At 42.1% G+C, this 72,089-nt stretch overlaps 3 protein-coding genes and 2 long non-coding RNA genes across 6 annotated transcripts; 1 reads left to right on the plus strand and 4 right to left on the minus strand.

Annotated features, from left to right (window-relative positions):
* Positions 1-5,483: 5,483 nt before the first annotated feature.
* Positions 5,484-10,568, minus strand: LOC115196302 (zinc finger protein 45-like). Its single transcript, XM_029756997.1, has 2 exons — positions 10,274-10,568; positions 5,484-7,912 (listed from the first exon to the last, which is right to left on the minus strand). Exons 1-2 carry the CDS (start codon positions 10,464-10,466, stop codon positions 7,152-7,154), a joined length of 954 nt encoding a protein of 317 aa, XP_029612857.1. The 5' UTR covers positions 10,467-10,568; the 3' UTR covers positions 5,484-7,151.
* Positions 10,569-12,065: 1,497 nt separating this feature from the next.
* LOC115196303 (uncharacterized) lies at positions 12,066-12,917 on the plus strand. Its single transcript, XR_003878830.1, has 3 exons — positions 12,066-12,601; positions 12,693-12,794; positions 12,892-12,917. It is a non-coding gene; the product is annotated as an uncharacterized LOC115196303 (long non-coding RNA).
* Positions 12,918-21,376: 8,459 nt separating this feature from the next.
* LOC115196301 (zinc finger protein 239) lies at positions 21,377-29,359 on the minus strand. 2 transcript variants are annotated; one of them, XM_029756994.1, is made up of 2 exons: positions 28,836-29,359; positions 21,377-22,848 (listed from the first exon to the last, which is right to left on the minus strand). In XM_029756994.1, the coding sequence occupies exons 1-2, from the start codon at positions 29,026-29,028 to the stop codon at positions 22,016-22,018; spliced, it is 1,026 nt and encodes a 341-aa protein (XP_029612854.1). In that variant the 5' UTR covers positions 29,029-29,359; the 3' UTR covers positions 21,377-22,015. The 2 variants fall into 2 exon arrangements, with proteins under 2 accessions (XP_029612854.1, XP_029612855.1); XM_029756995.1 differs by lacking the exon at positions 28,836-29,359 and adding an exon at positions 25,315-26,404.
* Positions 29,360-40,976: 11,617 nt separating this feature from the next.
* LOC115196304 (uncharacterized) lies at positions 40,977-41,977 on the minus strand. Its single transcript, XR_003878831.1, has 2 exons — positions 41,727-41,977; positions 40,977-41,675 (listed from the first exon to the last, which is right to left on the minus strand). It is a non-coding gene; the product is annotated as an uncharacterized LOC115196304 (long non-coding RNA).
* A 15,496-nt stretch (positions 41,978-57,473) lies between these two features.
* Positions 57,474-71,315, minus strand: LOC115196305 (paraspeckle component 1). The gene is made up of 9 exons (XM_029756998.1): positions 70,753-71,315; positions 70,108-70,409; positions 69,895-69,990; positions 69,499-69,695; positions 68,126-68,210; positions 67,927-68,032; positions 61,528-61,585; positions 58,949-59,103; positions 57,474-58,325 (listed from the first exon to the last, which is right to left on the minus strand). Exons 1-9 carry the CDS (start codon positions 71,170-71,172, stop codon positions 58,104-58,106), a joined length of 1,641 nt encoding a protein of 546 aa, XP_029612858.1. The 5' UTR covers positions 71,173-71,315; the 3' UTR covers positions 57,474-58,103.
* Positions 71,316-72,089: the final 774 nt, after the last annotated feature.

Genomic DNA, 72,089 nt, shown 5'->3' on the forward strand with positions numbered 1-72,089 from the left:
AGGACAACCATCTCTGCAGCACTCCACCAATCAGGCTTTTATGGTAGAGCGGCAAGACGGAAGCCACTCCTCAGCGAAAGGCACATGACAGCCCGCTTGGAGTTTGCCAAAAGGCACCTAAAAGACTATCAGACCATGAGAAACAAGATTCTCGGGTCTGATGAAACCAAGATTGAAATCTTTGACCTGAATGCCAAGCGTCACATCTGGAGGAAACCTGGCACCATCCCTACGGTGTAGCATGGTGGTGGCAGCATCATGCTGTGGGGATGTTTTTCAGTGGCAGGGACTGGGAGACTAGTCAGGATTGAGGCAAAGCTGAACGGAGCAAAGTACAGAGAGATCCATTTGCTAAAATTTTGAAAAAAACTGTTTTTGCTTTGTCATTATGGGGTATTGTGTGTAGATTGATGAGGGAAAAAAACAAAATGGAAAAAGTCAAGCGGTCTGAATACTTCCCGAATGCACTGTAGGTCTCTGAAAGTGAGAGCTAGTTTCAGCTAAGAAATCTAATACTGACTGATGATTTTCACACTGCTTTTCATAACTCAATTTGTTTTGTCATCAAGTGCCAGAAAACAGAACATAACATCAATTTACAAGTTGGATGTGAAAAGAAATCCACAATGATACAAAGTATAATTTGTTGTTTTCACTTTCACTTCAGGCTGAAGCTTTTGCTGTACTCACTGCAGTAATATAATGTATGCCCTTTAATGTGAGTGCTCATATGTGATGTATGGCTGTTTATAACCAAAGCTTTTGCCACATTATTTAATAGGTAAGATTTCTCCCGTGTGAACACACTGATGAAGTCTTAAATAGCTTTCCATTGATACGGATTCTCTCCTGTGTGTATCCTTGTATGGATGGTCAAGTTGCTCTTCTGGTTAAACCTTTTGCCACATTGTTTGCACAGAAAAGGTTTCTCTCCTGTGTGTATCTTTAAATGCAAGGTCAAGTTTCCCTTACGTGTGAAGCTGTTGCCACATTGTTTACACTGATATGGTTTCTCCACTGCAGCAGAGCAGTCTGGATGAACTGAGAGAGACTGATCACTGGTTGGTTGTGGTACTCTGTAGCCCTCTCCATCAGGTTCTGATCTCTTCAGTTATGATAGGTAGAGCGTTCCTCTCTCCATCATCCAGTTTGGTTTTGGTAAAGATGTGAGGGCTGAGGTGGGTCCTCCTGACTGAGTCTGAACTCCTGATGTTCCTCTTTAATCTGTGTGGGTTCTGGGTCCTCCTGCCCCAGACTGGGGCTCCAGTCCTGCTCACAGTTCTGCTGCTCAGGGGGAACGACTGGAGTGAGTTCCTGGAAGTCTGGAGGGAAACAAATATATTCAATCAATATAGACTTAATATATCTATCTGTCATACTGTTAGGAAGGCCTCTCTGTGCTCAAAAATAAAACTTTTGTTGACTAGTCTACACTACAGCACAGAAAATGCTATACTGACACTCCTGACCTACAAAAATATTTTTAATTTCAGAATTAGTTAAAATTAGGTTAAGTTTATGGTTAGGATTAAGGTAAGGGCCAGTTTTAGATTTTGGTTACTTGTTTACAGGACAGGAGTGCCTTATAGCTGGTACCCCAGCACGTGACTTAAAGCAATGTTGGCGAACTAGGTGTTGCGTTCAAGGGTGCGCATAGCCAGAGAGTTAGAGGGTTTCCACTAGTTACCACAGCCACAAAGTCAAAATGGGCTAAATTGTGAAAACAAACATTTGCCTCTTGATCTTAATTTAAGGTGTGGTTAAGGTTAGGTTTAACATTTTAAGATACATTTTTGAAATAGGCAGGATTTATGGCTTTGTGGCTGTGGTAACTAGTAACGACCGAGGAAGAGAAAGCTCTTTGACATGGGAGAGGCTATACCGACACGCCTGGTGCACAAAGTTGATGATTTATGTCGCGCAGCGAGAGTTGAGTGGAGACAAACAGATTCTGTTCCGTCAATCATCGTAACTAGCTCTCTTTTTTGTTTTCGTAACCGGTCGCTAAACGACCTATGGGAAATCCTTCCCCTTCACGTGATCTGACAGATGTTTTAATGTGATGAATTTGAAACTTGTCTGCCAAAGTTGGAACTTGAGATTGTTCAGATTCATTCCGTTTTTATCTGAGTAACCAACAACCACAGATAACCACAAGGAGAATAAGGTGAGGAAACAGTCCACCTCAGTCAGGCCCATCTTTTTAAACAATCACAATTTATTTCAACCTCTAGTTTAGTAAAATAAGTAGTTTTGTTGTGATCACAAGAACATCTTAACAACTCAGGTAGAGAGTGCCACAGTCAGGCAGAAAGATCTGAGTGCTCTTAGTTTCCCTGGCTGATATGGCTGCTACTTAGAAATACTATAACAGTAAATAATTTGATGACATTCACTGCTATAAACCTTTCTCCAATATAACCGCATAGTTTACACAAACCCACCTCTGGCCTTTGACAAATACATCTCTGTGTGAAAAGGTGTCCCATGGTCTGTTTTTGTCAACGAGCTCAATGTATTCCAAACACTGGTGGTAACCAGATGACCCCAATAATTCAGGTAGTAAACGTTGGTACAGTACAGTGCATTCGGAAAGTATTCAAACCCCTTGACTTTTCCCACATTTTGTCACGTTACAGCCTTATTCTAAGATGGATTCAATTGTTTTTTTCCCCTCAATCTACACAAAATACCCCATAATGACAAAAAAAAGGAAATATGACATTTACATAAGTATTCAGACCCTTTACTCAGTACCTTGTTGAGGCACTTTTGGCAGCGAATACAGCCTTGAGTCTTGTTGGGTATGAAGTTAGAAGCTTGGCACACCTGTATTTGGGGAGTTTCTCCCATTCTTCTCTGCAGATCCTCTCAAGATCTGTCAGGTTGGATGGGGAGCGTCGCTGCACAGCTATTCCAGAGATGTTCAAATTGGGTTCAAGTCCAGGCCCCGGCCGGACCACTCAAGGACATTCAGAGACTTGTCCCGAAGCCACTCCTGCGTTGGAGTGTGCTTAGGGTCGTTGTCCTGTTGGAAGGTGAACCTTTGCCCCAGTCTAAGGTCCTGAGTGGTCTGGAGTAGGTTTTCATCAAGGATCTCTCTGTACTTTGCTCCGTTCATCTTCCCCTCAACCATGACTTGTCTCCCAGTCCCTGTCGCTGAAAAAACATCCCCACAGCATGATGCTGCCACCACCATGCTGCACCGTAGGGATGGTGCCAAGTTTCCTCCAGATGTGACGCTTGGCATTCAGGCCAAAGAGAATCCTTTAGGTGCCTTTTACTGAGAAGTGGCTTCCATCTGTCCACTCTACCATAAAGCCCTGATTGGTGGAGTGCTGCAGAGAATGGTTGTCCTTCTGGAAGGTTCTCCCATCTCCACAGAGGAACTCTGGAGCTCTGTCAGAGTGACCATCGGGTTCTTGGTCACCTCCCTGACCAAGGCCCTTCTCCCCCGATTGCTCAGTTTAGCCAGGTGGCCAGTTCTAGGAAGAGACTTGGTGGTTCCAAACTTCTTCCATTTAAGAACGATGGAGGCCACTGTGTTCTAGGGGACCTTCAAATGCTGCAGAAATGTTTTGGTACCCTTCCCCAGATCTGTGCTTCGACACAATCCTGTCTCGGAGCTGTACGGAAAATTCCTTCAACCTCATGGCTTGGTTTTTGCTCTGACATCCACTGTCAACTGTGGGACCTTATGTAGATGTAGCGTGGTTCGTTCTGCGTTGTGTACTTTTATTTAGGACACTGCCACAACTGGAATTATGATGGTTGAATCATGTTTATTCGACCTGCACACGAAGAGACAACACACAATATGTTAGCCCTCGGTGCAGTCACAGCTCTCGGGCACCTTGCTAGCTGAAGGTCCGGCAAAAGAGAACGATAAAAGGGTACGTAAGTACGGATAACCCGCGATGGACCAAACCAAAATATACAAACTTTTACAATTAGGTGTATTTACAATATAGATATCAAAAAATGTTTGTACACCGAAAAATAACATTAACTATGCTGCTGTAATTAAATAAAGAAAACACATTGAATTATTATTATTAACATCCCCTCTTGACCTGGCCTACTTGAACTGTCCTTGCGTGCAACTTGGTGCATAATCTAGGGGAACAACATCACTCTACTACATAGACAGGTGTGTGCCTTTCCAAATCATGTCCAATCAATTGAATGTACCACAGACTCCAATCAAGTTGTTGAAACATCAAGGATGATCAATGGAAACAGGATGCACCTGAGCTCAATTTCGAGTCTAATACTAAAGGGTCTGAATACTTATGTAACTAAGGTATTTTTCCTAAAATGTATAACCTGTTTTCGCTGTGTCATTATGGGGTATTGTGTGTAGACTGATGAGGGTAAAATTTCATTGTATCCATTGTAGAATAAGGCTGTAATGTAACAAAATGTGGAAGGGGTTTGAATACTTCCCGAATGCACTGTATGTTCCATTTACTACTAAAAGATATTTAACTTAAGTCAAAGACGAAACTAACTGCAACACACTGGTCTCAAATATATTAGCATTACTAGGCTACACTGAACCATGATGGACCCAATGTATGGCTTTTTTTCTTCATGTTGAAATGTCTCCCAGTGCAACATACCCAGTTTTCAACCACTGGTACGTGGCTTACGGAGCGCTCTTTGAAATAAGCATTTGTAACGCAGTATTCCAACGGATCGAGTTTTTAATTCGTTACGTTAGCTAATTGTCAGGTCACGGTGATATCTAGAATGGTGACCAATAATACAAGTTATTTCTCCCTTGCCCATCGAAATAAATGCGGTCGTTGACAGCTAACCAGCATAAACTAGTCTCACCAGGACGACGGACTGAACCGAATCCATTCGTCTCCACTCGACATACGTCATCAATTTGGGCACAAGGCATGTCCGTATAGCTTATCCCCTTCGGCATAACACAACGTGCCACATACATCTAGTCTATTAACTAGTCTACATGTCAAATCTCGTTACAACAACTGCATTTCGCTACAAACCTGCTCCATGTAACTTAATCTCTGGTTGGAAAACCATGCCCAACAGCCTCCGTAGACGCTCGTTCTCCTCTGCTGAACGGCAGATTTCTTCCTGATACTCCGCTATAATCTTCTCCACGACCCCGAATATCTCCACAGCAGCCGCGGATAAACGCTCGGTGACGAATACATTCAACAACTGTAGTATGGACATATTGGCGATGGTTATGGAAGTCAAGCTGTTCGTTTTATTAAAGAAATGTTTGTTGAAACCTCTCTCTCTCTGATTCTGCGTACCGGCTGATAGTGACCTTGTTGTCGTTTCACTAAAGTTGGTCGGTGAAAAAAGACTCCATCATTCCTGTAGAGCATTTTCTGTTTTTCATTTTCTCTAAATCTAAAAAGGCACAAACTAGATTTGAGTCATTGTAATAAGTAATTGAAAATGCTATTACTCCAACCTTGTGAAAGTAACAAACTGACACGTTTTCATTTGTCAAAAACAACTTTATTTGAAAAGAGTGCCTTTGATTTGACGGCCTGCACATGCACAGTTCGGGGCGGGGCGACCGTAAGACCCGATGACGTTTCTGCGCATTCACTTAGCTAGCCAATGTCGCCATTGCATCGCCTACAAGTGTGATCAGGGATTTCTATTGGAGAAGCAGTTTGTACCCATCTTCATACTGTACTGTCTGTCTTTGGTGCACCTTTAAATCATCATGTCCCAGGAGACACCAACTGGGAGGAGATAAATGTTGCCCCTAAACAGTAACACAGGGTCAGGGGTTCTATTCACAAAGTGTCTTAGAGTAGGAGTGCTGATCTAGGATTAGTTTAGCTTTTTCAATTATAATGAATGGACAGGAGTGATCTGATCCTAGAATAGCACTCAACCAAGATGCTTTATGAAAACGGGCCCAGATACATTCCCATCTGCCTAATGGGTCAGGATAAGGTTGGGGTAGGAGGCACAAATAGAGCTGATAGGCAGGTTTAATACATCCTCTAACATGAATGACATCCATTTAAAAAAGTACTTTATTACAACAAATAATTTGCTGCATTATATAGATTGTCAAAGACGTAATAGGCTACTTCAATATTCTAACGTCAGAAGATAGTGGCCCAAATATCCTGTATGTCATTGTTAAACAATTGAATAAGAACTCCTGTTGTTTACAAATCCAAGAGTGTGCTCTGTGCTAGATACAGCTGTGAGGGAGTTTTATTAGGCTGATCCGCAGTGCACCGGGCTATGGCCTGTCATGTGATTGGCTCACACCCGTGAGGCAGCATGGTCTCAAACTGATGCAATCACTTTTCACCTGGTGCAAACTCCACCCACCCGGGCCAGCATAATCAAATTCCCTCATTGTAAACGGCAAATAGGCATCCAAAAAAAAGTGAGCACCAAAATGAGCATACAAATCAGATACTGAATGATGCTTTACACTCCACACGCACATTGTTACATTCCTCAGCTACAAAACCAAATAACTTTGCTCAAACAGATGGGGGAAGTAACAAAAAGCCACTGACAACAACCAAAACAAAACAGGCAGGGTTTTAGGAGGGTTTCTGAAAGACACTCGTTGGGGTATCCACTGAAAGTTGACTAGTCACAACTGGAACATAAATGACACCCACCATGAGCACCCACTAAGTTTGCCCAAGAAGAGGCCAACACAAGAAAAACCCACACTAAACTTAAAGACAGGAAACAAACCAAAAAGTTGAGCAAAACAGGAAAATGTTTCTATAAATCAAATAGGGAGTGCCAACTAAAAAGGTGTTGACCGGACCTCCACATTTCAAGACAACTGAAGCACTGGGCCAGCCACTCTTAAATAGCACAAGGGCCAGCACAGGTGTAACACATACTGACTAACGAGGTGACACAAATCGGTGCGTCCAACATGCTATACATCCTAAAATCCAACCTGAAAACATAAATTGAAAAAACAAAACCTTTAACACACAACTACATTTGTTTTGTTGTCAAGTGGCAGGAAATATAATAATTATTTACAAGTTGGATGTAACAAATTCACATGTGAGTAATCATTTGTTGTTCTCACTTCAAGCTGAAGATTTTGTGTGAGTGCTCATATGAGACTTCAAGCTTCCTTTATAACCAAAGCATTTGTCACATTATTTGCACTGGTAAGATTTCTCCCCTTTGTGAACACGCTGATGAAGTCTTAAATAGCTTAATGCGATGTAACCTTTCTTGCATACAGGACAGATATATGGTCTCTCTCCTGTATGAGCTCTCATATGCAATGTCAGTTCTATCTTCTGGTTGAAGGCTTTGTCACAGTCTTTGCACTGATATGGTCTCTCCCCTGTGTGTATCCTTGAATGAACGGTCAAGTGTCCCTTCTGGTTAAACATTTTGCCACATTGTTTGCATTCATAGGGATTCTCTCCTGTGTGTACCCTTGTATGGATGGTCAAGTTGCTCTTCTGGTTAAACCTTTTGCCACATTGTTTGCACTGATAGGGGTTCTCTCCTGTGTGTGTCCTTGAATGGATGGTTAAGTGTCCCTTACGTGTGAAGCTGTTTCCACATTGTTTACACTGATATGGCTTCTCCACTGCAGCAGAGCAGTCTGGATGAACTGAGAGAGGCTGATCACTGGTTGGTTGTGGTACTCTGTAGCCCTCTACATCAGGTTCTGTTTTGATCTCTTCAGTTATGATGATAGGTAGAGTGCTCCTCTCTCCATCATCCACAGTTTGGTTTAGGTAAAGATGTGAGGGCTGAGGTGGGTCCTCCTGACTGAGTCTGAGCTCCTGATGTTCCTCTTTAATCTGTGTGGGTTCTGGGTCCTCCTGCCCCAGACTGGGGCTCCACTCCTGCTCACAGTTCTGATTTTCAGGGGGAACGGCAGGAGTCAGTACCTGGAAGTCTGAAGGGGAAAAAAAAAAAACATTCAGTCAATATAGACTTATCGTAATACAATACCTGTAATTTTGTTTGGAAGACCTCTCTGCACTCAAAAATAAAACTATTTTGTTGACTAGTCTACACTACGGCACAGAAAAGGCTATACTGACACTCCTGACCTATAAAAATGTATTTAATTTCAGAATTAGTTAAAATGAGGTTAAGTTTATCGTTAGGGTTAAGGTAGGGGTCAGTTTTAGATTTTTGTTAGTTGTTTACCGGACAGTGGTAGGGCTGGGCGGTATACCGTATATTACTATATACCGGTATTGATGCATGGACCGGTTTGGGTTTTTACTTTACCTTCTATAACGGTATTTGAATGTTTGGTTTGTTAAATGTGATACGCTGTGTGTAATGTCCACTTTTATAGTTTACTCCCCTACTTCAGTCACCGCTCTCTCATGCCGCTTTCCACACAGACCTAGCCCCACCCCACGCCCGTCACTCAAGGAGTGCATTTGTTGTTGCTCGACCACGGGACACTTGCATTCAGTCTGCATGTTCAATGCAGCACATGCAACAATGTTGATAACGACGATGCTATTTCCACTTTGCTTCTTAATACAAATCCACAAACGTTCTAGAATTACACTATTAGTTTGTTTCTTACATCTACAAACTGCTAATTTGTCTTTTCTTAGCAAGTTGTGACTAAGTTGTTAGCTGCTAATCGCTAGTTATCTGGCTAGTTAGCTAATAAATGTACTGAGTCAGAGCAAACTTAGCTAGATATACAGCCTGATACCAGATGGTGTGGACCTAAATCAGCATGTTGTTTGTGCAACAGTATCGTCTAAATCAAAGAGGAATAGGCAAAGCTTGAATATGTTTGCTACATGAAGTAGCTGAGAGAGATTATAGGGTACCCAAGGAAACACTGACCATCACTTTGGTTCCTACCCTGTCACTATAACTCCTCCATGATATTTTTATGTGTGTCATGTCAAACACTGTATTCAAAATGTCCACTATCTTCTAGCTATAGAATTAGAATAATCATTATTTTTCCATGATTCCAACAGTTCACCCAAGTGTTGATCTAAATCGCAAGTATATTTTTTTATTTTACCTTTATTTAACTAGGCAAGTCAGTTAAGAACAAATTCTTATTTTCAATGACAGTCTAGGAACAGTGGGTTAACTGCCTTGTTCAGGGGCAGAACGACAGATTTTTTTTTACCTTGTCAGCTCTGGGATTCGATCTCGCAACCTTTGTTACTAGTCCAACGCTCTAACCACTAGGCTACCTCGATTTGTTTTGCCCATATCGTGCAGCCCTACGTGGCAGTGTGGAAATAATCTCAAATGAGTGCAGGAAATGATTTTGAGTTGAAGTTTATTTGAACAGTATAAAACAATTAGAATGAGTAGGACCCATTGAGATAACGTGGAATGGATGAGTTGCCACACTATGGTTAAGCACTACTCATAAAGCAAACGTACAACTTTTATAGTCAAAAACAAAGTACCGTCAAATACTGTCAACATTTAGAAAAATACTGTGATACGATATTTTGTCCATATCACTCAGCCCTAGTATTTTTTTTTTTAAGTACTTATAAAAATAAGCTGTTACCATGTTCCAACACATACTATATTGTTTCTGTTTCATAGTTGTAACAAAGGCTCTCCACAAATAACACTGATTTAACAGTGGAATTTGTGTTTTTACATATAGCCTACATCAACTAATGAAAATGCTATTTTGTTACTTGGAATCAGGGAAGAAATATGTTCAATGTTACCAAACACCATCATGAACACAATCAAATGATTATTTCAGTGATAGCATATGAAATGTATTAATTACACTGTTAGAATTTTGCAGTCAGAATGACTGCTCATTTGCTTAAAGGCGGGTCCCTCGAGGCCCAGCGGTTCTACTGTTTAGTATATTTAAAACCAAATACTTTTACTCAAGTAGTACTATATTTTACTAGGACTTTCACTTTTACCTGACTCATTTTCTATTGTGGTATATTTACTTTTACTCATGAATGACAATTTAGTACTTTTCCCACCAATGCTCAGGCTCCAGCTTGAAAACAGAAATCCAAACTCTTGCGGTACAGTAGCTCCATGTAAAGTAGTTGAGCATCATGTTAAGAACCCGAAGAAAAAACACCAATCAAAACCGTCTAACCCATAGCAGAGCGTTATTGACGTACCCACTTCTTTCCACTCGCCCTTAATCCAGTCGCCATATTGGGATGAAGCTACACCCTTCACCTCCCCTTTGGCATATCACAATGTGCCACATTAATCTAATCTATTGGTCTACAAGTAAAATCTCGTACAACAACTGTATTTCACTACAAACCTGCTATGTGTGACGTTCTCTCTGGTTTGGTAGCCATGTCCAACAGCCTCCGTAGACGCTCGTTCTCCTCTGCTGAACGGCAGATTTCTTCCTGATACTCCGCTATAATCTTCTCCACGACCCCGAATATCTCCACAGCAGCCGCGGATAAACGCTCGGTGACGAATACATTCAACAACTGTAGTTTCGACATAATGGAAATGGTTATGAAAGTGTAGCTGTTCGTTTTATCAAATAAATATTGGTTGAAACCTTTCTCTATGAATCTGCTTAGTGACCTTTGAACAACAATTTATATATATATTTTTTTAAACAATTGATAGTGTTCTCCTTTCACAAAAGCTGGTCAGTAGGAAAAAAATACTGCATTACATTAGCGCCACCTGCTGTCTTGGAGCATTTCATGGAAAACCAGTTATTGGATCCAACCCATTACCTGGACAAAGCAGAGTTTGCCCTCAGCTTCAATGTGGGTCCCAAGACGCCGTTTTATTCATGCCTTTTCCTTGTCTGTTAGTGCCTTCTAATTAAAGTTTCAATAGAGCCCCACAGTGGAGGTATCATAATACCCCTAAAATCTAGTGGTCAAACAGGGAAATGGTTCCAGTCGTTTTTCCACCATTCATTTTTCCCATAGGGATTTGTAGTTCTTTATGAAAGCCACATTAGTAGCTAATTAGTGTTTCATTTTTGTGGAGTAAATACAGGTGAATATATATATATATATATATATATATATATATATATATAGTACCAGTCAAAAGTTTGGACACACCTACTCATTCAAGGGTTTTTCTTTATTTTCTACTATTTTCTACATTGTAGAATCATAGTGAAGACATCAAAACTATGGAATCATGTAGTAACCAAAAAGGTTTTAAACAAATCAAAATATATTTTATATTTGAGATTATTCAAAAGTAGCCACACTTTGCCTTGATAACAGCTTTGCACACTCTTGGCATTCTTGGCATCACCAGGCCCAGCAAATCAGAATGAGTTTTTCCCCACCAAAGGGCTTTATTACAGACAGAAATGCTCCTCAGGTTCATCAGCTGTCCAGGTGACGGGTCTCAGATGATCCCACAGGTGAAGAAGCTGGATGTGGATGTCCTTGGCTGGCGTGGTTACACATGGTTTGTGGTTATGAAGCCGGTTGGACGTACTGCCAAATTCCCTAAATAGACGTTGGAGTCGGCTTATGGTAGAGAAATTAACATTGAATTCTCTGGCAACAGCTCTGGTGGACATTCCTGTAGTCAGCATGCCAATTGCACGTTCTCTCAACTTGAGACATCTGTGGCATTGTGTGACAAACTGCACATTTTAGTGGCCTTTTATTTTCTCCAGCACAAGGTGAACCTGTGTAATGATCATGCTGTTTAATCAGCTTCTTTATATGCCACACCTGTCAGGTGGTTGGATTATCTTGGCAACGGAGAAATGCTCACGAACAGGGATGTAAACAAATTTGTGCACAACATTTGAGGGAAATAACCTTTCAAGGATCTTTAATTTCAGCTCATGAAACATGGGACCAACACTTTACATGTTGCATTTACATTTTTTTCAGTATAGATAACCACCGACTGTAGTTACGTGTACAATGCACATTACCCTCCTTACAAGTAAAAAACCCAGCATATAATAAATGTTGTGACCTCTTTATTGAAAATGTTTCTTTATAAACATCGCATGCCACAGATTTAGGACCTGAATGTAGAAATCTTGGTCTGCTGGCCAGTGCCCAAAATCCTTATGTTATATCCCTGCAGGTCAGTACCTTTCAGACAATCCCCCTATCACTGTTGGTCCTCCTCAGTGACCTTATGGCTGAAGGTTTTAACTTTCCTCTTGAGAATTAGAATCAGAAATAGTTGTATAGCTCATTGCAATACTTCACCTCTTCTGGCAAATAGTACCCTAGACTGTCCTGATCATCTAGTTGAGCATTCCAGATAATTCCTTCATCTCAGCAGAAATGTACCATCCACATAGTAGGATTTTAGATGTGCAGATAGACCAAAGCCCAGTCTATTTGACTGTTACTATAGTCAAGTCTGTGGGTTATGGTATTTTAATGTAGATGTTATCATTTCAGTAATCAATTTAGCTAGCTGGTAAAAGTAACTTTTGTTGTCTTTCAGATGGATGGACCGGAAACCCAGTGACAACACTTGGGTCTGTAGTTGCCATTTTCCGGTGGGAAAGAGAAAAGGCCCTGTATTTACCAGAAAAGGTAGCTCACCCACCATGACAGAAGATGAAGATCCAGACTGTTGATTGGGAAACAAGAACAAACAATAAGGCACGAGGATTGGGTGCTGAGTATGAGAAACAATTTGTTTTCTGTCCAGATAAAGATGGTGATACAGCATTGAAAAATACCTACCACGGACCATGTCTCTTTGTTTTCCAGTCCAACAGGAGTGCATCCGTCAGTCCATCCAGTGCATGGACATCCCGCGCCAGTGTCATCCGGTTGTGGAGACTACAGCAGAACAAGCCTGTAGACCGACAGGTCAGTAACTCATCAAATATGATACAATATTGTGTAAAACAGTGAATTTGTAGACGCATCAATTTTGACTTTGTGTCCCCTTTTCCCCATGTTAAAGACATGAGACGTGACATGCGGAACATCATGCTCACCCCACGAGAAGCAGTGCATGATCAACGCCACCCTCAGCAAGGAGATCTGCTGGAAGTGATGTACTCTCTCACTCTGGGGGTAAGACATCATTTAAACATCACAGATATAAATTCCCACTGTGCCCATGATGAAATGCAACTGTGAATTGTGCTGTACTACTGAATGAAACAGGAAATGCACTCAGACCAGCCTTTGTGATTGAACTTACGTTAATTACATTACTTTAGTTGGCTGCTTTGAGCAAAACTTGTACAGTGCATTGGGAAAGTATTCAGACCCCTTGACTTTTTCCACATTTTGTTACGTTACAGCCATATTCTAAAATGGATGAAATTGCTTTTTCCCCCTCAATCTACACACAATAGCCCATAAAGACAAAGCAAAAACAGGTTTGTATAACATTTTGAAATATCACATTTACATAAGTATTCAGACCCATTATTCAGGACTTTGCTGAAGCACCTTTGGCAGCGATTACATCCTCGAGTTATCTTGGGTATGAAGCTTGGCACACCTGTATTTGGGGAGTTTCTCCCATTCTTCTCTGCAGATCCTCTCAAGCTCTGTCAGGTAATGGATGGAGAGCGTCACTGCACAGCTATTTTCAGGACTCTCCAGAGATGTTCAATCGGGTTCAAGTCCGGGCTCTGGCTGGGCCACTCAAGGACATTCAGAGACTTGTCCCGAAGCCACTCCTGCATTGTCTTGGCTGTGTGCTTAGGGGCGTTGTCCTGTTGGAAGGTGAACCTTCACCCCAGTCTCAGTCTGAGGTCCTGAGCACTCCGGAGCAGGTTTTTATCAAGGACCTCTCTGTACTTTGCTTCGTTCATCTTCCCCTGGATCCTGACTAGTCTCCCAGTCCCTGCCGCTGAAAAACATCCCCACAGCATGATGCTGCCACCACCATGCTTCAAAGTAGGATTGGTGCCAGGTTTCCTCCAGACGTGACGCTTGGCATTCAGGCCAAAGAGTTCAATCTTGGTATCATCAGACCAGAGAATCTTGTTTCTCATGGTCTGAGAGTCCTTTAGGTGCCTTTTGGCAAACTTCAAGCGGGCTGTCATGTGCCTTTTACTGAGGAGTGGCTTCCGTCTGGCCACATAAAGGCATGATTGGTGGAGTGCTGCAGATATGGTTGTCCTTCCTGAAGATTTTCCCATCTCCACAGAGGAACTCTGGAGCTCTGTCAGAGTGACCATTGGCCTTCTCCCCCGTTTTCTCAGTTTGGCCGGGCGGCCAGCTCTAGGAAGAGTCTTGGTGGTTCCAAACTTCTTCCATGTAAGAATAATGGAGGCCACTGTGTTCTTGGGGACCTTCAAAGCTGCAGAAAGTTTTTGGCACCCTTCCCCAGATCTGTGCCTCGACTTAAACCTGTCTTGGAGCTCTACGGACAATTCCTTCAACCTCACGGCTTGGTTTTCCCTCTGACAGGTCCAAATCATGTCCAATCAATTGAATTTACCACAGGTGGACTCCAATCAAGTTGTAGAAACATCTCAAGGATGATCAATGGAAACAAGATGCACCTGAGCTCAATTTTGAGTCTCATAGCAAAGGGTGTGAATACTTATGTAAATAAGGTATTTATGTTTTATTTTTTATACATTTACAAAAGTGTCTAAAAACCTGTTTTCGCGTTGTCATTATCAGGTATTGTGTGTAGATTGAGGAGGAAAAATGTGATTTAATCAATTTTAGAGAAAGGCTGTAACATGTCAAAATGTGGAAAAAGGGAAGGGGTCTGAATACTTTCCAAATGCACTGTATGCCCCTCCGTGGCTGCGGTTGAGATTGGTGTTTTTCCCCAAGTGTGTGCTGTGCCCGGCCAGAAACTTGGACACTTACATTACACAGACACAGGCAATACGACAGTCTGATTGGCTATTCGTTTGCTATTGTGATTATAGTTCTTGGACAGAGCCTACAGAGCCTAAAGACTCTCACATTGGATTGTGGATACTATTACTGCAGTATATTGGCTGGACAGCTCTGACCTCTGTTGTAATAGCGTATTCTATTAGAGGAGTAGCCACATGGTGGGCCCTGCTCTGAGGAGTTTCCCCTCAATTACATTTTCGCCTCGGCCAGTTGGGCATCGTATAGCTCCTTTTCTAGGTACTATCGAGTCAATGTTACCCCCGCCAATAAGGTTGGGACGGCTGTGCTGGGTGTTGCCTCCGCTTCCCTAAGTGGGGACGGAGGGACACAGCAACTATGACTGCCCTGAGCTCAGTTCTATGGGACTTTGTTCTCTGTCTGGCCCTTACACAGTTCACCGATTAATCTGGTACTGTGATACCATATTGGAGTGACCAATATAGTGCTACATAATGAAGGTTACGTATGAAATCACGGTTATGTGAGCTACCGGATCACTCCAATCCTCTTTGTCGGTGATCTATGGCACCTCGAAAAAGGACACGAGGTGGAAGAAGTGCGGCGGTAGGTATTTAAGGGGTTTCGCCGTAGCCTCAGCACTACCCGGTACAAATCTGAAATCCTTACTCAGAATGTGTCCTGCTGCGCGTAGGGATACCTTATTGAAGGATACCATATTGGCGTGATCCAATAGCTCACATAACCGTGGTTGCGTACGTAACCTTCATTCTTCCTGACACTGCTATGTTCTTCTCCATGGCCCCGAATATCTCCACAGTAGCCGCCGAGAAACGCTCGGTGACAAACATATTCAACAACTGTAGTTTGCACATATTGATGATGGTTATGAATGATGATTATTTTTTATGTCCATTACAGGGCGTTCAAGGAATGCCCCATAGAAGCCGCCACCAAAGATTTTTCAACTAACCTGTTCTTGGCAGCGAAAATTCAGAAAGATACTACATCCATGTTTTGTATCGAGTGAGATATGCCTCTTCCATGTGTGTAGATCTTTGTTTTGGTCGCACTTTGTTGCGCGCTGTCATCTACTTCTACATGTGGCCGTTGACGCTTCGCATAGAAATGACTAGTTCCTAAAAAAAATGCTGGGAAATGTTAGATGTGTGGCAGCTAAAATGGCAAGGAACCTTCTCGCAGGGTACAAAACATGGATTTAATATCTTTAAGTTTTCTTGTTTTTGTAGAACCACCTGTAAATGGAATCGAGAACTAAGAAATTATCGCCAAGAACAGGTTAGTTAAAAAATCTATGGTGGTGGTTTGTGTGTGGCTTTCCTGTAATGGCCAGTAATGGACACCAAAAACCTTGAGGTGAGGAGAAGGATTATTTAAGATACTGTTTGAAAGTTTTCAGATGTTTTTGGAAGATGGGCAGGGACTCTGCTGTCCTAGCTTCAGGGAGAAGCTGGTTCTACCATTGGGGTGCCAGGACAGAGAAGAACTTGGGCTGAGTGGGAGCTGCCCTCCTGTAGGGGTGGGAGGGCCGAGACCTAAGGTGTCAGAACGGAGTGCTCAGGTTGGGGTGTAGGGTTTGAGCATAGCCTGAATGTAGGTAAGGGAAGTTCCTCTTGTTCCGTAGGTAAGCATCATGGTCTTGTAGTGGATGGGAGCTTCGATTGGAAGCCAATGGAGTGTGCGGCGGAGCGGGGTGACATGAGAGAACTTGGGAAGGTTGAAAACCAGGCGGGCTGCAGCGTTCTGGATAATTGCAGGGATTTAATGGCACGAGCGGGGAGCCCAGCCAACAGCGAGTCACAGTAGTCCAGACGGGAGAGAACGAGTTCCTGGATTAGGACCTGCACCGCTTCCTGTGTGAGGTAGGGTCATATTCTACGGCTGTTGTAGAGCATGAACCTGCAGGAGCGTGTCACTGCTTTGATGTTTGCAGAGAACGGCAGGGTGTTGTCCAGGGTCACACCAAGGTTCTTTGCACTCTGGGAGGGCGACACTGTGGAGTTGTCAACTGTGATGGAGAGGTCTATGAGCGGGCAGGCCTTCCCCGCCCGGGAGGAAGAGCAGTTCCGTCTTGTTGAGCTTGAGGTGGTGGGCCGAGATCCATGTTGAGATATCTGCCAGGCACAGATGCGTGTCGCCACCTGGGTGTCAGAAGGGGGGAAGGAGAAAAGTAGTTGAGTGTCTTCCGCATAGCAATGATAGGAGGAGGATATGTGAGGATATGACGGAGCCGAGTGACTTGGTGTATATAGTATAGTGACAAAATTACAAACTCTGTTATGCACATCATTTGTATACGCCTTAAACCTGTACATTTCCACTGTCTGTTTCTATCATGTAAGAAGAAGCCAGTGTTTTTCCTCTATTGTTTCTGAGTAACTTAGTCACGAGGCCAAAGACAAAAGGGCCGTCCGAGTGACCCGTTTTTTGGTCCATCCTGTTCTTTTCCTATCTTTCAAGGGCACAGCTGTGTGGAGATATGAAGAGAACAGAGGCTAGCTTGAGCAGCAGTGACAATTCTATCAGCAGAAAGAAGTAACAAAACTGGCAGTATCACTTGTTTGTACGCTATGCTCCCACCATGATCTCACACCCCTGCTAAAATGCCACATAGACAAAAGAGGTTGTATTTTCCTATAAAGGCTGAGGACCAACTGTTGTTTGTTGGGCTCTTGACTGTTGCACCTGCTCCATTATTGCAAATCTTATAATAAAATAAGTTGTTTTGAGGAATCTACAGTCTCTGTCTTCCTTTCTGGTTAGAATTCCACAACAATAGAGAGAAGAGGAGAGGGCCTAGAACTGTGCCCTGGGGGACACATGTAGTGAGAGTACGTGGTGCAGACACAGATCCTCTCCACGTCACCTGGTAAGAGCGGCCTGCCAGGTAGGATGCAATCCAAGGGTGTGCGAAGCCTGAGACACCCAGCCTTGAGAGGGTGGAGAGGAGGATCTGATGGTTCATGGTGTCAAAAGCAGCGGAGAGAGTCAGCACAGCCAGAAGAGGACTGGCCACCCCTCATAGCCTGGTTCCTCTCTAGGTTTCTTCCTAGGTTTTGGCCTTTCTAGGGAGTTTTTCCTAGCCACCGTGCTTCTACACCTGCATTGCTTGCTGTTTGGGGTTTTAGGCTGGGTTTCTGTACAGCACTTTGAGATATCAGCTGATGTAAGAAGGGCTATATAAATAAATTTGATTTGATTTGACTTTGGCAGTGTGGAGAGCCTCCATGACACAGAGAAGCGCAGTCTCGGTTAAGTGACCCGTCTTGAAGCCTGACTGGTTAGGGTCAAGAAGATCATTCTGAGGGAGATGACAAGAAAGTTGATCAGAGACCGCACGCTCAAGTGTTATGGAAAGAAAAGAAAGAAGAGATACAGGTCTATAGTTTTTGACGTCAGATGAGTCGAGTGTTGGTTTCTTGAGGAGGTCAGCAACTCAGGCTATTTTGCAGTCAGAGGGGACGCAGCCAGTGGTCAGGGATGAGTTGATGAGGGAAGTGAGGAATGGGAGAACGTCTCCAGGGATGGTCTGAAGAAGGGGATGGGGTCGAGCGGGCAGGTTCAGGCGGCCAGACCTCACAAGTCGCGGATGTCATCTGGAGAGAGAGTGGAGAAAGGTCAAGGCATAGGGTCGTTCTGTATGAATGAGACCAGTTGACTCAATAGCCTGAGTGAATGAGTAGCGGATGTCGTCAACCTTTTTTTCAAAGTGGTTGACAAAGTCGTCCATAGAGAGGGAGGGAGGGAGGGAGGGAGGAGAAAAATAGTTTCTGAGGGTTAGAGGCAGAAGCTTGAAATTTAGAGTGGTAGAAAGTGGCTTTAGCAGTGGATACAGAGGAAGAGAAGGTAGAGCGAAGGGAGGGAAAGGATGATAGGTCCTCCGTAAGTTTAGTTTTCCTAAATTTTTGCTAAGCTGGCTGCAGTCCTGTTCTGTAAGCTCGCAATGAGTCACTCAGCCACGGAGCAGGAGGGCAGGGCCGACACGGCCGGGAGGAAAGGGGACAGTGCGAGTCATAGGATGCGGAAAGGGAGGAGAGTGGGGTCGAAGAGGCAGAATCAGGAGACAGGAGGGAGAAGGATTTAGCAGGAGAGATGATAGGATAGAAGAGGAGAGAGTAGTGGGATAGAGAGAGCGAAGATTGCGATGGCGCATGACCATCTGGGTAGGGGCTGAGTGGTTAGGGTTGGAGAACATACTCTGTATTCATATCCCGAAAGAAAGAAATTCTCACTACAATACATTTTAATAGAAAGTTAGTAAAAATAGATAAGACCTTGCTACCATGGAAAGGAAAATACCTGTCTATTTGTGTAAAAATCCCCTGATTAACTCTTTAGTCATATCCCAGTTTACTTCTTGCTTATGACCTTGCCTACACCTAGTGACTTGTTTAAATTATATGAGCAAAAAATATTTGATTTTATTTGGAACGACAAACCAGACAAAATTAAACGGGCCTATTTATATAATGAATATGAACTCGGAGGGCAGAAATGATTAAATATTAAAGCATTAGACCTCTCACTAAAGGCTTCAGTCATACAAAGTTATACTTAAATCCAAACTGGTTCTCTAGCAGATCAGTAAGAATGTCTCACCCCATGTTCAAGAAGCCTTTTTCCCTTTATTCAGATTTCAACCTCTCACTTTCGGTTATTTAAAAATTAAATCTCCAAAATATCGCTATTTTTAAAACAAGCTATAAAAAGTTGGTTGGAATTTCAGTTTAATCCACCAGAAAAGACAGAACAAATATTACAATAAATAATGGTTCAACTCAAATATACTAATTGATTAAAAAAAAACATGATTTTGGAGATAATTTTTTTACAAATGTATAATCTTTGTAAATATCATAGATAGGACAGGTGGAGTTGTCACACATACAACTAACACAAATATATGGAAATGTTTGCTCTACCCAAAATTACAACCAACTAATTGCAGCATTAGTGCAAAAATGGAAGAGGCAAGTGGAAGGGGGAGGAAGAAAGGAACTTGTCTGTCGGCACTGCATTAAAGACCAAAATTGGTTAAAGAAAATTGTGATAAATAAAAAAGTATACCAGTTTCATTTAAGGACCACAAAATTGACAGCTGTGCCACATAGATTGCAAAATAGTTGGGAAGAGATTTGATGTATTGATTCCATGGCACATGAACTGATACACAAAATTACGGTGGATTCAAAACAGTGTTTTTCATTTTTAATTACTATACAAAATTCTTGCAACCAATAGAATGTTATATATATATATATATATATATATATATATATATTACAGTACCAGTCAAACATTTGGACACACCTTTTTACTATTTTCTACATTGTAGAATTATAGTGAAGACATCAAAACTATGAAATAACACATATGGAATCATGTAGTAACCAAAAAAGTGTTAAACAAATCAAAATATGTTTGAGATTCTTCAAAGTAGCCATCCTTTGCCTTGATGATATCTTTCCACACTCTTGGCATTCTCTCAACCAGCTTCATGGGGGAGTCACCTGGAATGCATTTCAATGAACAGGTGTGCCTTGTTAAAAGTTAATTTGTGGAATTTCTTTCCTTCTTAATGCGTTTGAGCCAATCAGTTGTGTTGTGACAAGGTAGGGGTGGTATACAGAAGATAGCCCTATTTGGTAAAATACCAAGTCCATATTATGGCAAGAACAGCTCAAATAAGCAAAGAGAAACGACAGTCCATCATTACTTTGAGACATGAAGTTCAGTCAATCTGGAAAATTTCAAGGACTTTGAAAGTTTCTTCAAGTGCAGTCGCAAAAACTATCAAGCGCTATGATGAAACTTGCTCTCATGAGGACCGCCACAGGAAAGGAAGACCCAGAGTTACCTCTGCTGCAGAAGATAAGTTCATTAGAGTTACCAGCCTCAGAAATTGCAGCCCAAATAAATGCTTCAGAGTTCAAGTAACAGACACATCTCAACATCAACTGTTCAGAGGAGACTGCGTGAATCAGGCCTTCATGGTCGAATTGCTGCAAAGAAACCACTACTAAAGGACACCAATAAGAAGAAGAGACTTGCTTGGACCAAGAAACACGAGCAATGGACATTAGACAGGTGGAAATCTGTCCTTTGGTCTGGCAAATCTTTATGATGTTCAGATAGATGGGAGATGGGAGCGGTTGAGTGGAGTTGAAGGGTGGGACTAAAAATAACAAGATAACTAATGTAAAATATACAGTGTCCGTAAAATATGTATAGTTTCAGAACGTATGTGAAACAGCACAGTTGGAAAACATATGGCAAATAGAAATCAAAATTGGATGGTGTTCAGAGATATATGGGAGGGGTTGAGGATAGCTGAAGGAAGGGACTAAAAACAAACAAAAGATAACTATTGTAAAATATACTGTGTCCGTAAAATGTATATAGTGTATATATAAGATGGAAGTATAAGCCTAAGTGTTGTTGTCCATTAGTTTACTCCAATTAGGGGAGGGATGGTAGGGTTAAGGGAAAATAACATTTAAATATATATAAATATATATATATATATATATATATATATATATAAAAACACACACACACAGAAAAATATATGGGGGATTGGAAATGATGCAGACAATTACATTGAAAGCCACAATCTGTCTGCAATATTAAAGCTGATCTACCCCCCCGAAAAAAAAGAAAAAAGAAAACATACAAAATAGTTGCTGCATTATATAGTCAACAAAGACATAATAGGCTACTTCAATATTCTAACATGCAGCCATCCGTACAGATAGAAGATAGTGGCCCAAATATCCTGTGTCATTGTTAAACAATTGAATAAGAACTCCTGTTATTTAGGAATCCAAATGTGTGCTCTGCTAGACACAGCTGTGACGACTTCCTGAAGCCAGCAGTGCAGGAGTTTGATTAGGCTGAACTGCGGTGCACCGGACTTTGGCCTGTCATGTGACCAGGCAAAAGCTGTGAGGGAGGAGTGGCTCATGCCCGTGAGGCAGCCTGGTTTTAAAAAGGATGCAATCACTTTTCAGCCGGGCCAGCATTGTCAAATTCCCTCATTGTCCTGGCCGGTAGGTTTCCAAAAAAAGTGAGAGCTAAAATGAGCTTACAAATCTGATACTGATGGATGTTTTATCACTCCTCTCACATAACTAGATTTGTTTTGTTGTCAAATGCCAGAAAATAGAACATAAATGATTTACAAGTTGGATGTAATAAGAAATTCACGTGAGTAATCATTTGTTGTTCTCACTTCAGGCTGAAGCTTTTGTGTGAGTGCTCATATGAGACTTCAAGCTTCCTTTATAACCAAAGCATTTGCCACATTCTTTGCACTGGTAAGGTTTCTCCCCGGTGTGAACACGCTGATGAAGTCTTAAATAGCTTAACGCCATGTAACTTTTCTTGCATACAGGACAATTATATGGTCTCTCCCCTGTGTGAACTCTCATATGCAATATCAATTCCATCTTCTGGTTGAAGGATTTGTCACAGTCTTTGCACTGATAAGGTTTCTCCCCTGTGTGTATCCTTGAATGGATGGTCAAGCTTCCTTTCTGGTTAAACATTTTGCCACATTGTTTGCACTGATATGGATTATCTCCTGTGTGTACCCTTGTATGTCTGTCCAAGTCGCCTTTCTGGATGAAGCTTTTGTCACATTGTTTGCACAGATAAGATTTCTCTCCTGTGTGTATCTTTGAATGGATGGTCAAGTGTCCCTTACGTGTGAAGCTTTTGTCACATTGTTTACACCGATATGGTTTCTCCACTGCAGCAGAGCAGTCTGGATGAACTGAGAGAGGCTGATCACTGGTTGGTTCTGGCACTATGTAGCCCTCTCCATCAGGTTCTGTTTTGATCTCTTCAGTTATGATGATAGGTAGAATACCCCTCTCTCCGTCATCCACAGTTTGGTTTTGGTAAAGATGTGAGGGCTGAGGTGGGTCCTCCTGACTGAGTCTGAGCTCATGTTGTTCCTCTTTAATCTGTGTGGGTTCTGGGTCCTCCTGCTCTAGACTGGGGCTCCACTCTTGCTCACAGTTCTGCTGCTCAGGGGGAACGGCAGGAGTCAGTACCTGGAAGTCTGGAGGGAAAAAATATATCTTAAACAGGTGCACTATGCAGAAATCGCTCAGTCATTTCCTGGTTGCTAAAATTCTAATAGTTTGCCTTACTTCAGTTTAAGTGACAAAACAAGCAAGCATAGTGTAGCGAATCATTGTACCATCTAAACTGCTGTGAAATATATTTTCCATAACCAAAAATATTGTATTTTCAGCTGTTTGAAGCTGGTGTAAAAAAACTTAAAGTTAATAACGAAACTTAAGAATGGGAAGCAGAGAATTAATGCGCATAGCACATATAGAACAGATCTACCGCTTCTTAGACTTGCTTTCAATGAGAATGACAGATCTATAACTACATTTCTATGTGAATTTGGTCAGTTGGCCAAAAAATTACATATTCCAGCTTTAATAAAGTATCAGAAATTTTGTTTGGAAGCCCTCTCTGTGCTCAAAAATAAGATGATTTTGTTGACTAGTCTACACTAAACAGCACAGAAAAGACTATAAGGGCACTCCTGATCTGCAAACATGTATTTTATTTCAGAATTAGTTAAAATAAGTTTAAGTTCAGTGTTAAGGTCAATGGTTTGGTTAGGGCTAAGGTAAGGGTCAGTTTTAGATTTTGGTTTGTCGTTTAGGGGTCAGGATTGTCCTTAGAGCCGCTCCCCCAGCACGTGATTTATACAAAGCAATATTGGTGAACCAGAGTTTCGTTCGAGGGTGCTTATAGCCAGAGAGGAAGGGTTTCCACAGCCACAAAGTCAAAATTGTGCTTTTTCACCCTTTTTTTATTTATGTAACCTTTATTTAAGATTAGGCATAAAGTTAGCAGTGTGGTTAAGTTTAAAATGACATTTTATGAAGAGACATTTTAGAAATAGGAGGGATTTATGACTTTGTGGCTGTGGTATCTAGTGACGACCGAGGAAGAGACGAAGCTCTTTAGCATGGGAGAGGCTATACGGACAAGCCTGGTGCCCAGAATTGATGACGTGTGTCGTGCAGAGAGAGTTGAGTGGGGATGAACGGATTCGGTTCAGTCAGTCGTTCTAATCAGCCCTCCTCGGCTAGCTAGTTCTATTTTATAACGGGTCACCAAACAACCTATGCGAAATCACGCGACGTGATTGAGATGCTTAATATCAAAGACGTTTACAGTCACATCCTTACTGTACCCACGTATCCTGTCGAGAATTTGAAACTTGTTTGCCGAAGTTGGGACTTCATTCCATTGTTGATTTTTTTATGTAGACGTTGCCGCAGTTGTACATTTTCGGTGAAAATCACTACAATAAATGTGCTTTAGCTGTCAACTCTGGCCTGATTTTTGGCAATTGGCTAGACTATCTAGCTACCTCCCTCTCCCTACTGCAGGACAGCAGTGATCGGCAATCAAGAGTGAAGGACATACTGTGCCGTTTTGTTGTTGCCGGGTTGCAGCGCGAACTCTCCCGGTTGAGCACTAGACTCCACGGTCACATCCAGATGGTTACTACCAAAATGACACATTTATCGTGCAGGCTGCTGTCCTACTTGAAATATAATCAAGTGGGCTGGAACAAATTGACCAAGTAGCTACCGCCAGCGACATGTGACACAGATGCACGGTGAAGCAACTTCTGCCCAGTGAGAATTAGAGCAACTTTGTACTGTTCATCCACAACAGCGTGGTGAGATAAAGCCGTATTCCAACGGATCCAGTTAGGAGATCTTATTTCAAGGAGCGCTCCATAAACCACGGCCCAGTGGGCAGAGAGATAAGCATGCTGGACTGGGACACGTTTTAATAAGTCTGTATAGGACTCAGCGTTGTTTCCCTGTTACCAACTCAAATATATTTTACTTAAATCAGACGAAATTACCTGCAATACCCTGGTCTCATATGTAAGCGTAACACGGCTACACAGAACAACGGCGGACCCATTTTAAATTGAGAGGCGTTTGTTCCTATTAAAACGTGTCCCACTGCAACATGCCTAGCAATGTAACGCAGTATTCCAATGGATCGAGTTTGTTGTTACGTTGGCTAATTGGAATATCTGGGTGATATCCAGATGGTGACCAATACCACAAGTGATTTCTCCCTCGCCCTAACGAAATAAACATCACTGGCTTTTACACGTTTAAACTAGCGCAATGCTGCTGTTGACAGCTAGCCAGTATAAACTAGTTTCACCAGGATGACTGACTGAACTAACTGAACCGAATCCATTCGTCTCCACTCGACTCTCAACTGCGCGACATACGTCATCAATTTGGGAACCAGGCGTGTTCGTATAGCCTCTTCCTTTTATCACGTCACAACGTGTCACATGACCAGGGTTGCCATGCCTGTGGTTTCCCCCAACAATTGGGCTACTTGGAAAACGATGTTGCGGGTGAATTGTTCGTGGGCTGCAGGTTTTTGGCCTACTCTGCACTGCGACCACCATCGCATTTCTTAAAAAAAAAATTATATATATATATATATATATTACTGTTACCGGTTGCTGCTCCTGAATGAGTGGTGGGGAGGGCCGGAAGGAGGTGTGACAGAGCAGCAGTTCTTGAGTCTCGAGCGCTGCGCGAGTGGACATTTGAAATGACAGTTATGGAACTCCCTATGGGGAAAAGTCCACAATAAAAAACTGACATTAAAATGTGGACAATGACACATTGGCATATGTTGGCCATCAAGTAGATTACTAATTTATATGGCTTTGTAGGCTACTGTAGCCTCCTACCAGTTGATACAAAAATAGTTGAAATTACGATATCATTGCAAATCAATTTGTGCCACTTGTGTAGCATATCTGGAGCTGGCAAACGGATTTAATAAATAGCCTATAACTTCAGGTTATTTTTTGTTGTAGCCTTGTGTTATTATTAATGCCCATGTTTAGTTAATTAAATTGGAAGTTATCAATTGTGATCTCACAGCTCTATCGCAATTGCGGATCAGCTGTTGTTAGAATGCATTAGATTGACTTAACAGTCAGTCAGAATAGGCTACAGGTAAAACATAATAAACACTGGCTGTTGTTGACAAGCATATTAGTTCATATCCATATTCATATTTTATTCAGTGATTGAAATTACGACCCCATCCTTAGTAGCCTATTCCAGCAGGCTATTGGTCAACAAGCACTTCTTACCTCAAAATAGCCTTACTGTATGTTGAATAAATTAGTCTGTCAATTTGAACTAAGAAAGTTGCTAAATCGTTCACTTTACATCTTGCCTATCAGGGGCTATAAGCTACCTGCACCTAGCTAACCAAACCATGTCAAAGTTGAATTACAATCATAAACCGAGATGTTAGTCAATAGCCTATGCCTATTGAAATGACAATCCAATATCGCAAATAGACCTTTTATAATGGTTTGTAGTCTGGCACAACGGGTTGGAGAGTAACGGATTACATCTAATCCGTTACATGTAAGGGATTACAACAAACGGTAACTGTAATCCGTTACATTACCAGCAAAAATATTGTAATCGGATACACATACTTTTAAAAAACTAGGTGATTACTTTGAGGACTACTGTTAAATTCAGAAAGGATGTTTGCGAAAAAAATATTTTACACTTCTGTTCTCAAAGGCATTCGAATCAGCAGCGAGTCTGAACAAATCAGAGACCACTATGACACCAAATGGGTTTGATGGATCGCGGAAAAAAAGAGTAGGAATAGGCTTTTGTAGGCTACAGTCCAATCTATGTCTTCCAATGGTACGACTGCTGTCGGCATCCAAAGATGATCCAACATGAATAAACGCTTGGAGGTAAGGATGACGGCAGTGGTATAGTCTACGGCAATACGGAAATCACTTATTATTGATATCTAAATCGCGCATTGGTGTGAATCACACTGCTGCTCTCTAATTTTAACTATCTGCGCCTTACGGATCGTGGTGGTTGTGGATGGCTTTTCACAAATCTAAATGTGTATTTGAACCCAATAATGGTTGAATTCAATAAGTTTAAGATGCCTATCAATCATTGTTTTTGAAACCAGTGGACAGCCAGTGAAAAATGTGCTCTTGCAACAGCTGCAAAGTGCGGATCCAAGCCTATGGAATAAAAGTGGGGCTTTTATTGCTCAGTCTAATTCATGCTGATCATTTTTTTTGAATCCTTAGGCCTACTGGACACATGCTCAAACTTGCACACTTTTGATAGATTTAAAAATGCCAATCTGTAGTTGCTACATCCATTTTTGTACTTATAAATTATATATACAGTACCAATTAAAAGTTTGGACACACCTCATTCCAGGGTTTTTCTTTATTTTTACTATTTTCTAAATTGTAGAATTATAGTGAAGACATCAAAACTATTAAATAACACATATGGTCCTGTGTGTGTGTGTATATATGTATATCAATCAATTGATTCTTGAAGAATATAACTTAGAAATGCCTCATGAGCTTAGTTCAACTGTCACATTCCATAAGAACCAAAATATAAGCTTGTTTTACTCCAATGTTTATAAAACATTGTAAATGTAAACAAACACTGTAAAGCCTCTTAACATGGTTAAAACAATATTTTTTTATATCATGGATGGTCAGTCCTTTCATCCATAGCTCTGTCTATTAATCTGAGAGTGGTTACATTTCTCCAGGCCCATCCCTCAGCTTTTTACCAAAACAGAGGCGGAGTGACCCGTTTTGTTATTGTTTCATCTGTGGATTTGCCCTTTAAATAGCTGCATATTATCAAGATATCAACGTGTCACCAACAAAAAGGTAAACAATAGGCCTATAGAAAATGCAGCATATGGCATTCATTTTTCACATGTAAATAGCATTTTTCATTAGTGCTCAAAGCATGCCATTCCAAGAGCACTGAATTTATTTTCCCACTCAAATCAATGAGCCCAATCAGTCCTCCATGACAACAAAATCATAAACAACATAGCAGTACTGGCTAATAAGTCCTTCGTTTTGGGGTCATGCTCAGGTAAAACAATTTGGCTAATCTATCCTTCCATATTTCCAAGTCCTATTCTTAAAGATCAAGGTGTATAGCATTTATTGGAATGACTGGAATTCTGAAAGACTTTGTTTTTTAATGTAAAGATCTAATTTAATCGTATTATTATATGGTTAGAAGAAGCCTACATAACCAACCCTATAAAGTAAAATGTAACATCCATATATGGCCAGCTATGTAAACGTTAACATTGTTTTATTCTGCAATAGATGTGGCTCAACAGTTAAATAAAGGTTAAATAAAGTAAACATACATTTATGTCTTCTTATAATGCCTCTTAAGGGGTACGTGACAGAATGTAATCATATTACATTACTGAGTTAGGGTAATCCAAAAGTGACGTTACTGATTAAATTTTGGAAAGGTAACTAGTAACTGTAATGGATTACATTTAGAAAGTAACCTACCCAACCCTGCTGGCACGTAAGGACACAACTGCCAGAAAAAAGCCTGAAGTTCGTCCAAGTGTGTCTTGCACAGAGATTGTGATCCTCTGTCCAACTTTCATCACTCAAACTCTTCTGTCGGATTTATCTATAGTTATACACATGCGCAAATGGGATTGATTTACAATCATAGCAGTCAAACGAGTTAAATCGACATCCGTTGATGGAAAATGATCTGGCGAGTTTAATAAGGGTGATTTATCTTTCCCGTTGCGACATGTTAAAATTCCTCGACTACATCACGTTAGCTCGCAATAATTGTTATTTTCATGGAAAACGAAATTTGATTCTTACGTCGTGACGTGGATACTCCTTCTTAATTCGCTTGATAACGTTATGGAAAAAGGGGTTATTGGATAAACGTGGCAACTCCTCTCTTACTGCGCCCCCCCAAAATTGGGGCTAGTTTTCAGGCCTTGTGGGCAGGTTTTGAGTAGTCATTGTCTAGAAATGTTAGCTAGACCTGGCAACCCTGCACACGAATGACTCCCTGATAAAATAACGGTTAAAAAAAATCTAAAATAAACATGAATTTAGTCTATTAGTCAAATCTCGTTACAACAACAGAATGTTGTACGAACCTGCTCTGTGTAACTTTATCTCTGGTTTGCTAACCAAATCCAACAGCCTGCGTAAACGCTCGTTCTCCTCCGCTGAACGGCAGATTTCTTCCTGATACTCTGCTACGGTCTTCTCCACGGCTCCGAATATCTCCACAGCAGCCGCCGACAAACGCTCGGTGACAAACATATTCAACATCTGTAGCTTTGACATATTAGCAATGGTTATGAAAGTCTATGTTTTCGCTTTATCAAAGAAATGTTGGTTGAAACCTCTATCTCTGATTTTGCTTAGCGTTCTTCGTCTTCTTCTTCTTCGATGAGGTTTAATGGCGGTTGGCATCCAATAAATGTTGAATTACCGCCACCAACTAGACTGGAGTATAAATCCTTTATACTTTGCATGAAAAAAGTAAAATACCCTACCATCTAACCCTACACTCATGACAACCCCACCACCCTATTCCACTATTTAAATCTATGTAGTCCTACCTCAGGCCAACAACCTGGAAGGACGGGACACCTAGATTAGCGGCTGGTAGCAACCTTTGGACAACAATAAACCAGTGGAGGCTCCTCAGAGGAGGAAGGGGAGGACCATCCTCCTCAGTGAATTTTATAAAATAGTAAAACATTAAAAAGTTATTATTTTTAGATAAAACTATACTAAATATATTCACATCACCAAATATTGTATTAAAAGACACTTTTGCATTGAAGGTCTAGAGTAGCCTCAACAGCACTCTGTAGGGTATCACCATGGTGTAGTCGGAGGACAGCTAGCTCCCGTCCTCCTCTGGGTACATTGACTTCAATACAAAACCGAGGAGGCTCGTGGTTCTCAACCCCCTTCCATAGACTTACACAGTAATTATGACAACTTCCAGAGGACGTCCACCTACCTATCAGAGCTCTTGCAGCATGAACTGACATGTTGTCCCCCCAATCAAAGGATCAGATAATTAATCTAGTACTGAAAGTATAAGCTACAGCTAGCTAGCACTGCAGTGCATAATATGTGGTGAGTAGTTCAGTCAAAGAGAGAGAAAGACAATAGTTGAACAGTTTTGAACAATTTAATTTCTTCCAAAATTAAGGAGAAGCAAGAAAGAGACTGTTATTTTCTTTGTTTCACTTGCTTAGCTAGAAAATGCAGCAAGCTAGTTTAGCCTATTCAAACAGAGGGATGTTATGTTAGCTAGCTGGCTATGACTATCCAACACAACACTGGAACTCTTCCAAGTCAAGGTAAGCTTTTGGTTTTACTCATTTATTACCACTGGGCCCCGTCGGTGTAAGTGCTGAACTGCTTAATGACTGTACACTGTAACATTACTGCATGATTGTAGCGAGTTTACTAACCTGTTATTTCTATTAGCTACGTTGACTATGACGTTACTTTAGCTAATATGGTGACAACGATGTAGGCTGTGTGTAGTGGGTTATATGGTTTGGCTTGGAAAGTTTTTTTCACCTGGTCACATACAGCTGATGTGTTGTGCATTGAAATCCACAAGCGAAGGGAAAAGGTGAGAGAAGGAAAGCGCATAGATGCGAGAAGGTATATAATGTGGCTGCTATGAAAGTGAACTGTGTTTCAGTGTGATCAGGGGTGTATTCATTCTGACGATTCTGTTGAAAAACGTTTCTTAAACGGATGCAGACGGAATGAAACAGGGATAAACATACCTGAATTTGTCCAATAGAAACTCTCGTTTGCAACTGTTGGACAAATGATTACACCTTAGATCAGCTAGATGCAGGCAAGAGTGTACAAGGCAGTATTGAATGTGTCACCGTCTGTCCCCTAAAATGTTTCTATTTGTGACAAATTGACACGTTTTCATTTTCGTCAAAAACAACTTTATATGGAAGGAGTGCCTTTATTTGACGGCCAGCACGTGTATTCGGCACGAGACGACCCGATGACGTGTTTCTGCACATAAGCTTAGCTAGCCAAAGTCGCCATGACGTCACCTAGAAGTGTGATCAGGGATTTCTATTGGAGAAGCAGTTTATGCCCATCTTCATACTGTACTGTCTGTCTTTGGTGCACCTTTAAATCATCATGTCCCAGGAGACACCAACTGGGAGGAGATAAATGTTGCCCCTAAACAGTAACACAGGGTCAGGGGTTCTATTCACAAAGTGTCTTAGAGTAGGAGTGCTGATCTAGGATTAGTTTTGCATTTTAAATTCGTGGTGATCTGACCCTAGATAAGCACTCATCTGAGCCTTTATGAATATGGGCTCAGATAGTTTCCTATCTGCCTAATGGTTCAGGATAGGGTTGGGGTAAGAGGCAGGAAATAGAGCTGATAGAGGATGTATTAAACCTGTCTAATATGAACCATCACAGAAATCCTGTTCAACAGAGAAAGAGCGTTTCACTATGACATCCATTGAAAAAATGACTTTATTTAAACAAATGATTTGCTGCATTATATACATTGTCAACAAAAATGTAATAGGCTACTTCAATATTCTAACGTCAGTACAGATAGAAGATAGTGGCCCAAATATCCTGTATGTCATTGTTAAACAATTGAATAAGAACTCCTGTTGTTTAGAAGTCCAAGTGTGTGCTCTGCTAGCCTTCCCTGTAGCTCAGTTGGTAGAGCATGGTGTTTGCAACACCAGGGTTGTGGGTTCGATTCCCACGGGGGGCCAGCACAGGAAAAAAAAGAAAATGTATGAAATTGTATGAAATGTATGCATTCACTACTGTAAGTCGCTCTGGATAAGAGCGTCTGCTAAATGACTAAAATGTAGATACAGCGGTGAGGACTTCCTGAAGCCAGCAGTGTCCTGGAGGGTAGGTCCCTGAAACTGAGCGCTAGATTCAGTTTACCAATCTGATACTGACTGGTGATTTCCCCTCAACACACATTACTCAGTTTGTTCTGTTGTTAATTGTCAGAAAACAGAAGCAGAATTATTCAGAAGTTGAACGTATTAAGAAATTCACAATGACAAAATATTAATTTGTTGTTTTCATTTCAGGGTATTATTGCACTCAGTGTAGTAATATAATTTATGCCCTTTAGTATGAGTGCTCATATGTGATGTTAGGCGATGTTTATAACCAAAGCATTTGTCACATTCTTTGCACTGGTAAGGTTTCTGCCCAGTGTGAACACGCTGATGACGTCTTAAATAGCTTAATGCGATGTAACCTTTCCTGCATACAGGACAGATATATGGTCTCTCTCCTGTATGAGCTCTCATATGCAATGTCAGTTCTATCTTCTGGTTGAAGGCTTTGCCAGTTTTTGCACTGATATGGTCTCTCCCCTGTATGTATCCTTGAATGAACGGTCAAATGTCCCTTCTGGTTAAACATTTTGCCACATTGTTTGCACTCATAGGGATTCTCTCCTGTGTGTATCCTTGTATGGATGGTCAAGTCACGCTTCTGGATGAAGCTTTTGCCACACTGTTTGCACAGATAAGGTTTCTCTCATGTGTGTATCTTTGTATGGATGGTCAAGTCACGCTTCTGGATGAAGCTTTTGCCACACTGTTTGCACAGATAAGGTTTCTCTCCTGTGTGTGTATCTTTAAATGCAAGGTTAAGTGTCCCTTACATGTAAAGCTTTTGCCACATAGTCTACACTGATATAGTTTCTCCACTGCAGTAGAGTAGTCTGGATGAACTGAGAGAGGCTGATCACTGGTTGGTTGTGGTACTCTGTAGCCCTCTCCATCAGGTTCTGTTCTGATCTCTTCAGTTATGATAGGTAGAGCGTTCCTCTCTCCATCATCCACAGTTTGGTTTAGGTAAAGATGTGAGGGCTGAGATGGGTCCTCCTGACTGAGTCTGAACTCCTGATGTTCCTCTTTAATCTTTGTGGGTTCTGGGTCCTCCTGCCCCAGACTGGGGCTCTACTCCTGCTCACAGTTCTGATTTTCAGGGGGCACGGCAGGAGTGACTAGTTGAAAGTCTGGAGGGAAAAAATATGAAATCAATATTTGGACCTATAATCTCAATGAAATACCTGCCATTTTGTTTGAAATGTCTCTGTTTTGTAATGGGTAGGTTGTTGATGCTGATTTCAATTCTGCAAAAACAAGACAATTTTGTTAGTCTACACTACAGCATGTTTCAACCAATGACTGTATATAAATGGACAAAGCCATCGTTTCACATGACACCGTTCTTTCCTTTGTGAAGACTCAATAAGCTATGCAAATGACATGGAAAGTAGGCCATTTTTGAATGGTCTTCAGCGCAAAAACGTTATGAAAGGCATCTGGCAGAAGTATATTCAACCACAAACATCGTTTTTTTTATACATCTTAAAATGGCCACGTTTTCATCAATTTGATGATATAACCGTCAATCCAATTCAAAAGACCAGGGACACGAACACGGATGTAAGACGTAGGAATGAGTCACTTGCACACGGTATAATGCATTTGAAGCCAAGGAAATAAGTTAGATTCCATCTAACGGACGTTATTCCATTGGCCATACGTCCTTTTCACTGAGTCTTGCCCCGCTACTGGACGGACAAGTGTAGTGACCGTATGTACCGCAAAATGGAGGAGAGCCCGTTTTCGTCAGAGATCGCAAAATATGACATTTTCATTCAAAACAGGAGAAACATTATTTCAGGTGACAATAAAACACGTTCCGTTTTTGATTATTTTTCCTCAACTTGTTTCTATAACGTTTTAGCAAGTCAAGGAATGGCTAATTGTTTACAATTTGCTAGCTATCCCATTAACCAATTGCCGAAAACCAAATATTTTCTTCTGTGGTTTGGTAACTTCCTGTTCTACAATGGACTCTGGCCGGACTGAAGGCGTTTGTCAAAATTCAAAGTATGCAGCATTCGTTTCGCAAGGAGCCTTCGGGCGGAAGGTGCTGCTGCGATGCGGACGGTCCCTATTGAAATGTATGACATCCGGCGCAACGTACTGCAAAATTGGGCCAGAGAGGCAGCGAGAGGTTTTACTCTGCCCTAAATCTGTCCGTGAAAATAAGCCCACAAAGTGAGGAATTTTTGTAAGGTCAATGAGAGTGCCGAAACGACTATATCGGAGTTGTACCTTTTGAGCAGTGCAGTGCAGTCGGAAGGTATTCAGACCCCTTCACTTTTTCCACATTTTGTTACGTTACAGCCTTATTCTAAAATGGATTAAATTGTTTTCCTCGTCAATCTACACACAATACCCCATAATGACAAAGCGAAAACAGTTTTTGTTTAATTTTAGCAAATGTATTAAATAAAAGTATTCTGATTTTTTGCTATGAGACTCGAAATTGAGCTCAGGTGCATCCTGTTTTTATTGATCATCCTTGAGATGTTTCTACAACTTGATTGGAGTCCACCTGTAGTAAATTCAATTGATTGGACATGATTTGGAAAGGCACACACCTGTCTACATAAGGTCCCACAGTTGACAGTGCATGTCAGAGCAAAAACAAAGCCATGAGGTCGCAGGAATTGTCTGTAGAGCTCCGAGACAGGATTGTGTCGAGGCACAGATCTGGGGAAGGGTACCAAAACATTTCTGCAGCATTGAAGGTCCCCAAGAACACAATGGCCTACATCATTCTTAAATGGAAGAAGTTTGGAACCACCAAGACTTTCCCTAGAGTTGGCCGCCCGGCCAAACTGAGCAATTGTGGGAGAATGGCCTTGGTCAGGGAGGTGACCAAGAACCCGATGGTCACTCTGACAGAGTTCCAGAGTTCCTCTGTGGAGATGGTAGAACCTTCCAGAAGGACAACCATCTCTTCAGCACTCCACCATTCATGCCTTTATGGTAGAGTGGCCAGACGGAAGCCACTACTCAGTAAAAAGGCACATGACAGCCCGCTTGGAGTTTTCCAAAAGGCACCTAAAGACTCTCAGACCATGAGAAACAAAATTCTCTGGTCTGATGAAACCAAGATTGAACTCTTTGACCTGAATGCCAAGCGTCACGTCTAGAGGAAACCAGGCACCATCCCTACGGTGAAGCATGGTGGTGGCAGCATCATGCTGTGAGGATGTTTTTCAGCGGCAGGGACTGAGAGACTAGTCAGGATCGAGGCAAAGATGAATGGAGTAAAGTACAGAGAGATCCTTGATGAAAATCTGCTCCAGGGCGCTCAAGACCTCAGACTGGGGAAAAGGTTCACCTTCCAACAGGACAATGACCCTAAGCACACAGCCAAGACAACGCAGGCGTGGCTTCGGGACAAGTCTCTGAATGTTCTTGAGTGGCCCAGCCAGAGGTTGGACTTGAACCTGATCGAACATCTCTGGAAGGACCTGAAAACAGCTGTGCAGCCTGTGCAACCTGACAGAGGATGAGAGGATCTGCATAGAAGAAATCAGAGAAACTCCCCAAATACAGGTGTGCCAAGCTTGTAGTGCATACATACTAATGCTAAATTGTAATTATTTCGCCTCAATTACCTATTTATCGCCTTACCTCCCTAATCTTGTACATTTGCACACACTGTACATAGATTTTTATATTGTGTTATTGACTGTACGTTTGTTTATCCCATGTGTAACTCTGTTGTTTTTTATTTTTTTATTTCACCTTTATTTAACCAGGTAGGCAAGTTGAGAACAAGTTCTCATTTACAATTGCGACCTGGCCAAGATAAAGCAAAGTAGTTCGACACATACAACAACACAGAGTTACACATGGAGTAAAACAAACATACAGTCAATAATACAGTAGGAAAATAAGTCTATATACAATGTGAGCAAATGAGGTGAGATAAGGAAGGTAAAGGCAAAAAGGCCATGGTGGCAAAGTAAATACAATATAGCAAGTAAAACACTGGAATGGTAGATTTGTAGTGGAAGAAAGTAGAAATAGAAATGATGGGGAGCAAAATAAATAAATAAAGTAGGGGAAGAGGTAGTTGTTTGGGATAAATTATAGATGGGCTATGTACAGGTGCAGTGATCTGTGAGCTGCTCTGACAACTGGTGCTTAAAGCTAGTGAGGGAGATAAGTGTTTCCAGTTTCAGAGATTTTTGTAGTTCGTTCCAGTCATTGGCAGCAAAGAACTGGAAGAAGACTGCCAAAGGAGGAATTGGCTTTGGGTGTGACCAGAGAGATATACCTGCTGGAGCGCGTGCTACAGGTGGGTGCTGCTATGGTGACCAGTGAGCTGAGATAAGGGGGGACTTTACCTAGCAGGGTCTTGTAGATGACCTGGAGCCAGTGGGTTTGGCGACGAGTATGAAGCGAGGGCCAGCCAACGAGAGCGTACAGGTCGCAGTGGTAGGTAGTATATGGGGCTTTGGTGACAAAACGGATGGCACTGTGATAGACTGCATCCAGTTTGTTGACTAGGGTATTGGAGGCTATTTTGTAAATGACATCGCCAAAGTCGAGGATCGGTAGGATGGTCAGTTTTACGCGGGTATGTTTGGCAGCATGAGTGAAGGATGCTTTGTTGCGAAATAGGAAGCCAATTCTAGATTTAACTTTGGATTGGAGATGTTTGATGTGAGTCTGGAAGGAGAGCTTACAGTCTAACCAGACACCTAGAATATGTGGATAACTACAAATACCTAAGTCAGAACCATCCAGAGTAGTGATGCTGGACGGGCGTGCAGGTGCGGGCAGTGATTGGTTGAAGAGCATGCATTTAGTTTTACTTGTATTTAAGAGCAGTTGGAGGCCACGGAAGGAGAGTTGTATGGCATTGAAGCTCGTCTGGAGGGTTGTTAACACAGTGTCCAAAGAAGGGCCAGAAGTATACAGAATGGTGTCGTCTGCGTAGAGGTGGATCAATGATGCATTGATGTATACAGAGAAAAGAGTTGGCCCAAGAATTGAACCCTGTGGCACCCCCATAGAGACTACCAGAGGCCCGGACAACAGGCCATTCGATTTGACATATTGAACTCTATCAGAGAAGTAGTTGGTGAACCAGACGAGGCAGTCATTTGAGAAACCAAGGCTATTGAGTCTGCCGATGAGGATGTCGTGATTGACAGAGTCGAAAGCCTTGGCCAGGTCAATGAATACGGCAGCACAGGATTGTTTCTTATCGATGGCGGTTACGATATCGTTTAGGACCTTGAGTGTGGCTGAGGCGCACCCATGACCAGCTCTGAAACCAGATTGCATAGCGGAGAAGGTGCGGTGGGATTCGAAATGGTCGGTAATCTGTTTGTTGACTTGGCTTTCGAAGACCTTAGAAAGGCAGGGTAGGATAGATATAGGTCTGTAGCAGTTTGGGTCAAGAGTGTCCCCTCCTTTGAAGAGGGGGATGACAGCAGCTGCTTTCCAATCTTTTGGAATCTCAGACAAGACGAAAGAGAGTTTGAACAGGCTAGTAATAGGGGTTGCAACAATTTCGGCATATCATTTTAGAAAGAAAAGGTCCAGATTGTCTAGCCCGGCTGATTTGTAGGGGGTCCAGATTTTGCAGCTCTTTCAGAACATCAGCTGACTGGATTTGGGAGAGGGGGAAATGGGGAAGGCTTGGGCGAGTAGCTGTGGTGGGTGCAGTGCTGTTGACCGCGGTAGGGGTAGCCAGGTGGAAAGCATGGCCAGCCGTAGAAAAATGCTTATTGAAATTCTCAATTATAGTCGATTTATCGGAGTTGACAGAGTTTCCTATCCTCAGTGCAGTGGGCAGCTGGGAGGAGGTGTTCTTATTCTCCATGGACTTTACAGTGTCACAGAACTTTTTTGAGTTTGTGTTGCAGGAAGCAAATTTCTGCTTGAAAAAGCTAGCCTTGGCTTTTCTAGCTGCCTGTGTATATTGGTTTGCAGAACGCCACAGGATGTTTTTGTGTTGGTTAAGGGCAGTCAGGTCTGGAGAGAACCAAGGACTATATCTGTTCCTGGTTCTACATTTCTTGAATGGGGCATGCTTATTTAAGATGGTGAGGAAGGCATTTAAAAAAAATAACCAGGCATCCTCTACTGACGGGATGAGGTCAATATCCTTCCAGGATACCCGGGCCAGGTCGATTAGAAAGGCTTGCTCGCTGAAATGTTTCAGGGAGCGTTTGACAGTGATGAGTGGAGGTCGTTTGACCGCTGACCTATTACGGATGCAGGCAATGAGACAGTGATCGCTGAGATCTTGGTTGAAAACAGCAGAGGTGTATTTAGAGGGCAAGTTGGTTAGGATGATATCTATGAGGGTGCCCGTGTTTATGGCTTGGGGTGGTACCTGGTAGGTTCATTGATAATTTGTGTGAGATTGAAGGCATCAAGCTTAGATTGTAGGATGGCTGGGGTGTTAAGCATGTCCCAGTTTAGGTCACCTAGCAGCACGAGCTCTGAAGATAGATGGGGGGCAATCAGTTCACATATGGTGTCCAGAGCACAGTTGGGGGCAGAGGGTGGTCTATAGCAGGCGGCAACGGTGAGAGACTTGTTTTTAGAGAGATGGATTTTTAAAAGTAGAAGTTCAAATTGTTTGGGTACAGACCTGGATAGTAGGACAGAACTCTGCAGGCGCTCTCTGCAGTAGATTGCAACACCGCCCCCTTTGGCCGTTCTATCTTGTAGTTAGGGATGAAGATTTCAGAGTTTTTGGTGGACTTCCTAAGCCAAGATTCAGACACAGCTAGGACATCCGGGTTGGCAGAGTGTGCTAAAGCAGTGAATAAAACAAACCTAGGGAGTTGGCTTCTAATGTTAACATGCATGAAACCAAGGCTATTACGGTTACAGAAGTCATCAAAAGAGAGCGCCTGGGGAATAGGAGTGGAGCTAGGCACTGCAGGGCCTGGATTCACCTCTAAATCACCAGAGGAGGAGTAGGATAAGGGTACGGCTAAAAGCTATGAGAATTGGTCCTCTATGACGTCCAGAATAGAGAGTAAAAGGAGCAGGTTTCTGGGGGCGATAAAATAGCTTCAAGGTATAATGTACAGAGAAGGGTATGGTAGGATGTGAATACAGTGGAGGTAAACCTAGGCATTGAGTAATGATGAGAGAGATATTGTCTCTAGAAACATCATTGAAACCAGACGATATCATTGCATGTGTGGGTGGTGGAACTGAAAGGTTGGATGAGGTATAATGAGCAGGGCTAGAGGCTCTACAGTGAAATAAGCCAATCAACACTAACCAGAACAGCAATGGACAAGGCATATTGACATTAAGGAGAGGCATGCTTAGCCAAGTGATCATAAGGGTCCCGTGAGATTCAGACAGCTAGCCGGGCCATAGGTAGCAAGCTGGCAGAAGATGGAGGGAGGTCTGTTTTTAGCCATGTCGTGCGTTTCCATCTGTAGATTAGTGGGGTTCCGTGTGGTAGGGGGGACCAGTCCAATTGGCAAAATAGTTATAGTGGCCCCAAAAAATTGTCCGATATACCTATTCAGATAGCAGCCGATAAGACAGCTAACGAATAGCGGAACGCAGATGGGCGTTCAGGTTACGTCGCGACGGAGGGGCCAGTTGGATAACTCCCTCGGGCAGATAACGTCGGTAGTCCAGTCGTGAAGGCCCGATGGGGCTCCGCATCGGCAGTAAAACGGGTCCGGATAGGTGATTGTAACCCAGGAGTGGCTGATGGAACTCTTCAGCTGGCTAGCTCATGAATAATTGATGTTAGCTCCGGGACCGACGTTAGCCAATAATCACTCAGGTAGCAGCTAGCTCAGGTGTAAATGTCCAGAGCCTGCAGTAGAAATCCAGGGATATGGAGAGAAAATAGGTCCGGTATGCTCTGGTCTGAGTCGCGCTGTACAAAACTGCCGATAGCTTTTCGAGTTAAGGGATAGCTGATGACCACCAACCGTAGCTAGCTGAACTCCAACGTTAGCCAGTGAACTGGCCAACCTCTGGCTAACCGCTGGCTGGCTTCTGTTGTGGATTTCAGATTTGAGGTAAATAATATATATATATATTTTTTTTTTTTTATTGGTGAGGCGGGTTGCAGGAGTGTTTGCGGTTGAATTTTTTGAAAAAAAAAATATATATAAAAGATATGCGAAGAAAAGATGTAAATATATATATACATGGGACACGACAAGACGAAGGACAAAGACGTCTGACTGCTACGCCATCTTGGTCGCACTGCTTTGCTTTATCTTGGCCAGATCGCAGTTGTAAATGACAACTTGTTCTCAAATGGCCTACCTGGTTAAATTAAGGTGAAATTAATAAATAAAATACCCAAGAAGACTCAAGGCTGTAATCGCTGCCAAAGGTGCTTCAACAAAGTACTGAATAAAGGGTCTTATTACTTATGTAAATGTGATATCAGTGACGTGATAAACCTGTTTTTGTTTGTTATTATGGGGAATTGTGTGTAGATTGATGAATACAAAAAAACAATTGAATCAATTTTAGAATAAGGCTGTAACATACCAAAATGTGGAAAAAGTCAAGGGGTCTGATACTTTCCGAATGAACTGTGTGTATTGGCCATTGAGAGGCTTTGAAGACACCGGCCAGCCATGTGGAGTAACAAGTATGAGTCATAATACCCATAAAACCAAGCGGTCAAAGAAGGAAATGGTTCCAATCGTTTTTACACCATTCATTTTTCCCATAGGGGATTTTAGAAACATTAAATAAGGGCTGGATTTCGTGTAGGCTTACCCTCGCGTGACGTTTTGATAACCGTGTAAATCTCTTTAGGACAAATTGACTTATCAATATATTTGACTGTATTTACCCCCCCCCCCCCCCCCAACAATAAAATATGCACTTTTTTTGCATTCATGTGTCTGTAATAGAATAATTGTGGCAGAAATTAATGTAGACATTAATAAATGCTTTTATATAGCTTCCCGAAGTGCCAAGATGGAGGCGTGGTGGCTTCGACCCAGCACCCCCTAGCAGTCATTTAGTATGTATATATATGTTTATATAAATAAGTCATTGGGATAGATGTTGTTGGTGCTGACATCTTCAGGACAGGAATACCGGTTTACTTAACGGAGGAATAAACACACATGTTCATCATTGGTGTTTTAACCAGAACGGGGGAAAATGCACTTTATTTATTTTCGCACATGCGCAGTCATACATCTCTCATATGGCATGACTGTACCAGTGTAAGAACACAACTCAACAACATATTAGTCCACATGCCAACACCCCCACTTGCTCTTATACTGTACAAGTCGTATTCAACCTAACTTTATCAACACATTTAGCTTACAGTTATTCATCTCACAAATGTCAGTTTATATTCCAAACATGTAACCCAAGAATTTTTCATTTTTGAACTTCGTTACAGGTTTAGTCAAAACATCTGCAGCCATGTCTGCCGTTGGACAATATTTAATACTTATTTTACCATCACTGAGTGCAGATCGAATGAAATGATATCTGATGTCGACATGTTTACATCTCTGACGACATACTGGGTTCTTTGACAGAGCAATTGCACCTTGGTTATCTTCAAAGATTGTTACTGGTGTATATTGGCACTCACTATCCATCTCGCCCAATAACTGTACAAGGTACAAACTTTCTTGTGTAGTAGCAGCCAGTGCCATGTACTCTGCTTCACATGTAGATAAAGCTACTGTTGGCTGCTTCTTAGACCTCCATGAAATGACAGGTCCACATTTAGTTAAACTAAAACAATACCCTGTTATGCTTCGTCTGTCACTTTGATCTGCTGCCCAATCAGCATCACTATATGCTACGAGGTTGAGTTTTTCCACCCCCTTTTTGTAACACAACTCCTGATTTATTGTTCCCTTCAAGTACCTCAACACATGTTTAGCTGTTATCCAGTGTTGCTCTTTTGGTTCTGATAGGTATTGTGACAGATTGCTGACAATCCAACTGATATCCGGTCTTGTACATGTCATCACATATATCAAGCTGCCTATCACTTCACGATACCTTTTTGAATCAATAAGTTCACCATCACCATCAAAGTTTGGTTTTTGTTCACATGGTGTTGACCTTGTTTTACAGTCTGACATACCAAACCTTTCCAGTATCTTGGTTATGTACCTTGTTTGGTTCATCCTTATTTTCCCTTCACTTTGTGTAAAATCAATGCCTAGGAAATGTCCAAGCCTCCCAAGATCTTTCATCTTAAATTTTTCACTTAACATTTCTTTTACACTTGTGAGTGAGTCACTATCACTAGCAGCGATAATTAGATCATCGACCCAAATTATCAAAATGATCCTTTCTGTTGCAGTTTGTTTGTTATAAACACAGTGATCAGCTGGGTTCTGTGTAAAACCATTTTCACTAAGGTGATCATGCAACATTTTGTTCCAGTTCCTTCCTGACTGTTTCAGGCCGTACAGTGACTTGTTCAGTTTGCAGACTAGTTGCTCACCTGTATCTGACCTGACTTCAAAACCCTCTGGTTGCTCCATGTACACTTCACAGTCAATAGGAGCATGTAGATATGCTGTTTTGACATCCATCTGATGTAACTCTAAGTCATACTGAGCTGCTAGCTGCATCAAACAGCGTACTGATGTCATATTTGCAGTTGGAGAAAAAGTCTCCTTATAGTCTATTCCTGCCACTTGACTATACCCCTTTGCAACATATCTTGCCTTGTATGTCTCAGTCTCATCTGAATTGTTTTTGGCCGCATAGACCCACCTGCCCCCCACTGCATTTTTACCCTCTGGCAGTGTGGTTAATGTGAATGAATCATTTTCCCTAAGGGAATCCATCTCCTCCTTCATAGCAGTAGCCCAAATCTCTGATTTTGGTGAAATCATTGCTTCTTTGAAGGTTTGTGGTGCATTGCACATTACTCTGTAGCAGTAGTCAACACTAGGTGGTATCTGGTCATCACATTTCACTTTACACTCATAGTCTTTTAAGTACTGGGGTTTCTTCCTCGCTCTGTCTGGATAGCGTGGACTTTGACCATCTGAAGTCTCAATTTGCACATCTTGTGTCTCTTCTGAGTTTTGATCTGCCATCTTGGCTTTCGGCATGGGGTTTTCAAATCTCTCCCCATGAAGATCATCACTGATTTCCAAATCTGTCTGAGTTTGGTGTTCGACTACACCTTTTGTAACACACTTGACTAATCTGTTTTTAAGAACTTTCCCAGTGTCTGGGTAGTAGACTAGGTATGCTGGACTATTTTTATCATACCCGACAAAAATACCCTTTTCACATCTTGAGTCTAACTTTTTCTTGTTCTGTCTATATGCATAGCAAACAGATCCAAATTCTTTCATCTTTGAAATATCAGGCTTTCTCCCAGTAAACATGTAGTGTGGAGTCTGTCCTACACGCTTATTGTAACACCTATTGCGAATTACTGCAGCAGTCATTACAGCATATGTCCACAAGTTCTTTGGTAGGTTGCTTTCAAGTAGCATGCATCTTGCCATTTCGAACAGTGTTCTCCAATTTCTCTCAGTGGTCCCATTTTGATGGGGTGAGTAAGGGGCTGAAGTTTCATGTCTTATGGCGTTCTTACTGAGCAGTGACTGGAACTCTTTGGCTGTGAACTCTGTGCCATTATCTGACCTGACACACTTTATTTTCCCATAAGGGGCCACATCAGCAATAAACTTCTCAGTAGCTTTTACAGTATCACTCTTTGCTTTTAGGAAATACACAAAAACTGCCCCTGAATAATCATCCGTAAATGCTAGAGTATATCTGAACCCATCTTTCGCCTCTGGCTCAATAGGGCCAGCCAAATCAGTGTGCACAAGCTCAAGAGCCGCTTTTGCTTTTTCATCAGGCTCTCTGTTTCTGCTCTGAACAAATTTTCCCTGAGTGCAGATTTCACAGTTGAGGGTAGATTTGTCAATCTTACCTGTGATTTTCATTCCCTCTGTCACATTTTCTAACTTTGACACATCCTCAAAATTACAGTGGCCAAGAATTTTGTGCCATGTGTGAATATCATAGCACCCATGACATCCATCATCATATTCATCACTTACAGTGTTAAGATAGTAAAGTCTATCGTACTCCTCGATGTCAAAAGTGGTACCGTTCTTGTGGATGAGCTTGTTACACCCCTGTCGAAAGTTGACTGAAGCTCCGTTGGCTGTCGCTACTTTAACAGAGAAAATGTCCTGTGGAAACGACGGCACGTACAGCGCCTTCGTCAGCGTTGTTTTTACCCGACGACCCGTGTTGTCTCTCAGGTAAACCTCCGCTGCACCTCTCCTCTCCGCGACACCATTCGTTCTTGTTCCGTCAGCCAGCTCCACGGAATGTTTTTCCGGTTTGAAAGTCTCGTCAAACTCCTTAAACTTCCCGATGTCCGTGACTATATGTGACGTTGCTCCCGTATCAACCATCAGCCCTTTCTGTTTCAGTCCACTAACCTGACAGTCACTTATTCTGAATGCAAATGTGTGGCATTCAGCATCTGTTGCTTGTTTCACATTGTCTCTTCTTTTTCGTCTGCAATTTGCGTCAGTATGAGTGGAGCTCTTGCAAAAACTACACCACTGTCTCCGTTCTTTGCGCTCTCCAGTAACGGTACATTCCCGGGCCTTGTGCCCTTTCTGGCCACAGTTGAAGCAGGTTATCTCGGTCCCTTTATCTCTCCCTCTTGGCCAGCTAACTTTAATGTTACTTGCCTTCATCACGTTGTCGTCAGTGGAAATGGCGCTAAACTTCTCGGTGCTTTCATAGCTCCTCAACTTGGTTTTGAACTTGCCAAAAGTTGTCGGCTCGTCACTCTGCGTTATGTGGATGGCAAACGGCTTAAATGATTCGGGCAAACCTTTCAGAATCATTGCAATCAACAGCCCGTCACTTAAAGTCTCTTCAGCATTTCTCAGTGCTGTAATAGCAGTCTCAGCACGAATGATATAGTCCGTAACACTTTCGTCAGCGGCTTTCTGAAGAGAAGTTAGTTCAGTGTAGAGGCTAATCACACGTGGCTTCCCTTTACCTGCATAATGTTCCCTCAATATCTTCAACGCTTTTCTCCCATCATCTGCTGCTTCTCTCATTATCAGGGAAAGGCTTTTATCATCTCTGTCTTCTTCCTCTTCATCCACGCTCAATATGGCGTGGATGAACGCAAGTGCCCCAAAAACTTTGTCTCCCATAACTCGTAGTTTTTTTCATCTCCGTCGAAATATAATCTATTCCATCGGCTTCCATGTTCCCTCCTGGGCCCATAACCTGTTGGTGCTGACATCTTCAGGACAGGAATACCGGTTTACTTAACGGAGGAATAAACACACGTTCATCATTGGTGTTTTAACCAGAACGGGGGAAAATGCACTTTATTTATTTTCGCACAGTCATACATCTCTCATATGGCATGACTGTACCAGTGTAAGAACACAACTCAACAACATATTAGTCCACATGCCAACAGATGTGGTACAGAGGTCAATGGAATGCAGACCATGGGGATAGGACGCTGGATTGGCGTACATTCAAAAAATCTGATCTAACAGAGTGGATATTTGTCAAATCCATCATGATTGACGTATTGTAACAGGCCCACAATGTGGTTACTATTATCCGATTTGGATATATTTGGTGTTTTCGCTGCATAAAATGTAGAAGTTGTCACTTTTCACGTTTGGAAAAAGTGACTGCTAAATGCTAACTCCCATTCGTATAAACTGGTAGCATAGTTAGCATATATAAATAGGCGGTGGTAGTCAGTAGTTTTTGACTGTAATGCAGTTGTCATGAACATGTATTGGGGTTGACATTATACGGCATTATATTCCGATTTTTACTTCATAGTGTGACATACACATATAAACAACAGCCTAAATGTAGGCTAATGTTGCTGGGGGGGCAATGGTGAGATTCGGGATGGAGATGCAGGTGGGTAACGGTGCAGTCGTTTTACTTCATGCTGTCCTGGCTGAGACTGCGCTACTGTATGTCAAGCACAGGGAACCGGACTCGAACTTCGTGGCTTCAATGGGAGGAGGGCAGTCGTTCTACTCTGAATTCAAGAAAGCAATGTTGCGTTCAGAGTGCGCATATTACAAACTGGCACATTCATTCTCTAGTCTTGTAACGTTAATCTACAAATCAAATATATTCGTGACAACAACTGTAGCACGCTACAAACCTGCTCCATGTAACTTAATCTCTGGTTGGAAAACCATGCCCAACAGCCTCCGTAGACGCTCGTTCTCCTCTGCTGAACGGCAGATTTCTTCCTGATACTCCGCTATAATCTTCTCCACGACCCCGAATATCTCCACAGCAGCCGCGGATAAACGCTCGGTGACGAATACATTCAACAACTGTAATTTGGACATATTGGCGAAAGTCAAGCTGTTCGTTTTATCAAAGAAATGTTGGTTGAAAGCTCTGTTTGATTAGCCTAGGCTAGCGTCTACTCTACAACCTTTGTAAACAACAATTGTGCAGTGTGCTCCTTTCTAGTGTTGCCAGGTTGATATAACGTTTCCAGACCAATGACCACTCAACACACGGACAAGGCCTGAAAACCAGCCCCAAAAATGTTTTGCGCAGCAAGAGAGGAGTTGACACATTTATCCTTTCTCTATAACATTACCGAGAGAATTAAGGAAAATCGACGTAAGAAGCCAAATTCGGTTTAATCAAAAATAATAATTCGTGCGAGCTAACGTGATGTAATAAAGGAATGAGAGCGTAATTCGCCGTTATTAAACTCGCCAGATCATTTTCCATCAATGCATATCGTGTTAACTCGTTTGACTGCTATGATTGTAAATAAATAAATTTGCGCACGTGCATAACTATAGTTTAAAATCTGACTGGAGCGTTTAAGTGATGGAAGTTGGACACAGGGTCGGTGTACTTTTTGGCAAATAAATATTTCGTATTAGATAAAAGGATACAAAATTAGTAAAGGGTCGTTCTTCCTTTATTTGATTTGAATCTGAAATCAAACAAACGGTTTTGTTTTTATTGTCTAAAATAAATATTAAATATCGAGAAACGGAATAATGATTTGATTATTCAAATGTAGTTTTTACATATCGGTTCTGGTTCGATCCGTGCACCATATGTTTTGGCCAATTAATAGTCGTGGCTTCCAGACAACACAGAAAATATAAATGCGTCTGTTTTTTATATGTAAATCATATGTAAATCGAATAAACAATCAATATTTATTTGTAAAAAAAAAGTTTCTCATTCTAATGATTTGATGATTGACACTCAACGTAGTGGGCCATGTGACCAGTCCTGAGTCCAAATTGGCCTAGGTCAGTGAGACAGTCACTTGAACTTCCAAAACTTTTACAACCTTAACGACTAACCTGTAGCCTACATAATTGTGTATAGGCTCTATAACATGCCACTGATCACCACAAGCTTCAGTGCCTACGAGTTTAGACAACATGACTACATGGGCAGTCAGCCGCGGTCCGTTGAAATTCACGGTCATGACCAATGATCTACAGTGGTCATGACCTATGGAGAATAGTTAGTTTAGTCTTGCCTATGTCAGGATCTGGTCATTTGTGATGAGCCTATAAGCTACATAAATAATAAGGTATGATATTTTTTTTAAGAGCTCTGTCCACGGACCTATAGAATGACACGTATTTTCAAACTGATGCGCAAAATCCGCTGAAGAAGTTTGGAACCACCAAGATTCTTCCTAGAGCTGGCCGCCCTGCAAAACTGAGCAATCAGGGGAAAAGGGCCTTGGTCAGGGAGGTGACCAACAACCCGATGATCACTGACAGAGTTCGTCTGTGGAGATGGGAGAACCTTCCAGAAGGACAACCATCTCTGCAGCACTCCACCAATCAGGCCTTTATGGTAGAGTGGCCAGACGGAAGCCACTACTTAGTAAAAGGAACATCACAGCCCGCTTGGAGTTGGCCAAAAGGCACCTAAAGGACTCTCAGACCATGAGGAAACAAGATTCTCTGGTCTGATGAAACCAAGATTGAACTCTTTGGCCTGGCACCATCCCTACGGTGAAGCATGGTGGTGGCAGCATCATGCTGTGGGGATGTTTTTCAGCAGCAGGGACAATAGTCAGGATCGAGGGAAAGATGAACGGAGCAAAGTACAGAGAGATCCTTGATGAAAACCTGCTCCATAGCACTCAGGACCTCAGACTGGGGCGAAGGTTCACCTTCCAACAGGACAACGACCCTAAGCACACAGCCAAGACAACGTAGGAGTGGCTTCGGGACAAGTCTCTGAATGTCCTTGAGTGGTCCAGCCAGAGCCCGGACTTGAACCCAATTGAACATCTCTGGAGAGACCTGAAAATAGCTGTGCATCAACCCTCCCCATCCAACCTGACAGAGCTTGAGAGGATCTGCATAGGAGAATGGGAGAAACTCCCCAAATACAGGTGTGCCAAGCTTGTAGCGTCATACCCAAGAAGACTCGACACTGTAATCACTGCCAAAAGGTGATTCAACAAAGTACTGAGTAACGGGTCTGAATCTTATGTAAATGTGATATAAATATATATTTTAACATTTGAAAAAACTTCTAAAAACCTGTTTTTGCTTTGCCATTGTAGGGTATTCTGTGTAGATTGAGGGAAAGAAAACAATGTAATACATTTTAGAATAAGGCTGTAACGTAACAAAATGTGGAAAAAGTCAAGTGGTCTGAATACTTTCCAAATGCACTGTAAGACAAAAAAGTAGCCTACAAGTGGATATCGAACAACTTAACAGACTTCTCTGCGCTGAATTTCCAGCTATTTTGCTATAATGTCGCATCTGTGACACAGAACAAGGCGTCGGATAAATGAATTCCCAACGATTTCACAAGCTATGGTATTTTTGCAGTATTGTGATCTTTGAGCAGTATGAGCTGTTTTCAGTTTCAATGAGGGTCCCAAAACAAGACCATGACACCAACGTTGATTTGGCCTGTTTTTTTTTATTGCTTTCTAATCAAATCTAACATAGTCCTGAGTATTATTTCACACAAAACTTGCTTAATTCATAGAACAAGTTTAAATAAACTGAATTTCTAAGCATAACAATACTAGCGTGAGAATCATACACTAAAGTCACACTCCTTTGTCATTACCTCTGAAATCAATCAATAAAGGAATACGAAACCAAACTCTTTTGGTTTTTGAAAGATGTATTTTTTTATTTACTGTAATAAGCGACATAACACTGTGTTGAAGAATAAATAGGAGGAAAAATCACCACTTACCTGTAGGGAATCCTAATAAAAACAGTTGGAATGAGGTAACACTGGAGAGCAATGTTTATGTTGTTGTTTTTAACCTGTTTTCTGGTCTCATATCTGCAGCATGTAGACTAGTGCACCTGGGGAACAGAGGGAGACAATGACATGATTAAAACCACATCCACACCAGTCGACCTATCCCAACCCAGGAAAACTACCTCTACAGATAGAAATACATTGTATAGATTAGAACAGGGCAGCGGGTAGCCTAGTGAGAGCGTTGGGCCAGTAACCAAAAGGCTGCTGGTTTGAATCCAAGAGACTAGGTGAAAAATCTGTCAATGTGCCCTTGAACAAGGCACTTACCCTAATTCCTCCTGTAAGTTGCTCTGGATAAGAGCGTCTGCTAAATGACTAAAATGTAACATATGGTTGTCTGTCATTAGATGAGTAAATCATGTCTGCTCTTCTCATTAACTTCGATGTTGATCTGAAACGATCACTGTTTCACCTCACGGAATACATCCCCTGATATTACACTAGGATGAAAACCAGCTGCCTTCAAGGAGCATAGTTGTGTACCCATGGGGTTGTTGATACCAGACCTCTATCTGTAAAACAGGCCAGCAATCCATTATTACTACTCATTATATTGATATGTCAATTGGCTTTTGATGAGTACTGGTAGATGAGGTTAATTTACTAAGTAGATCAGGGTTTCCCAAACTCGATCCTGGGACCCCCTCTCTGGGTGCACGTTTTGTAGATGACAAACATAAATATCGATTGAGAAAACAATTGTGTGTGTGTGTGTGTGTCAGACAGATGCAATACGAAACTCCATGTGGTACGTTTCAGTGCAACAGGACAAATCAGACCCACCCTTTAGAATGACCGACAGTGCTGCGGCCTTGAGATGGTCGCCAGGTAATATCCACTTGAAGGACAAGCATTCTTCATTCATTGACTCACTTATAAATTCATCCTTCATTCTACTAATGAACAGTGGGTTCCACCAAGTGGATTAGTAGTATGCCATGTCACAGAGGACAATGAAACAACATTCATTCAGGATACTAATGACAGGTGTATGTTGGAAGGACTTGTGTGTTAAACGGAACAGATGGCCCTAAAGCAGTGTTTGTCAGTCCTGCTGCTAGGATACCAACAGGCTACAGAAATGCTGTTATTTCATCAATACTAGTGGCATGTCAACAGACAACACTTCCATATAGAGGTCTTCACAGGTCCAACAGGCCTGAAATGTTGATCTGACCAGGGACCCGAGCGGGATGTAAATGTCAGACTTTTGACTCAGATATAATTGTTATGGTCTCAGGTACGTGCAATTGAAATTGATTTACCGACCGGAACCGTGCTCTTTAATGTGTGTGTGAGGTGATGACAACTACGCAAGCTTGTTGTGTGTCAGCCAATTGCAACTCAATAAAATGTATAGCTGAAACTGGGTCCGGCTGCTCACCTCATGTACCTTCTGATGTGGAGACGAGAGAGCGAGTGAAAGGAGACTTGGCCTAGGTTAGGGCAGTCACGAAATTTCATCAGCCGGTGATTGTCAGGCAAATAAGGTAATTGACCGTTAATTAACATGAACACATTTAGCATCTCCTGTTTTCAACATATAGCCTACAATTTTAAAAAGTCTAATAAATCCATGCAACATAGCCTACACCTTCACAATAAATCCATTATTTATTTTAGACAGGTCTAAAGAAGCATGATATGAAGAATAGCATACTCTGAGTTGTCCTTATGTTAGGTCTTGATGTGGCTATGCCAAATGGTTGTGGGCTACACTAGTTCCTTTAGCAGACAAGATGTGCTTATAATTCCATGGCATTATTTCATAGTATGAAGAATACAATTGAACAAAGTTGAACAAAATATATTTCCTCAATTTGAGGGAGTGCGTTAACAAATAAATATGTACTCCTTTATGCTCAATTTAGTTATCAATGTAACCTGTTGTTCTACAAATGTTGGGCTATATGTTTTGCTTTTTAATACATTGTAAGGCTGCATGATGAGACGAATGATGATTTGAAAAAAAGTCACTTGAAAAGGCATGAGCTCTGCTTTGTTTTTTGCACAGGCTGTACACACTTCAATAGTCTCTCATTTACAATTTGACAAGCACTTCATAATGCCTCGAATTTCACGGCGGCATCCCCTTTGTGGCCTAATGAACACTAAAAAAATCCATGCCCTTTGCGGGCCGGTGTGCTGCTTTGTGCCCTTCTCCCTGAGTGTGCTGCGCAATCCGAAGCGGCTCTTACTCACATGGCTCTTGGTCACATGATCAGGTCTTTCTTACAGGCTACAAGTGAAGACAGACACATCAGGGATGCAACTGCACACGTCCTTATCTAATTACATGGCGCATATTGAAGATATGGGAAGGACTGTCCACATTTACTTTGTCAGCCAACAAGATGAGTAGGCCAAATGAACAGCAAAAGCACTAGCCTATGTCAATCTACTATCCCCCATAGTACAAAGGTTGACCTATTCTATTCTGAGAGAAATAAATATTCCAAACTGTCTGGGACAGTTGTGGGATGCGATAGATCCCAAATTAATACAACCACTAGCATAAAAAAAAAACTTTTATGCAATGTGGCTGATGCAACAGATCAGAACATCAGCTTTAAATGTTTAGTACCTATTAGGCTATTTCTTCACATTATACGCACAGTACTGTGCACATAGTAGTAGGCTATAAGCGTGAATGTTCCATTAGCTGAAAACACCATTATCAAATGTGACCGCAAATGCAATTATGCATGTAATGCTTTTATTAAAAATGCGCATTTTTATGGTGAAAATTATCTTCCCCAAACTTGAAACTCACACGCTACTTATGTATGCCAGTTAGGCTCTACACCCCTTGTAAAGCAGATTAATGTGATTCATTTTAAGAAGTTATTTGGCCACTTTAGTTGTGATACAAACCTTAAAACATATAGGCCTAAGGGCTATAAAATATGCTGGGCATAATTCACAAGTGATAATATAAGCTAATATTGTCACCCATCAGACTATTCTTGATTTAGTCATCTTTACATATACTAAATAATGTGTGAAATTTGTTTTGATTTAGAATGGACCATTATCATGCACGTGTATTGAAACAGGGGCAGTAGGAAAAAAATACACGTCATCTATGTACTTAAATAACGAATGGAGGATGCTTTTCCCTGTGGTTTATTTCATGCCAGCCAGGTGGGCTATACTCCTGTTGTAAATATAAGCAATGTGCTTAATATTAGGAAAGTTGAGAAATAAATATACTAGGTCTAGCCTATAGAAAGCTGATGGGATCCTCCTCTTTTTATTAGCGGCCATCACTCTGTTTTCTCCCGCAATTTCATAGCCTATAGAAATGTTGCACAACATAAGCTCATGAGCGTTTTATTAGATTTGAATACATTTGCATTGATGTCAGAGTGATTCGAGGGACAATAGAGTGCTGAGTAGCAGGCAGTTAGCAGGTTCAGTAGGCTACTAATGACCAGCAACACTATCAGAGCTTGGAGAAGCCTAATTATTTTGACTAAACGGTCATGTGGAATTTGACTGCCTTCATGACTCGTGACCGCCGGTGTGGAGGTAATATGGTCACCGCAACAGCCCTAGCCTAGGTTACTATTGATTGCGAAGATGACGTAAAATTAGAGGATTTTGATTTCATTTATTAGGATCTCCATTAGCGAAGTATAGTATAGTGAAAATATTATTTTCGTATTGATTATAATTTGTTTTAGTATTGTATATTATTATTGCAAAAAGTGTTTTGTTTCTTTGTTGAGACATTTTTGTTGGCTAAAATAAGTTTGAACTGTTTTTTATTGTGTAGGCCAACAGAAGGCACCCGCCTTTGTTGGTAATCGCTGCAATATAAGCTTGTTCAAAACTAGTTTAAACCTTCACAAAAGTTATGTTTCATTCTGTTGAGACATTTTTTGGGGCCAAATTACACTGAACAATATAAAACAACATGCAACAATTCCAAAGACTTGAGTTACAGTTCATAAGGAAATCAATCGAAATAAATTCATTAGGCCCTTATCTATGGATTTCACATGACTGGGAATACAGATATGCATCTGTTGGTCACAGACACCTTAAAATAAAATAGGTAGGGGCGTGGTTTAGAAAATCAGTCAGTATCTGGTGTGACCACCAGTTGCCTCATGCAGCGTGACATCTCCTTTGCATAGAGTTGATCAGGCCGTTGATTGTGGCTGTGGAATGTTTTCCCACTCCTCTTCAATGGCTGTGCAAAGTTGCTGGTTATTGGCGGGAACTGGAACCTGCTGTCGTACACGTTGATCTTGACTTCCAGAGCATCCCAAACATGCTTAATGTGTGACACGTCTGGTAGATATGCAGGTCATTGAAGAACTAGGACATTTTCAGCTTCCGGGAATTGTGTACAGATCCTTGCGATATGGAGTGTGCATTATCATGCTGAAACATGAGGTGATGGCGGCGGATGAATGGCACAACAATGGGCCTCAGGATCTCGTCACGGTATCTCTGTGGATTCAAATTGCTATAGATAAAATGCAATTGTGTTCGTTGTCCATAGCTTATGCCTGCCCATACCATAACCCCACCGGCACCATGGGTTACTCTGTTCACAACGTTGACATCAGCAAAACGCTCACCCACACGACGTCATGATGTCTGCCATCTGTCCAGTACAGTTGAAATCTGGATTCATCCGTGAAGAGCACACTTTTCCAGCGTGCCAGTGGCAATCGAAGGTGGAGGAAGTCAGAGACCTGGCCGGGTGATGCCAGAACAACAACCTATCCCTCAACGTAACCAAGACTAAGGAGATGATTGTGGACTACAGGAAAAGGAGGACCGAGCACGCCCCCATTCTCATCGACGGGGCTGTAGTGGAGCAGGTTGAGAACTTCAAGTTCCTTGGTGTCCACATCAACAACAAACTAGAATGGTCCAAACACACCAAGACAGTCGTGAAGAGGGCACGACAAAGCCTATTCCCCTCAGGAAACTAAAAAGATTTGGCATGGGTCCAGAGATCCTCAATAGGTTCTACAGCTGCAACATCGAGAGCATCCTGACTGGTTGCATCACTGCCTGGTATGGCAATTGCTCGGCCTCTGACCGCAAGGCACTACAGAGGGTAATGCGTACGGCCCAGTACATCACTGGGGCTAAGCTGCCTGCCATCCAGGACCTCTACACCAGGCGGTGTCAGAGGAAGGCCCTAAAAATTGTCAAAGACCCCAGCCACCCCAGTCATAGACTGTTCTCTCTACTACCGCATGGCAAGCGGTACCGGAGTGCCAAGTCTAGGACAAAAAGGCTTCTCAACAGTTTTTACCCCCAAGCCATAAGACTCCTGAACAGGTAATCAAATGGTTACCCGGACTATTTGCATTGTGTGCCCCCCCCCCCAAACCCCTCTTTTACGCTGCTGCTACTCTCTGTTTATCTTATATGCATAGTCACTTTAACCATACATCCATGTATATACTACCTCAATTGGCCCGACCAACCAGTGCTCCTGCACATTGGCTAACCGGGCCATCTGCATGGTGTCCCGCCACCCGCCAACCCCTTTTACGCTACTGCTACTCTCTGTTCATCATATATGCATAGTCACTTTAACCATACCTACATGTACATAAAACAGTAAAAAGACAGGCTATATACATACATACAGTTAGTCAGGCTGATTGAGGTAGTATGTACATGTAGGTATGGTTACTGTACCTACCTATTGTTCACCTAATACCTTTTTTGCACTATTGGTTAGAGCCTGTAAGTAAGGTCTACACCGGTTGTATTCAGCGCACGTGACAAATAAACTTTGATTTGATATGAGGCCGAACTGGAGTCAGGTCAAGACCCTGGTGAGAACGACGAGCATGCAGATGAGCTTGTGCAGACAGTTTGTGCAGAAATTCTTCGGTTGTTCAAACCCACACTTTTATCAGCTATCCGGGTGGCTGGTCTCAGATGATCCTGCAGGTGAAGAAGCCGGATGTGGAGGTCCTGGGCTGGCGTGGTCACACATGGTCTGTGGTTGTGAGGCCGGTTGGACGTACTGTCATATTCTCTAAAATGGAGTTGGCTTATGGTAGAGAAATGAACATTAATTTCTCTGGCAACAGTTCTGGTGGACATTCCTGCAGTCAGTCTGACAGAAGACTACTAAAATCACAAATCATCTTGTTGAAGGACATGCCATTAAATCTGCCCCCACTCCCTCGCAAACACGTAAGTGCACGTCATTATCATTCAACACATCCTCCCCACTCGCTCAATCATACAAATACACACACAGTATAGTCCTGTATGCTACGTTATATTGTCAAAGTCAGAAGAGGAACAGATAGAAAAGCATTGTTTAGAACAGACATTCTGTAACGTGTAATAGGGAACAGTGTCAGCTCTACACATTACATTTCTATCAGCAACATTCTAAACATTGCAGCACCACAGAATACACGTAGTCCAAAAATCTAAATTCAATGTCTTAAAATGTTGCAAGATATGAGTTTCTTCTGAATTTAAAAAACTGTCCAGCTAACACAAATTAAACATACATACTATATTCAAAATCATGAGTTACATTCAAATACTTAATGAGGGATGGACACTAAACTAATTCCTTCACCAGTTGCATTCACTCATCTGTAGTGGGTTTATCGGTGTTCAAGTTATAGACACACATACATATTTACACACACAAAAGTATTTGGACACCACTTCAAATTAGTGGATTTGTCTATTTCAGCCACACCCATTGCTGACAGGTGTATAAAATCGAGCACACACCCATGCAATCTCCATAGACAAACATTGGTAGTAGAATGGCCTTACTGAAGAGCTCAGTGACTTTCAACGTGGCACCATCATAGGATGCCACCTTTCCAACAAGTTTGTTTGTCAAATGTCTGCCCTGCCAGAGCTGCCCCAGTCAACAGTAAGTGCTGTTATTGTGAAGTGGAAATGTCTAGGAGCAACAAAGTGGTAGGCCACACAAGCTCCCAGAACGGGACCGCAGAGTGCTGAAGCACGTAGAAATTGCCTGTCATCGGTTGCAACACTCACTACCGAGTTCCAAACTGTTCGCCGGGAGCTTCATGAAATGGGTTTCCATGGACGAGCAGCCACACAAAAGCCTAAGATCACCATGCGCAATGGCAAGCATTGGCTGGAGTGGTGTAAAGCTCGCCGCCATTGGACTCTGGAGCAGTGGAAACGCGTTCTCTATAGTGATGAATCACACTTCACCATCTGGCAGTCTGACGGACAAATCTGGGTTTGGCGGATGCCAGGAGAACACTACCTGCCCCAATGCATAGAGCCAACAGTAAAGTTTGGTGGACGAGGAACAATGGTCAGACTGTTTTTCATGGTTCGGGCTAGGCGGGTTTGGATCCCTGTTTTTGGCCTTATGGGAGATCTGTTGACGTGCCCTTGAGCAGAGCGTTGACCCTGGATGCTTCTGTGTGTCGCTCTGAATGGGAGTCTGTTGGATGACTGGTGTGGTGTAGTTGTTGAGCAGCTTCACTGCAAGTATATTGTATGTTTTGGATATTTAATAAAAATAAATACATTTGGGGAAGGCCCTTTCCTGTTTCAGCATGACAATGTCCCTGTGCATGAAGCGAGGTCCATACATAAATGGTTTGTCGAGATCGGTGTGAAAAACTTGACTGGCCTGCACAGCCCTGACATCAATCCCATCGAACACCTTTGGGATGAATTGGAACGCCGACTGCGAGCCAGGCCTAATCGCCCAACATCAGTGCCCGACCTCACTAATGCTCGTGGCTGAATGGATGCAAGTCCCCGCAGCAATGTTCCAACATCTAGTGGAAAGCCATTGTGTGACCAACTCCATATTAATGCCCATGATTTTGGAATGAGATGTTTGATGAGGTGTCCACATACTGTCATGTAGTGTAGTTACAGCTCCACCTGAAAATACTTACCTGGAATATAATGCAAATGTTACACATTGAAGATCACAAACCCTCATCACACATGCTTGCACAAAACACTCGCTCAAGACAAGCACATGATTTTACTATGTTACTACACACACACGGCAACACAAATTCTCTCGCTCGAGTACAGAGGTAAGTGCACGAGTATGGGATATTCAAATGTCATGTTAATTAACATAACAATATTACAAAAGATTAAATGCAAGAAACTTTAAATACGGAAAAAGAATGAGAAATGACTAACAAAATGTAGAGTAGCCTATTGGTTCAAATTAAACTCGTGTATTGATCAGAATATCCAATATAGGTATTTTGCCTGGTTGAGGATCAATTACACCCAATAGTGATGTACCAATACCAGTATCACAATACTACGATACCAGATTTTCCTTGGCAAAAAAGTAAACATGAAGCAGACTAAACTCTATGGTCCTTTAAAACCTAGCTTTGTAAAATATTGTGTGCTATAGCTTGCAAATAAACAAATGTGACTCTGGGTGACAACATAAGGGTGTGTATGTTTTACACGGACATCATTTTGGCTCTCTGCTTTGAAAAATTAAGAGATTCATTTGAGTTCACAATACTTGAAACAAGGATGAGGGTGAGGAAATCCCAAAATATCTAAAAAGGCAAGAGAGAGAGGTTACAAAAGTCTTTTTTTTTTTACTTCAATCAACTTAGTATTCACAAAATGGCATTTCACAGTTTTATTGCAGTTAGCCAAACAACTACTACAGGATGCACTGTACCTGAAATACATTCCATGGATGGGAGGAAATCAAAGCAAGCTAACCATTGCAGAGGCAATGCAGGTCTTCACTTATTGTTACTAGGAACTACTGAAAACAACAAAAACAGGAGGATAGGATACTGAATGCAAAAAGCAAGAAACGACATCATACAGAAGTTTATAAGCCATCTACAGACCTGCCTACATCAAGATACATCAAAGTTAATATTGGCCTAAACCTTACCTACAGACCTGACTACATCAAGATACATCGCAGTTGATATTGGCCTTTGGCGGCCAACATTGAAGATTTGTGTTTTTGCATCAACATTGGGCCTGGCTTGTGATATAAAAAAGCCCCCCCCCCCAGTCAACATTCGGGACACATGAAGAAGCTGAGGGAAATAATCAGCCCAAATTAAAAGAAAACATTTGACGAGAAAATAAATCAGTTATTTTACATAATGAGAAAGGAAAAGCAAGAGATCCAAAGATTGAGCCTTGGGGTACACCGTTGAAAAAAATGTAAACATAATAACACAATCAGTATCTGCGACGTTTGTTGTTAGGCCCTTCATAGTTTCCCACAACGGGGATTCCCCTCCCGAAGCTTGCTGGCCCCCCCACTGCAGGCCCAGGCCCTGCCCCCATAAGCCCTGCCCCCACTGCCTGTTGCTGCTGAGGGGACTCGACACCTGGACGGCCACTCATGGGGGACGAACCAATCTGATTAGGAGCCCCCTGGGGGAACCTATCGTTGCGCAGCTACAGTATAAAGGGATAGGTTTGGTGGAGATATTATGAGCAGTCCAGATGCAGAAGAATCAGATGGGAGGGATATTCAATAACAATGTTCGTTTTGGCGAGGCAATGAGAAGGCGTTCCGAACGTCAAAGTAGGCAAGCAGAGGAGTTCCGGGCAGAGTCAGAAGAGGGAGAGAGGAATCAATCCATTAGTTATGGGTGCAGAGCTGATTTAAGCTATGAGAACCCCTTTCCTAACCCACACTAACCTCATGTGAACAGTGAAGTCAGGGGAGTAAATGTTATTATTTTAACCTCAATTTGCTAATCACCACCACGAGATACTACGATATTATGAATAAAGATATCGCAATGGTAAGGGAAAAGATGCCAGAAAAGACCAGCTGGACAAGATATATGTATTATCAACTATTAAAATCAAAGTCACTGGCAAAACACCTTGGAATGTAATGTCCATAAGCAGCATCTAAATAGCCTCTGGCATCTCCTCTCACCACTGGTTAAAACCTGAAAACAATACACTGCAGTTTCTATTCAGTACCAAGGGTTGAGCAGGTTAAGGAGAGGAGGTTATTGAGAAATTGAGAGGTTGAGAGTAAGCGCCCATCTTAGCGCATACATTACCATGGCTCCATTGTCTGGCATCATGTTTGGTGCGCCCATGTTTGGAGTTCCCTCGGGGCCCATGGCGCCGGCCCTTCCGCTCATGCCTATGCCCATCATTTGAGGGGGTCCCTGGTTTACACTGGCCCCAGCAACAGAGGCGGGGTTAAACCCATCTACACGCAAAACAACGTAGCATCGTTTGGTCACACTGGAAGTAAACCCCACCCATCACACCCCGTGTGTACTGTTTGTTGTTGTAGAGTGGTGTAAAAATCTCTCAGGGCTGACAGAGCTAGCTAACGTTGGTTGTTGGTCACACAAGCAATGCCAATTATGTAGGTGTCAAATGTTTTGTTTCCTAGTTTGATAGGGAAAAATAAGTCAATATTGGTACACAATTGAAAACATATCAAATTTTGTTAGTCTGTGGTGAGATATCCATATCGATATGTACACTGAATAAAAATTAACACAACATGTAAAATGTTGGTCCCATGTTACATGAGCTGGGGGCCTAATGAATTTTTCAATTGACTGATTTCCTTCTATGAACTGTAACTCTGTTAAACATTTGAAATTGCTGCATGTTATGTTTATATTTTGTTTAGTATATATATAAAAAAATGACTGTTTTAAAAACGTACATCATTTGTTGATGATTTCATATGGCAGGTTAACAGTCTACAGCACCTGTAATCATTAGGCTATGCCTTAAAATTGGTCAAGTTGTATTAATATATAAGCGGAACAACCAAAATCCAACGTTAGCAGATAGATGCCTACAACAGACTAGTTACATGTCATTGGGATCAGGAGCAGTGTATCATACCATTCAATCAACAGAGTAACACTTCCATTACAGTAAAATAGCAATGTGGGACAAGCTGTGAGAGGCCCTCAGATAGTCTGGATGAATTTCCGATTTCAGGCGAAAGAACGCCATCACCCAGTTCTGCTTCTAGGTTAAAAACCGTGACTGCACATCACCATTGCCAGATACTCAACCCCGGACCCAAATCCCAAACCCCATTCACAGCCATACGATACAGGTCTTTGACAACACTGTAAAAGCATCAGCAGGATGACAAGTCATTTATCTAAAAAAGATAGAAAATGTTGCATCAACTACTAATGGAAACACGAGTAGAGTTCATTATGCTTTCTAGGTCCTAAATGAGACAGAGCTGTATTAGTTATGAATTGACCCCACCCACACACACTGCTAGAAATGAACAGATGATCAACTTTTCCTAGATGGTATATGTACACAGAAATGATACTGCAAAAAGCACCCCCCCCCCAAAAGAATAATCCACCATCTCATTGAACAACACACACCATTATGTTTGTAAGTAGTAAACATACACACACATAAAATGTAAATACAAACAAAGGGATAGTTTTATTCTAAGCTTGTAGATAAGAACGTTTACCAAGTGTTGAGATTGGCGGCTACTGCTGATACAAAATGTTTGCTAAAAACCCTCATTCTAGAAATGTAGGTTCGGTTTGGGCCTCATCTATTGTTCGAATCAGGTAACCTTCCACATGTGTGGCACGATAAATAAGTAGGTCTGTAGAAAGAGCAAAAGTGAAGTTACATAAAACATTAAGGACTAAAGAAAACAATGGTTTCCTTCAACCAGTTGACTAAATAACAAATGACCTGATAACCAAAAGCTCACAGCAGTGAAGTCATGGAAAATTCACACTAAAAAAAGTAGACATGACTTTCTACGAATTCATGTACTCAGTTTCTCCACACTCAAATCAGGGGTAAAAACAAAAGAAATCCCATGACTGAAATTAAAGTCAATCTCAGATCGACTGCAAAAAAGATCGACTGAAAAAAAGGCATGACCATCATTACTTGTCAGGAAAGAGGACAATTTTGTACATGTATTAAAACTGAGTTACACCATTTAGTCATCATTTTTTTGTTTGTTCTCAAAACAATTCCATAACAGAAATCCTTTGCAGTGATGGATAACTTTAACCCCATCCACAATTATTTCAGTCTCACAATCCCCCAAAACACACTTACACCCTAGTCACTCTCACTCACATATCTAATCAGTGACACAAAAACATAATTAGCATGTTCTCGGACTACGCCACATGAGCATTTCCCCCCCAGTAGTATTAGTACTTCAGTACACAGTATGTAGGTGATGTGCAGCCCCGGGTTACATTCATGAAGTGGTGAAGGAGCCACCATGAGCCTCACACAGCCCATCCCGTTCAGAGCCTCACAATATATCCCTAGCCCTGCTCCTAGCCCTTTAATGTCTGCCGACCTGAAGGAACTAGCCAGGTGCACACAATATGGCGGTGGCTCCACCTAGCCTTCCAATGGGCTTAGGGGGAACTTCTGCCTTATGGCTAGGGCGGCAAAACTCCAGTAACTTTCCCCAAATTCCCAGGCTTTCCAGGAATCCCAGTCCCTGGGAATTGAGAAAGTTCCCAGAATTTCACAAACCTAGCCATATTGCCAACACCTTCCCAGTTCCTTTAGATCTGTAGACACCGAAAGGGGGAGGGGGTAGTTTATGGTTGTTCATGGACCAGTCAGTGCTGAGTCATCGTTATGACCCTACCTCCCATATTAATGGCTCCACGAGGGCCCAGTTCACCCATTCTCATTTCCTGTTCTCTCTGGAAGAAGTGAAGAAGAGTGGTGCACCCGTAAACCTTGTGGACAATAACTACTAGGACCATTAGGACATGTGTAGGATGATTCCTCACACATCACAACAGTCACACAGATATATAAGCAACAGCCAGGGAATAAGGCTAATAATGTTCTCCCAACGGTGATAGAATAAGTCCTGAAGGAGGAGTTACAAAAGCTGTGTGTGGAATGATACTGTATTGGATATGTAAGAATTTAGTGAGAGAGGAGTACATACGGAATGAACATCTGAGTTCCTAGGTTTGCTTAACAAGCTACTTATGTGTCTAGTATGGATTCTCAAGGTCCATCTAAAAAGGTCAATATTGGTCTGTATGTGATGAGTATATAACTTAATATGGGACAAGCCAAAATATAACATGGATTTAGTCCAAAGTTGATCAAACACTGAAGTGACCTTGTTGTGGTAATTTCAGCCTAATAGAGGAATAAGGGTTACTGATAAATATGCAAGAGAAAAGATTGAAAGTAGATAAATCCCCTCCACACATTGATGTTCAGACGACCTAAACATTAGTACACAAAAATATATATGTACGCTACACAAACCCACAAATGAAGCTGTACAAAGCACACACATTAACAACACTGACCTCCCCTCTCACATAAAATATCTTATCATAAAGGACATGCAATAAACATGCCCCCACACGCTCTCTCTCACACACACACACGTAAGTACACATTATCACTCAACTCAACTCCACCCACACACTCACACAACTAATATGCAAGTACACTCATCCTCCCAACTCGCTCACTCACACCATTATACAAATATGATACACACAGTATAGTCCTGTGTGCTACGTTATATTGTGAAAGTCAGAAGAGTTACAGATAGAAAAGCATTGTTTAGAACAGACATGCTCTGTAACGTGTAATAGAGAACAGTGTCAGTTCTACACATTGCATTTCTACCAGCAACATTCTAAACATTGCAGAACCACAGAATACACCTCCTAGTCCAAAATGTCTTAAGATATATGTTGTAAAATCTGAGTTTCCTGTGAATTTTAAACTGGCCAGCTAATACAAAGTAAACATGGGTAAATAGTACATATATGATATATTCCATATTAAAATACTATATTTCAAATCATGTTACATTTAAATAGTTAATGAGGGATGGACACTGAAAATCCTTCACCAGTTGCATTCACTCATCTTTTGTGGGACAAATTGTGTTCTAGTTATATAGTTACAGCTCCACCTGAATATACTTACCTGGAATATAATGCAAATGTTCCACATTGACGATCGAACACTTCCATCACACATGCTTGCACACAACACTCCCTCAAGACAAGCACATGAAGTAGTTTAAGTACACGCGCACACACACACACACACACACACACACACACACACACACACACACACACACACACAGAAACAAATTCTCATCACAGACAAACACACACGGCAACAAATTCTCACACACACTCTCGTCTCTGTTGAGTACAGAGGTAAGTGCAGTATGGGACATTAAAATGTCATGTTAATTAACATGATACGTGACAGTATTACAAAGGTTTGTAATCTATAATGTTGAGTTAATTAAATGCAAGAAACTTTAAAAGAAAAAGAACGAGAACTGTTAAACGAGAAACAAAACAAAATGTACAGTATTTGTTGGAATTAAATCTTGAGTATTGATCAGAATATCCGATATAGGTCTTTTGCCTGGAACAATTTCCACACAAATGTTTATGGATAAATACTCTCTAAAGTACAGTATGCAGTACTACTAAACATTATTTTTTTATCTTAAAAAGTAACTTGAAGGTAATTATCAATTAACAAAAAATTGTGGGACTTGCTTTAGGTCTTTGAATGTATTTTTATGGTAGTTGAAGAAATGTAAAACATTTTACTTAAGTGAAGTGAAGATTTATAGCCAAAGTTAAATGTTAAAATATCTAGTCTGATACGCCCATACTACCAAAGCCCATACTATGATAGACAACTATAAAAACCTTATTACTTTGGCGTGTGGGGGAGTTCGATCACATACTTCATCACAAATACAGTAAATACACTCAGACTACAAAACTTTTACTCATAAGGAATTAGAAACGTTTTAGGCTATAATTAGGGGAGAGGAATATGTTACACCTAGTGGTAGAAGTTTGTTAGTGTTGAAAATGTAAGTCTGGTGTCGTAGAGGGCGTGGATGATTTATAAATAGCGAATAGTAGCGTTCAGTGGGAGACTAGGTGTAAGTAGCCCAGAAGTACTAGTAGCAGTAGTCTACGTTGCAGTAGTGACTGTTTTAGATAGGTAGACCATGGGTTAGCTGGAGTAAGTGTTATAATTTGATATTGCTGTTCTGATTTCAGATTTGAAAAGCAGACTAAAGATTTCATACACTAAGTTATGAAAGTCGTCAAAAGTTTGTAAAAGTGAAGAGATAGTAGTTGATGCGGTTCCTAAAACAGCTGTATAGTTTGTTAGAAGATAATTCCGTTCCCGATTTCAGATTTGAATAGCGGAGAAGACCAATATTTCATGTCCTCTAAGTTGTGTCTAAATTGTTGGGAAAGTGGTCAAAGTAGCTGATGTGTAAAAAGTCACATTGTTATACAAAGTTTTTTTAAGAAGGACAAAAAGTTTAATAATTTAAAAAGTATATATGCAGGGTCTCCCGAGTGGCGCAGCGGTCTAAGGCACTACATCGTAGTGCTAGAGGTGTCACTACAGACCCGGGTTCAATCCTGGGCTGTATCACATAACCGTCCGTGATCGGGAATCCCATAGGGCGGCGCACAATTGGCCCAGCATCGTCCGGGTTAGGGGGAGTGTTTGACAGGCGGAGCTTCATTTGGCTCATCGCGCTCTAGCGACTCCTTGTGGTGGGCCGGGCGCCTGCAGGCTGACCTTGGTCGTCAAGTGAACGGTGTTTCCTCCAACACATTGGTGCGCCTGGCTTCCGGGTTAAGCTGGCGGATGTTAAGAAGCGCGGTTTGGCAGGTAATGTTTCATAGGACGCATGACTCAACCTTCGCCTCCAGAGACCGTTGGGGAGTTGCAGCAATGAGTCAAGATCGAAATTGGGGAGAAAAGGGGGTAAACATTTTTTTTTACATTTTTTTTTAAATCGGCATATATTCTATGAAATAAACTGTATGCAAGCAACTTAACCCAGACCAGTCTACACATTTTAAAGTTTGAATGGTATTTCTATCTGAAACGGTGTTAGAGGAGTAGCGTGCTAAAATAATAATAACTATAAGTCTGTTTTTTTTACAATATTTAAAGTGAGGACTTTTGCTAGTGCCACTAATAATAGTAGGCCTACATATACTGTACTGTAATCCTGTGTATGTTTTACACGAGCACAACTTTGGCACTCTGGATGACGGGACACATTAAATACAAAGTGGTGCCCAATTGATAGATCTTTAAAAGTTCTATTATTGCCAGACACTTCTGACTTCTAAGTTGTAGTTCAGCCTTGTCTTATGGACTTCTATTCAACCAGCCCTTTTGGTTTTTATTCCTCGGTCGATAGCGCAGTAAGTTGGGGGTTTGAGCATCATTTTATTTTTTAAACTTGCACTCGTCTTTTCCTACTAGCACTGACATTGCTGATCACTACTTTAATTGAGGAAAAATGTACTGACTATGACTGATATGTGGTTGTCTCACCTAGCTTTCTTACGATGAATGCACTAACTAAGTCGCTCTGGATGAGAGCGTCTGCTAAATTACTAAAATGTAAATGTAAAAGGAGGGAGGCAAAAAGTGTGTTAGGTATACGTGTTGTTCGTAAATGTGTGAGGCTTGCGAGCATGTTCTAAAGACTGCCGCCAGTCTAACATCCCCCCAAGACTAATGGTAAAGGGTAACGACAATATCTATGTTAATCCTTGTGCAGGTTGTTTTGGGTTAAGCTGTAGGAGTTGTAACTGTTGCATAGGAGCAAGAGTTCATGCTAAGAGTAGTGTAAGGTTGGCTGTAACAGCAGAGGGTGCTTTGTACGATATTTCCAGCCGGTCCTCTTTCTCTACGGCCTCTCAACACACAATAGAAACAGAGAAGAAAAGTTATTATGCAGCAACATCATAAGACACATCACATCCACAGGCATGCAGTAATACAAGTGCACTAAGGGCTAGGTAGATAAACACATGTTTCCTGAGAATGTCAGTATGTTTCCCAATCCATGATCACAGAGTTGCAATGATGAAAAAGTTGACTGGAGACTATTGAAGTACTGAAAATTGGGACCAAGACTTAGGCCGGAAATGAATGACATTAAAATCCACCTAAAAAAAAGCTGATGACAGATTCCTCAACTCTTTGCCTGTGTGTTTTTGTCAAGTGATTAGATGAAGTGAAGATACCAAAGGACACATCCTTTGCACATTGGCCATTTCTAGACATGCCAATATAATTTTAACAGATTCTGTGACTTTCAAGTTTCCCTATCGCCTTCATGGAAAAACTTAGAAGTATTCTGAGGACTCTCTCTGGAAGTGAAGTTACTCTCATCTGGAACACACTCAAGCATCACAAATGAGCATTGTGGTGAAAAGGTCTGTCAATCGTTAGCCTCTCCCCTCTTAACGTTCCCACAAGCCAGCCAAGCTGTCGGTTACAGGATCTAGATTACTTCAGACAACTCAGCAGAGATAGAGCAGTATTTTGTTCTAGCAGGTGTCCCTCTCCCATACTACTTTAGTGAAATAGGTGTTGAAAACCCAGGTAAATACAGCAGACATTTGAATTGATGATAAACGTATAACGTGGGACAGCTACATGGTGTTTTATGTTGCTAGCTGTGAGGCTAGTATTGTGGATACACTGCTTAGAAGGGCTGCTACTGCTGGACATCAGTTTGGTGAGAAAAATACACCCTGAAAACCACAGTAAAACAACGATGAACCAATATGAAAACCCCTCGGCCTTTCTCTTTTGGTTTTAGCAGATCTGAAGAGACCAGATGGGTTTAAACAAGATGGTGGCCGTCAGCTGCTACCCTAAGCCCATTGGAGGGTTAGGTTGAGCGATCGCTGCACTGCTTACACCTATCAGTCCTGTCAGAAGGAGAATGAATAGCGGCTTGAGGTCAATTTCAGATCAGGTTTGTGTCTTTCAAGCTAGTCTTTGGAAGATACCAAAACCAAACCTAGAGCCCTGTTGGTATTGTGACATGCTACTTGGATAAATAGGTAGTAGGCTACCCTAAACTAAACCAACCCAAAATACATTTTTATTAGGCTTTCACACACAGGACTACGGTACACTATGTTAATCTGTAGTTACCTAGAAAAGACATGCTCCTATAGTGATATGGGACACTATTTGAAAAGAAAAAGGCAGCATTCTGGGATGCTTTAGGAATGGGTATTCAAAATTATTTTACTATTCAAATAATATCATCACTTATATTATCCGGATAGTGGAAAAATGCACATGCACATGGCAGAGGTAAACAGTGGAGATGCTGCGTTTCCGGTAGTTTGGCTAACAGCAACAGCGAAAGAGAAGTCTGATTTTCGCCTCGATAGAACTGATTCTGCTACAAAAAAAGGTTTTCTGGTGAGTGTTTTGCATTTATCTGTGTCAGGCATTGTGGAAACTCTGTCAAGGGAGTGCCTGTAATTGCTATTTGAAGTGGGGAAAATGGCACACCGAGTTGGGGCAGCCTGGAGGGCTAAATACCCAGCAGTAGCACAACACACCGCTATAGAAACTACATTCAAAGGTTTGATGTTTAATTCAATTAAGAATTTCAAATGTCCTGGTATTTCTTTGTAGATAAAAATGTCACAAGGGTGACGTAATATAGACAAAGCCTTTTCATCGTTAAAATAGGTCTAAATAAATACATCAAAAAGAATTACACTCAAGTAATTGAATACTAACATTTGGTTGGATATCCGGGTATTTAATTAACCGTGCCCATCCCTAGTATGCTTGATCATCAGTGTGACGTAGAGCAGTAGGACTGTTAGGCATCTTTTCTCAGCACCCAACAACATGATCGATGGACCCTAAAAATCCCTAGCATATCCGAGAATGTTCTCAAAATCCCCATATAAAACGCAGACCATCAGCAGAATCATGTGAATGAAAGTGTGTGAACACTGCTTCTCTGAATCGAAGAAAATGTTAAAAAGTGTGATAGTTTGTGTATTCAAAAACCTAGAAATGAGTGATACTGACTGTACTGATGTGAAGGTCTATGTTGGCTGTGTGTGTGTTCTCCAAGTGTATTCACACTCTTCATGAAGTTAGGCTTGAACCGGTCTGACCTTTGTGTGTGCATGTTTGCGTGTCTGTCCGGTGAACTCACGCTGTCCGCATAGTTTGGCTTGAAGCTGTCCGGTTGGCGTCTCATCTCTTCCTGCTCTCGATGGCGCTGCATCATCTCCTCCTCCTGCCTACGCCTCTCCTCATGTCTACAAACAGGAGAGAACGTTTAACACACACACACACACCTCTGACTCTCCTCGTGACGAGTAGAAAATAGAGTGGGAGGTACACACACGTACCTCATCTCTATATTCTTGCGTTTCTGCAGCTCCTGGTTGCGAAGCTCCTCCAGACGTCTCAGCTCCTCTTGACGCCTCATCAGGTCTGAGAAAGAGAAGATGGGAGAGAAATATGGGTTGGCTTGGTATTACATCAGGTCTGAGAGAAAGGGGTTGGCTTGGTATTACATCAGGTCTGAGAGAAAGGGGTTGGCTTGGTATTACATCAGGTCTGAGAGAAAGGGGTTGGCAAGGTATTACATCAGGTCTGAGAGAAAGGGGTTGGCTTGGTATTACATCAGGTCTGAGAGAAAGGGGTTGGCTTGGTATTACATCAGGTCTAAGATGGGTTGGCTTGGTATTACATCAGGTCTGAGAGAAAGGGGTCGGCTTGGTATTACATCAGGTCAGAGAAAGGGGTAGGCTTGGTATTACATCAGGTCTGAGAGAAAGGGGTTGGCAAGGTATTACATCAGGTCTAAGATGGGTTGGCTTGGTATTACATCAGGTCTGAGAGAAAGGGGTCGGCTTGGTATTACATCAGGTCTGAGAGAAAGGGGTTGGCTTGGTATTACATCAGGTCTGAGAGAAAGGGGTTGGCTTGGTATTACATCAGGTCTGAGAGAAAGGGGTTGGCTTGGTATTACATCAGGTCTGAGAGAAAGGGGTTGGCTTGGTATTACATCAGGTCTGAGAGAAAGGGGTTGGCTTGGTATTACATCAGGTCTGAGAGAAAGGGGTTGGCTTGGTATTACATCAGGTCTGAGAGAAAGGGGTTGGCTTGGTATTACATCAGGTCTGAGAGAAAGGGGTTGGCTTAGTATTACATCAGGTCTGAGAGAAAGGGGTTGGCTTGGTATTACATCAGGTCTGAGAGAAAGGGGTTGGCTTGGTATTACATCAGGTCTGAGAGAAAGGGGTTGGCTTGGTATTACATCAGGTCTGAGAGAAAGGGGTTGGCTTGGTATTACATCAGGTCTGAGAGAAAGGGGTTGGCTTGGTATTACATCAGGTCTGAGAGAAAGGGGTTGGCTTGGTATTACATCAGGTCTGAGAGAAAGGGGTTGGCTTGGTATTACATCAGGTCTGAGAGAAAGGGGTTGGCTTGGTATTACATCAGGTCTGAGAGAAAGGGGTCGGCTTGGTATTACATCAGGTCTGAGAGAAAGGGGTTGGCTTGGTATTACATCAGGTCTGAGAGAAAGGGGTTGGCTTGGTATTAATGTTTTTTTGTATTCACACGTGACAGTTTCTGACAACACTTGAAGTAGGCCTATGGCTATGTCTGCTAATGTTGAATATGCGCACGACACAAAGGGTAACATGTTAACTTTGTCCTTGAAAAGTGAGCGTCTTCCTCAGTGTGTGTGAGAGGTTCCTCTCAGTGTGTGTACCTTGTCTCATCATCATGAGCTGATGCTCGTGCTTGGCGGCCTCCATCTCTTGCTCCAGCTTCTCCTTGGCCTCTCGGATGTTGCGCTCAACCTGGTCTCTCTGCTGCTTTTCCATCTCGTCCAGGGCCTTCCAGCGGGACGAGTACTCAAACTCAAATGTCCCCGGCTGGGCAAACCGCGGGGGGTGCTCCCTCTCCCTGGAGAGACAGGGAGGAGAGGGGTTAGTGGCTGGACTAAGACCTGCAGGGAGACTATGAGGAAAGTGGAACGGTGCGCACACACACCGACGGGCAAGTGAATAAATCAACAAATTCATACTGGTTATGATAAAGAACTCCTGTTGTCAAGACTGGTACAGAGTAAAACTCCCAATAGGAGATCATGTGTATAACGTACTTGTGGTAGTGTACAGATTTCACCAGCAACTTCTCTGGGAGTCCATCCTCTTCATCCAGCTGCTCGGTGGGTTCCACTATGGCAGGCCGAGGAGACCTGGAGACAACACGGTGAGATGGGAGTTATCACTCACACTACTTGGAATTGATTTGGCGCGTTTGGGTTATTTCGTAAATCAGGTAACTAAGTAAATGCAGTCGTTGGTTGTCTTACGTGGTGAGCAGCAGCGCCCCGTCAGCACAGCGATCCAGGGCTTTACGAGCAGAAGGTTTGTTGGCAAACTCCACGAAGCCCTTCCCTGTGGGCCTTCCACGGTCGTCCACCACAACGATGGCCCTTTCCACGGGGCCGAACTCAGAGAAGGCCTCCTCAAGGAGCTCGTTGGAGACCACAGGAGAAAGGTTCCGCACCGTGAGGGCGGAGCCGTGCGTGGCGAAGCGGATCCGGATAGGTCGGTTCCCCAGCACTGTGCCGTCCAGCTCTGCCTTGGCAATCTCCGCCAGCGTCCTGGTTTCCTAGAATACCAGGTCAAAGGTTAGGCTCTGCTGATAGCAAACGTTCAAACGTTTTTTTATGCACTCTTGATTGATTAATGAGAATTGCCACCTAGATAGTGTTACCATTATCTAGTCAAGCATGTTTCAAAGAGACCCAACGTATCAAGAAATGAATGGTTTCAGGTGGGGGAGTAGGCTTAACAACTAGTCAGGCAGACCCATCCGCCTGAGTAATAAATAGTAGCCAACTAGGGGAAACGGATGGCTATCGATACTAACGCGGCCTAAACTCCAACATTCAAAAGGAGTTTCCTTCAACACGGAGTTAGATATTACTGATTACTCTAAAACACAGTCTTACCAGCCGAATGAAGCCGAATCCTCGGTCTCGGTTGATAAACACCTCGTTAGCCTCGCCATACTTGGAAAACAGCTTTTTGAACTCATCCTCCGTGAGGTCTGTCGGGAGGTTACCGATGAACAACCTACATCGCTGCGTGAAGGTTTTCTCCCCGGGTCTCCTGAAACTCTTTATATCCAGCGTCATCTCCTGCGACTCTCCGGCGTCACCCTCCCCCTCTGCCGCAGGGCTGGCAGCCGTCGGGGGCTTTGGTGGTGGGGTTTTCCCATCCGCAACATTCGGCCTTCGCTCCATGCCTGGAGAGTCCATGTTGCGCTTTGTGTGCTGCTGCTGGTGCTGCTGCTGGTGGTACTGCTGCTGAGGTTTCGGCGACGGTGCGTTGTTTTGAATGTTGACCTGTTTTAGATTTCGGTGAGCCATACTTAGAGCGAAGTAAATCCCTCACAATATGTATCCAGTAATTATAGTTTTGAATGCGCAGAAATATTTCAGAAACGAAGAAATCGTGCCTCCTTACAGTCATCAGCCAGCGAAGTGCGGCTGTAACTCAAAATGGCGATGACTGCGCGCGCACGGTTGACGTGAGGTATTCAACGTGGCTGTGGTTTCCCCTTGGCCGCTAGGTGGTGTACGAAGACTTTCACAAGATCAGGGATGTCAGGAAGTTTTTGCATGGCACAGTGGCATGCTGATGCTGATGTTTGGTGTCCGCTTTGTTTAACATGTTCAGACATGTTCAAGGTCAATGTCATAGGAAGATTCAGTGTGCTGCCGCTGACACTTTACTATCTAAATGATTGATATTCGTAACAGCAGCATGTTGCTTCCCTTCCCAAGGCGGGAACCCTATGCCAGTAGGATAATTACTCCAGTTGGCAGTGGTACTGGTAGGCTCACTATGCTTATTGCTTATATAATCATTAATGCCATTTAGGCCTGGGGAAGAGCTCATACTCAGTCACTCTGTCTATGGTCCAAAGTTTATGCACACATGCACACACAGCCTATGGGGGTAAAGTGGAGGGAAGGGGTTCATGGGGTGATAAAAGGGATGGTTGGTCTCTTTGTGCGAGATGTCTGAGACTGGTCATGTGACAACGATGGCTGAGACTGGTCATGTGACAACGATGGCATTCACGGACCTCCACACAACTAAATGGCCCTGTAGCCACATTTTTGCCCATTGTGATGACAAAAGACGCCAGGGCCACTGGAAACCAGACAGACACAGATGCCTGACAGTAAAATACACCCTATTCCCTATGTATTGTATAATGTGTAAAAACGACAGGTAGCTGATTGTAAAATAAAAACCCTATTCCCCACATAGTTGACCA

This window comes from Salmo trutta, chromosome 6 (genome assembly GCF_901001165.1).
Source record: "Salmo trutta chromosome 6, fSalTru1.1, whole genome shotgun sequence".
Lineage (NCBI taxonomy): Eukaryota > Metazoa > Chordata > Actinopteri > Salmoniformes > Salmonidae > Salmo > Salmo trutta.

Bases quoted from the DNA above. Each gene is read 5' to 3' on its own strand.
- LOC115196302 (XM_029756997.1), bottom strand. From the start codon at position 10,466: ATGTCGAAACTACAGTTGTTGAATGTATTCGTCACCGAGCGTTTATCC. The intron at 7,913-10,273 runs GTTTGTAGTGAA...TTTCCCCTTCAG, and splicing joins GAGAACGTCACACATAGCAG to ACTTCCAGGTACTGACTCCT.
- LOC115196301 (XM_029756994.1), bottom strand. From the start codon at position 29,028: ATGTCAAAGCTACAGATGTTGAATATGTTTGTCACCGAGCGTTTGTCG. The intron at 22,849-28,835 runs GTTCGTACAACA...TTTTCCCTCCAG, and splicing joins GATAAAGTTACACAGAGCAG to ACTTCCAGGTACTGACTCCT.
- LOC115196305 (XM_029756998.1), bottom strand. From the start codon at position 71,172: ATGGCTCACCGAAATCTAAAACAGGTCAACATTCAAAACAACGCACCG. The intron at 70,410-70,752 runs GTAAGACTGTGT...CTGGTATTCTAG, and splicing joins GATTCGGCTTCATTCGGCTG to GAAACCAGGACGCTGGCGGA. The intron at 61,586-67,926 runs GTGAGTTCACCG...CACTTCTTCCAG, and splicing joins AGCCAAACTATGCGGACAGC to AGAGAACAGGAAATGAGAAT.